Below are 68,603 nucleotides of genomic sequence, written 5' to 3' on the forward strand. Positions count from 1 at the left end.
GACCTCAAGGAGTCTGAAATTTGACAGAGGACTAATGTATACAAAATAACTAAAACAATATAGATTAAGTATGTGAAAAATCAGAGTAGATTATGAGTTGAGATTGTTATCTAGAGGATAGGGATGTGTAAAGCAAATTTCATGGCTGTTTTTTGTAAGGGGAAGTATTTCAATGGGTGGAAATGTGGAGGGAGTCTGTTCCAGGAATGGGGATGAACACAAATGCACTTGAGAAAAAAAAAAAAAAAAAAAAAAGTGGACTAGAAAGTCCACTTTGATTGGGACTGGTGTGCTTGAAACAGCAATGTGAAATAAGGAACTATTGTGCATGTAAGAAGCCTATTCAATAGTAGCATAAAGGATGTATCAGAGGCGCCTAATAAATGGTGGTAATTGATTTGAGATACTGGAGACAAAGAACAAGTCTACTCCAAATAAGCCAGAGCAGGGGGGTTGAAGACTAGAGTGGTGGCTGTGGAGATGAAAAAAAGCTTCAGCACAATCAACATAATTTGGCAAATAATTGGGGGAGGAGGGCAAGGGCACTAATGGATAAATGGTCCAAGTCTATGAACACAAAGTTGTCAAAAGAATTGCAATCAAAACTCTATAAATATGTATATGTATATTGTATTTAACATATTTAACATGTATGGAACTACCTGCCATCTAGGGGAGGGGATGGAGGGAAGAAGGGGAAAATTTGGAACAGGTTTTGCAATGGTCAATGTTGAAATATTACCCATGCATGTTTTGTCAATAAAAAGCTGTAATAATTAAAAAAAAAAAAAGAATTGCAATCATATAAAAGTGCTCTGAGTCACTAAGATGTATGTAATTCAAAACTAAGGTTTTGAACTGTCTATGTACAATATAAGATTAGGAAGTCAATATCAGAAGTTGTGAAGACAGGCACACTAATGCATTTTTGATAAACTGAATTGAAACTATTCTGTAAAGCAATTTGAATTTATGTGAAAATTGTCTAGTAATAAAATATTCATGGAAGCACTTTGTGATAGCAATGTAGATACCCATTGACTAAGGAATGGCTAAACACTGTGGTACATGAATATTTCTATTCTGTCAACAATGATAAATATGAACTGACAAGTTTGCAAAGAACCTAGTATGAAATTGTGCTAAGTGAAGCAATCAGATGTAGAAAAACAATATTGTTAAGACACTAAAATGAGGGGACTACAAAATCAAAACTACTTCAAAATTAAAATGGCCAAATCTGGCCCGAAAGAAGAGATTGAGAGTATAACTCTCTTCCTTTGTTGGCAAAGTTTTGGGGACCATGGATATGAAACACTGCATATGCCAAACTTTTTTTTTTTTTGGGGGGGTGATGCAATTAAGAGTCAGGTGACTTGACTGAGGGTCACACAGCCAGGAAGTTGTTAAGTGTGTGAGGTCAAATTTGAATTCAGGTCCTCCAGGCTTCAGGGCTGGTGTTCTACCCACTGCACCAACTAGCTGCCCCTCAGACTTTTTTAATGGAACTGTTTAAAAATTGTGAAAAGATGGCTCTCTAGAAAGAAGTGTGAAAGGGATACATGGTAAAAAAGTAAAAGTGATCTAAAAATTAAAAGATATCAAATGTAATTTTTTTTAAAAGCTAGAGATGAGGAAGGGAAGAGTCAAAGATAAAGTTTTGAGGCTAAGTATCCTGTAAAACAGAAAAAGGGTTTTAGAAGCTCAGGGTTAAGAAAGCCTAGCATAAATGATTGTTTGATTAATAACTGCTTTTGAGTTGAAGTCATCTGCAAAGGTATGACGAAAGCCAGAATGAATGAGAGCAAAAAAAGTGTCATTTCCTCTATTCCTACAGGATACAACTTGCTATCAAAGGACTATTTTTCATAATCACAGTCCCCCTTCCCCAAGAGTCCAAAGGCTAACAGCTCCTAGTCAACCTTCCAGAACTCCCCCTTCTAGCCATCCTCAGGGAATTACCCAAGAACCATCCACTGGAACCAAAGTGTACTTAGTTTCATTAGGGAAAAACGCTATGCTATTTTACCCTATGCCAAAACACCATTCTTCCTGATGTAATGGACTGACACTGATCTTACCTAGGGATAAAAACATTTTTTTCCTATAAAACACTTAGAATAGAAAACTGTTCTAGTTTGAATTACTGTCTTACCAGAAGTCTAAATCACAATCTGAGATTATTAATCTGCAAGATGAGATCATATTCCATTTTATACTACTCACCTCACAATGTTGTGAGGAAAGCATTTTTTAAAACTAAGAGGTGTGAAAATGAGTCACTGAGTTCAGAGGCAATGTGGCAAAGGGAGCAGCTTGAGTCAGGGAGACCTGAGTTTGTCTGCCCTCAAATACTGACTACATGACCCTGAGGAAGTCAGAGCTTCTCTATGTTTGATATACTTACAAGAGTCTCCTAAGTTTGTTTGATAGGGAAGTTTTCTCACTGGAACATCCCTGTATGAGTGATTCTGAAATTTTGGTCTCAGAAAACCTTTACATGCTTAAAAATTAGTGAAGCTCCTTCCCTTTCCCCAAAGATTTCGTACTTGAATAACACCTATCAATATTTCCCATTAGAAATTAAAACCTTATTATGAAAATCTTTGACTTTGTAAGACTCCCTACAAGGATATCAGGGAACCCAGACCAAATTTTGAGAAACACTGCCTTATATCAGTAAAATATCCTTATGTATGAAGGTCCACATTAAAATAAATTGCTTTAGCTATCAGGTGAAATAAAATCTAATAAATAAAATAAATCTTCCCTCACGAAGCTTCATGGGTCTGATATTTTCCTGACATCTCTGAACTGGCAGTGCTTAAATTCAAGGCAAGCTTAAAGTAAGATAACTATCTTCCCTAGTCTTCATGTAGTCAAGGCCCTGGAGACTATTAGGCCCTCAATAATTAAGGAACAGAATTAGACTCAACAGAAACCAGAGCCAGGATGGCAGGGAGAAATTCCAAAGATAAAAAAAAAAAAAAAACAGACCAACAAACCCAGTGCTTTATAAGTCTCTGACTAAAAATTTGATTCTTATTTCTCCTTTTGCTACTTATTTACTTTCCTTGGCTCACTTGGGGTCCCAACACCAGCTTCTGATTAACTAGAAAGGGGGAAGAGAACGAGGAAAAAAAGAGCTTATTTGCACTGATGCCTAAAGGGGTCCACCTTCACAGCTCAGGTATATTCTAATGTGGACCCTAGACCCTCCCCCCACCCCCCCCAGAAAATATAGGCAGGAGAACGAGAGGATCATTTGCTAGAACTTCAAAAATAAGCTCCTTCACACACATCAGGCTAGAGAGGAATGATGACTGAGTCATAGTTGTCCTCCACTCCCAGCCAAGGGAGTGACTAGTTCCTAGCCAAGGAAATAAGATAAAACAGCTCTGGGAGAAGTTCTTCCCAAATCTTGCTTGGGTTTGAGGCACTGCCTTGGCACCCTCCCTCCCTGCTTGCCAAGGGAAGATATGAAGCTTTCAGAGGAAAGAAGGAGGAGCAGGGGCCAGGACTCAAGCTCTGTTTTGACCCAACGTTTATTGTCCTTTTACAACATGTTTTTGGTTTAGAAACTGCTTGTGATTAGTTAATTTAATTTTCCAACATTAACTCAAAAGCATGTAAAATAAAATGAACCTACTCACTATGTAAAGACCCAACGGCTGTGGCCCCTTATCCTGGTGTGGACAGGGAAAGAAGGGACAGCATGGGCAGCATGGAGTGAAGTTCAGGCGCTTTTATTACTGGTGGGGGCTGGACGTTGGCTCCCTTGCTCTCGCCCCACAGAGACCACCCGCCCGCTGCACCCCCCCCAAACTACAACAGAAATGGCGCAGGCTCAAGGCCCCGATTCCCTGTTGGTAATTCACTCTCCGCCTCCCAAATGAAAATCGCTTTTATTTTATCGCTTTTGTTTTGTATTTTTTTTGCAACAGAAACCCCCTGTCCAGAGTCTGACTGCAGCTTAACTGTTCGGACTGAGGAATGGAGCAGGCCCCGGGTGCCCCCGGTCCCTCTCAGGCAAGAGCCTCCCTCCCCCAGGGACCGAGGCCTGGCCAGCTTGCTCCGTGGCCAGCCGCTGCCGCTTAGCCATACAGGTCATCGTCATTGTCTTCCGTGTACACGTTGCCGCCTGTGCCTCCTCCACTGCCCTGGCTGGGGCCAGCCCCGCCTTGGTTCCCTGAGGGGAATCTGCATGGTGGAGAGTGGGCATTAAGATCTGGTCAGAGGAATCCTCTTCCCTCCCACCTCTAGAAGGCTATCTAATCTAACCCACTCACACTCATCAAATGATGACACTAAGACCCAGAGAGAGTAAAATAATTAACCTAAGGCCACAAAGAAGAATTAGATATGAGGCCCAGGCAAATCCTTGGGGTCAGATTCCTTCCACCACACCTTCCTTCTCTGGACACTTGCCCACTACCACCACCAACTCCCAGGAGGGAAGATGCCATCCCTTCCCTCTTTAAGCTGGTTCCCTTTCTCTTTTCCTTCCTAAGGGTCTAGAATGTCTAAAAGCTAGCCCTCCAACCCTCCACCTTGGGTTTCACCTCAAAAGTCCCATGCTTCTTACCTGAAGCTGCCAAAGCCCCTGCTCTGCTGAAGGGTCTGGGCAAACATCTCATATTTCCGGATATCATTGTCACTGACAGAGCGGCGGGCAAAGCGCATGGCCTCCTCAAAGTGGTCCCGGCGGATCTCAGGGACTGGATCATCCTCTTCTACTTCCTATACGGTAGAAAGAGATGAGCGGGGACTAAGGCCTACCAGGATTCACCAAGCCTGGTTATCTCTCTCTGCCTGTTCTCCCCCAAGGAGCTTAAGGCAATGGGCATCTAAATGGGTAACAGTTAACCCAAGACAAGATCCAGGCTCCAGGTGAGCACTGAACAGCGCAACCCCACAACTTTCCCAGTGCCAGAGTCTGGCAAGGCTGTAACAGAGGCATAGTTTTAAGTTTCTAAGTTCCTAATGTCTTCTAAGATGCCCAACATCCTCCAAGTTCCCACAATGATCCATTATATCACATAGGAAACTGTCTAAAAAACCTCTTTGACCTCAATTTTTATTACCAGCTTGAATCACAATTTAGGCAGCTACATAATCTTTATGAGTCTGTTACCTACTTTGCAAACAATGTCCCAATATTATCTTAAACTAACTCCCTAACTCCCTGCAGGCTTCATAGTAGGTGAAAAAGAGAGGTACTGTGTGTATATATGTATGAGAGACAGACAAAAGACAAATAATTGTAATTCGTGGCAAATGATGGCAGTACACAAAGAAATATTCTGATAATTTAGGGGAAGAAACAATCATTTCCATTGCCGGGGAGCTAGCATTTGAGCAATAACTTGAAGTCACTATGCAGATAATGTAAATCAAAGGATATTAAAATTAAAACACTTATAAAAAAGAATAGTACAGAATAAAGTCAGAAAGTTATTAGATCCAGACTGGAGGGTTTTATGGAGGCTAGCTTAGACTTTACATGGTAGATGGGATTATGTGGTGGTTTTTGCTATTGGCTTAATAGAATGATGACCTTGGCAACAGTGTGAAGCATAGATTAGAAGGAAGCAAGAACAAAGGCAGAAAAAAACAAATAAAAAGCTATTTCAACTATCTAGGACAGAAGTCACAGAAGTTTGAAGCAGGTGGTGGTAGTGGGAGAAGGGGGGGGGGAGTGGAGGGGGGCAGATTCAAGAGATACCAAAGAATCAACATGACTTAACAATTAACTGCAGGTGGGAGGTTTTGAAGAGTCAAAGATGACTTGGAGGTTTTGAGGTATTTGACTAGGACAATGATGATGCTATAAATATAGAAAAAATATATTTCTATATTTAGGAAGTGTGTGGGGGTGGGGAAGATAAGCTGTTCAGTTCTGGTCACACTGAGTTCATGCAGTAAATATGTTATAATAGAGCTCTGGAATGAGTTCAGGATTAAAGATACAAAAGTAGGCGTTAGCTGAATAAAGTGATAATTGAAGTAAAAATACCAAGGGACAGAAAACAAAGTAGATGGATGAGGCCATGGGGAGACTTCATATGGGGTCTCATAACTGAATGTGGGGGTTGCAAAATTACAATTTATTGCCAGCAAATTTTTGATATTTTATATACCTATATACCAAGGTCAAACTTTTCAAGTGAAAAGTGATCATGAATGGAAAAAAGTTTTAAGAAGCCCTCATTTAGATGAGGATTAAAAAGGGTTAACAAAAAGAGCCAAAAAGTTATATCAAGAAGAGTATGTTTAACTGTGAAGTACAACAAGATCAAGGAAAAAGATCATTGGATTTGGTGATAAAGTCACTCACTGATAACTTTAAAAAAGGCTGTTTCTGTAAAAAGCCAGACTGTAAAGGGTTGAGGAATATGTGAATAATTAAAGTTTTAGCAGTGGCTTAAGCTCCCATTTCTAGAAATTTGGGCAATGAAGGGGTAAGACAGAATAATAATAGGACATATAAAGAAAGGTGTTTTTGGGATCAATACTTTTCTAGGTAGTGAAATGGAGAAAATTAAGGTAAAAGAAGAAACTAGAGGTGATGAGATTCAAGCAATTGGCACAATGGAACAAAAGAATGCATGAAAACTTAAAAGAGGTTAGAGTCCCCAGATGTGTCTTGATCCTCAATCATAATGTAAGAGGGCGGAGCCAAGATGGTAGAGAGTAGAAAGTTCTTTGAGCTCTTTCTGGCTTACCTCAGATCAATACCAGATCAAGCCTCTGAACAGGTGTTGGAATGACAGAAGCCACAAATATTTGGAATGTAACAAAAAGAAGATATTCTGGAAGAACCTCAAGAAATGTCTGCCTCAATCAAGCAAGGGGTGGGGAAGGTGGCGCAGCACAGGGATACTCAGGGTTAGAGAAGTTTTCCTGAGCACTGGAGGAAATCTAGTGGTAAGCTAGTAGCCAAAATATAGCAGCATTTGCTACTCTTTCCTGGTTCAGAAGCCACTGCATCAACAGACTAGCTCTGAGACTTTCAACACAACTACAGAAGGCAAATAGTGAGCCCCCGAACCCCAGAATAACAAGCAGGATTTGGCCATGCCCACCCACAGCACTGGCCCCAGAGCAGCAAGAAGCCACTGTGGCTTGTAGAGGAAGCTTGGGACAACCTCCCCTTTGCCCTAAGAGCAGACCATATATAACTTTTATGGAGACAGAGAAAAACAGACCTCAAACCCTAAGGACACTAGAGGCAAAACATCTCTAATTGAAGCCTCAAAGGGCTTGATAAGATGATCTCCATCTCACAAGGCTGTCGACAGAATTCAAAAAGGATTTCAAGAGTTAGAAGAAAAATGCCGAAAGGAATGAGAACTCTGGAAAAGAAAACAGAAATTGTCTCAAGAAAATCACTCCTTAAAAAATATTTTGGCAAAATGGAAAAAGGAAACGACTCCTTGAAAAACAGAATTGTGAAATGGGAAAAAAAAAAAAAAAAATCCAATGAACCAAACAACTCAATCAGAATGTAATTCTTTAGAGGAAATCTTGTATCTGAAATTCTGCCAGTACCTTGCAAACCAGGTAGATTCCAAACTCAAGAGAATGGTATTCAATATTCCTTAAAACCTAACTACACAGAAAAGGAAACTTACCATGGCAGAGGGGTTGGTCTGCCTTTCTCGTTCTCGTCGAATTTCACTCTCAATGGACTCACGGATAGCCAGTTTGCAAGCACGCTGACAGATTTCTGTCAGGTCAGCCCCAGAGAAGCCATTAGTCATCTTGGCCAGGAACTCTAAGTCTACATCCTGTCAGAAGTCAGAAAGCAAATTCAGGACCCAGACCTAAAGTCCCAAACAAAAGGTCTTTCCCCTGGTTCAACCTAATTCTCCCTTCCTATGACCTTTCCAGACCCTGAACTCAGATTTCACAAAGAACTCACAACAAGAGCCACCCAAGGAATACCCAAAATATGCCCCCCCCAAAAAAAAAATCTAAGAGAAGGATTGCTTTTCCCCCATACCAGGCTGCTGTAGGACATAGTTGTCAAATTTATCTTCAAAATTCCTCTACTCACCTTGGCAACAGGTGACTTTCTCAGGTTGGCCTTAAGAATTGCAACACGGGACTTTTCATCAGGCAGGGGTATATAGATGAGCTGGTCCAAGCGGCCAGGCCGAAGAATTGCAGGATCAATAATATCAGGCCGGTTTGTGGCACCAATGATGAACACGTTTTTCTTTGTGGACATACCATCCATTTCTGTCAGAATCTGGTTGATGACTCTGTCAGCAGCACCTCCTCCATCTCCAATGTTGCCGCCACGAGCCTTGGCGATTGAATCCAGTTCATCAAAGAACAGAACACAGGGGGCAGCTTGGCGGGCCTTCATGGAGGAAAGACACACAGAGAGATGAATACTTGCCCAGATACTCATTCCTCCATCCCAAAGCCCCCTTTCCCCCATATTCAATGGCTTTAGTAAGGTATTGCTAAAAGTTTCATAATTCATTCCAAATCCCAGTCCCTATACACTTAGTCAGTCTGGAAATCCATAGGGTAAAAGACTGGATCTAACACAGAGCTCACCTTATCAAAAATCTCACGGACATTGGCCTCAGATTCGCCAAACCACATGGTGAGAAGTTCAGGGCCCTTGATGGAGATGAAGTTTGCCTGGCATTCATTGGCGATAGCTTTGGCCAAGAGGGTTTTTCCACAGCCAGGGGGCCCGTAGAAGAGGACTCCCTTGGATGGTGTCATACCAAACTTAAGGAACTTGTCTGGATGCTCCACAGGATACTACATGAAAAGAGAGGTCAGGGCAATCCATTAATATGAGGAACTGGGAAGAGAGTATAATCAATAGCCTTACTAACTATTCTGTAGAATTCTGAAATAGCCCTAACACTTCAAGACCCTCTCACCTGAACAAGCTCTTGGAGCTCCCGCTTGACATCCTCCAGACCACCAATGTCCTCCCAGGTCACCTGTGGCACCTCTACAACAGTCTCCCGAAGTGCTGATGGATTGCTTTGGCTCAGAGCCCACTGTAACAGAAGGAAAATGCTAGAGTAATTCTGTTAAAGGAAAAGGAGTAGGAAAACAAGAGTCATGAAAGACTTCCTTACCCGGAAGTCATCCATGGTGACAGCCAAGGAGTTCATGACTTCAGCATCAATGGTCTCATCTTCCAGGTCAATGAGGTCCATCTTCTTTCGAATGGCTTGTAGTGCTGCTTCTGAACAGAGGGCTGCCAGATCAGCACCTACATGTCCATGGGTCTCATTGGCCACCTATGAGTAGAAGGCCATCCTGGTTAAAGCCCAACTCTAGGCCTGGGTGGAATCCCCCTTCCTTACTATGCAGCTAAGCTATGAAGAGAAGAATACTCATATTTCATATCAGGCCTCTTGGAATTTCTTCCTCATTTCCTCTCTTCATAAGCTCTTTCCTCTGTGAGGTTGTGCCTCTTCTCAGGACACATTACACTAACAGATTTGCCTTTCAACTGTTCTATTCTCAAAATCCTAAGTTGCCCATTACAGCTCAAAGGATAGTTTACACTTGTCAAAATCAGGGCTTTCAGTGACTGGGGCCTTGACACATCAATGTTTCCATTACCATGACCTTCCTTTGACTATTATCCACAACACATCTAGGTTGAGTTAATCTATTTCAAAATAATCTCAAAATAAGTTTTTCTTCCCATACAAGTATACTAATGATCACAGTCTATTTCTGCCCCAACAAGTGCTCCATTTCAACTTGAGCCATGTTCCATAAAGCCTTGAGGGCTCAGCAACAACTTTCTCATCATCCCTTTCAGATAATTCTGATTCTCCAATTTTACTCTCTTTAAGCCTTACCTGTTCTAGGTCAACATCATCTGCCAACTTCATGTTCTTGGTATGGATCTGCAGAATCTCCAAGCGTCCTGTGGCATCAGGAATTCCAATATCTACCTCCCTGTCAAATCGACCTGTAGGAATACATGCATACATACCACTCAACCCTGGGCTCTGGCCAAATATACCTGCTCCTTCCCCAATGGATGTGGGTAAAAGAACAGAACTCTTATCATTAAATGATCTGGTAACAGCTTAGATCCTGCAACTACTGAAGGGAGGGAGAAGAAACGTGAGGAAAACAGGAAAAGCAGAGACAAGAATCTGTCATTATTCTGCTCAACATGTTAAATCTTAAGATTACACTGTGATCCAACAATTACATACAGAACAACATCCACCAAAAAAGTCAAGGGGCCATTACCAAACCGTCTAAGAGCTGGGTCAATGCTGTTGGGTCTGTTGGTTGCTGCCATAACGATCACATGTGCCCTCTGTTTCAAACCATCCATGAGAGTCAATAATTGTGACACGATTCGACGTTCTACTTCTCCATGGGTCTGTCAAAGGAAAAGGTCGTTGGTCAATAGGTAAGCTTGTACCCCAATCTCCCTTACTCTCCCTCTCTCTTAGGGGAATCCATACCTTCTCTCTCTTGGGAGCAATGGCATCCAGCTCATCAATGAAAATGATGGCAGGAGCATTCTTCTCTGCCTCTTCAAAAGCCTTCCGCAGGTTGCTCTCTGACTCACCAGCCAACTTGCTCATAATCTCAGGACCTGAAGAGATGCATTGTGCAAGCAAGGATGAAGCTGGTTTCTTCTCCCCAAGGAGAGGAAGCCATATGGGTTGCCTGCTACCTCTGCCTAGGTTCTATTACATCTGAGAAGTTTCTCCTCTGTTACCACCTCTGTTACACTTTGATCTAGACAAACTGCCAAGACCTTTATAAAAAAGTCACTTTGCTTATTTTCCCTGCTATGAAAATGAGATGATAAAGATGTTAAGAAGGGTAAGTTGAAGGAAACAAGTTGGCAATTATTTGCTTGTCAGAAGGACTGAAAATCTGATGCAAGTGTCATTCCCCATTAATCAGGTTATTCTTCCTATGACTCTCCCCTCCCCCCCCGCCATGGTAGGATCAAAAGTCATAGCCTTCCTCATCTTACCCAGCCACTTTCAGGGAAGACGCCAATATCTCCCCGTAAAGAGGTAATTCAGCATTCCCATATAGATAGACAATGAAATAATTCTAACTAACTTTCCATCCACCCCCAAACTGTTCTAAACCTCTATTTCCTGAACTCTAACAGAAGATTGCTCTGGAGGGAAGGACACATATAAAAGAGTCCTCTGATACATGCCAAAAACCCAGTAAAGTAATTCGTCTCCTCTAGTAGAGTATGCACTTGAATTAATTCACATCAGGGGAGGTCAAATGTCCACACCCTCTTTCAAAACCAGTGGTTCATGCCTCTGTCCCAAACTTAACTGGGGGGAAGAGGTCAGAAAAAATCATTATTGTATGGCTTGCACTCGAGGGTACAGCATATTGTATCTGAACTGAGAGGACCTCTAGAAATCAAGAGTCAAAAGATATCCAACCCACCACCTTAGGAAGAGTTAAGTAACTCACCATTGATCAGAAAGAAAAATGCTCCAGTTTCATTTGCCACAGCTCGAGCAATCAGAGTCTTCCCTGTTCCAGGAGGCCCATAGAGCAGGATGCCCCGAGGAGGCTGGGAACAGGCACAAAGTAGATTTAAGAAGGTTAAGCTAGCACCCATGCTAGTTCTCTTCCCTTCCCTCAACAAGAAGTTTAGCAAAGGCTCCCTATATAGGGATGGAATGAAAAGTTTGAACCTAGCAATAAAAATGAGTCCTTAATTCGCAAAAGCAACAGGCATGATTCACTATTCAGCCCAAAGAATTAAGTTGTCCACAATAAAGTCATTGAAAGAGGAGACAGTTGGAAAAGTAGCAAAAATTCTAAGGTATCTGTATCTCAGAGGATTCAAGAGATAAGAAACCTTAAAACTTAAGACATAATACTTTGGAAAACTCTAGTCTGAGATTCCAGAAGCTAGAAAGCAACCAAAGGTGGCCTGGTACCCAAACTGCAGGCAGGTGACTAAAGCAGATGTGTTAAAGATTTCTAGGAATGCAGGCTCCATACCCTCCCCATTACTGTCCCATTCTAGTGGTCATGACATCTTCACTAAATTCTTCCAATCATAACCTCTACTGAGTTGAGCCCATTTAAAAGAAATGATATACACATTCATTCCATCTACTTTATGCAGTATGCCAAGAAGCTGTAAGGAACGCAGAGATAAATGAAACACAATCCCCTGTATTTCAGGAGCATTCAAACTAGTAATTCCAAACTTTTTCTTCTCTAGGCTAAAACATTAGTTTACCCTAAAATTTCCATTTCTGTAGGGCTTTTTTTGGAACCTTTTCTCTAATCCCCTTCACATTTTTTAAAGTGACCTGACTTAAGATATAACATTCAAATTAAGGGCCTCCACTCATGTTTCTTATATGATGATAATATCCTGTTATTAATTAATAGTGTAAGTGTGAAATTAGATTCAGCTCACGATCTGAACCCCAGGACTCACATTCTACCCTCTACCCAAGTAATCTTTCCCCAAGTGTCCCGTTAATTGTACGCTCATCTTTGTATTCATTTTTCTAATTACTAAATTTAGCTCCATCTTCTGAAAGACTAGGAAAATCGGACTAGTAATAGAACTTAGGATTTTCATGTGCAAAGACACCCAAGGCAGAGCACAGCCCAAGATAAATCTATATCAGATACCACTATCTACACCCCTACAATGATATCAAGGCACTGCTATTTTCCATTATCCCTTTACTTTTCCATTTTTCCTTCACAAAGTACTATATTAAAAAGCTCTCTTTCTGCTTTTTTTCTTGGGTAGGGCCCTATCTGAAGCCAAAGGTCAAATACCTTTACACCAATGGCTTTGAAGAGGGCTGGATGTCTCAGCGGCAGCTCCACCATTTCCTTTATCTGAGCCAACTGTTTTCGGCAACCACCAATGTCATCATACCCCACTTCATTGAGGGATTCCTCTTCATCCTGAGTGAAAGAAATTATATAGATTAGCAATACCAAAGATTCAAACTGTCAATGTATGAGGGTGTCTTATTTTAGGAAATAGGAAGGCCTCGAGAAAACACGTTTCTACAAGGTATACTGGTTTGGGGTCCTAGAGATGCAGGGGAAATTTCCCCCTGGAAAGGTCTCTGACATAGCTACTTCTACTGGCTAATGAAAACAACTCTATGGAAACTCTCCAAAAGGCCAAGAACTGAAAAACTAAAGACCTTAAAAGTTCTGAAGACACCACTCCTGGGGTGATTGTGATCTGAGTATCTTTAACCTGGTGTTTCTTCCAAAATCACCCTGCCCAAGTTCAGTTCAGTACAAGAAACCATCCTGTTGATGCCCACACCATTTAAAAAAATAAAGGAGAACCAGAGAAGACTTCTAATTAAGGAGCAACTTAGCTGAGAATGGAGTTTTGACTTCAGCCTCTCTATTATCACATCATTCCCAACATATGAACATTTTACTCAGCTTTCTCAATACCCTGGCTCCAAACCATACTACACACTCAAAAGATTGATAAGCTTTCATCAAGAGGATGGAGCTTACCTCTCGTTTAATGGGTTCCCCTTCACAATGGATCACTGTATCTGGAGCAACAATGCAGTAGGGGCTGGGATCTGTCTCCACCACTTTGAATTCTACAGCACGCATGCCACCACGGACGAGAAAGATATCACCTGTGGGATTATATTATAGTATATAGTTATGACAAGTATTAACAGTAAATGGATGGTAAGTTAGAAAAGACCAAATAAGAATTCAACCACTAACACTGGATCAAAATTAAGAGTTTCACGTAATGGATGCAGGGGGAACTGTATATTTTCTGGGAATTAGAATTGGACAAACTGGCAAAGGTTTTATCTAGAAAGGGTGTTGAGGGCTACCTAGAACCCAACCACCACCAACAAGGCCTAGCCTGGCCTAAAACAAATAAAAGTAGTAACTTTCTCTCCTGGGGTACAAGATATACCTATGTCAATAGAGGCAGATGGGTGTGAGAAGTTAGGAGGACTTCAGGGGTTTAAGCATTTTCTAGAAAATATGGATACCCACACCAAGTAACTCTACCCATAATCAATGCACTGCCATGAAAATGAATACCCTGGGAGCAGCTAAATGGCACAGTGGATGGAGCATCAGCCCTTTAGTCAGGAGAACCTGAGTTCAAATCTGGTCTCAGACACTTAACACTTCCTAACTGTGTGACCCTGGACAAGTCACTTAATCCTAATTGCCTCAGGAAAAAAAAGGAAAAAAAAAAAAGGAAAATGAATACCCTAATTCATTTCCTCAAAGCTTTAACTTACCTTTTCGGATGGGTCGATAAGCTTCCAGGAAGTACGGCTTGAGGTACACCTCAAAGAGATTGCCGGTGATGCCTTCCACCGTGTCATCGATGGGCAGCACATGGATACGTTTGCCGTACTTCACATCTGGGCACGGCTGGATGCTGAGGACGACAAGCAGACTCCACGTTACCCACCACACTGCAGCCCCAAGCACTGGGCGTCGGAAAGGGCCTGGTACAGAGAGCTGATGGCAAGTGAAAGAGAAAAGGCAGGGACGGCTTTAGGTGAAGAGAGGCAGGAGAATGGGGTGGGAGGGAGGGTAGGAGAAAAGGCAGGAGCTGAAGCAAGATACCACACACCCAGGACCCTGAACTTTAAGGGGGACAGCAAATGCCACAAGTTCCAGATGGGGACCCAGGTTAAGGATAAGGATTCTTACTACCATTCCAAGGAAGCAACATGGGAAAAAGGGAAGAACAGCTCTTCAAAGGAAAATTGCCAACCTCCTACCCTTCTGGTAATCTTGGGGTGTCTCACAGCCTCACTCAAGAGGGAAGTTTGGGCCAGGGATGAGAAGGTGTAAAATGAAAGAAATGTCAACTAAACTTGAGAGAAATAAGAACTCTGATGCCAGGCATCATACATATGAGCACAAATATACCTCCATTCTATGCATGTCTCAGAAGGGATCTCTTTAGCCCTAGTCTCCTAAGAAAAAGGTTACATGAGACTCACAGTAAGGAGAAAGTAACTGAACACACCCAAGATGAGATAATACAGACACTGAGAATCCTACATAAAAGGCAGTGAGAAAACTTTAACCAAGGCCTGAACTGAAGGAACCCAGAAAGAGAAAGCAAAAGAATGTGACTGGAGATCATTCACTTATGATCAGTAGTACTATTTGAGCCATTTTCCTGTGAGTTGGTTTTCTTAAATGATTTTCCTGGGGTTAAAGTATGATCTTCACAAGCTCTCTTTTATTCATCATCACAAGATCCCTACAATTCTTGGTCAATACCTCTCCCTTTAGTTCTTTGCCACCTAGCACAAGCAGAAGAGACATTACAAAAACTATTATTCTGGGTCCCTAGGCAAAAAGCCATGAAGCCCCACTTTCCATGAAACATCAAGACATTCAACTTGAAGGCGTGGTGTAGAATTTACCAGACTCAATCTCATATCCTTTGTCAAAATGCTTGTTAAGATCTTAAGAGTACCTGAGTTTTTCCCCCAAGAACATATTTGAACCCTGAAATGAAGCTCTAGCCTCCCTTCCACAGTAGGGAGGAATGTTTATGACGGGCCAAAACTCATGCCTCTCTTGTCCCACCCCACTGCCCAGGTCTCTCTCATTAAGGGCAAAGGATCCTCACACACCTGATAACGTCCCCCAGGCGCACTCGCAGGTTATTGCGGACAACCCTGTTCATACGAATCTTTTCATCTGAGCACGTGTCATCAGAAAGCACGATGCACACTGCTTCCCGTCTCTTCTTGCCTTTAAGCAACACTGTGTCACCTCGGAAGAGCTGCAATTCATCCATCTTGGCCTAGAAACAGTATGAGAGTCACTGGTCAGTAGGGGGCAGCCCCAGTGACTAAGCACTAGTTCTGCTACCTACAGCCCTTGTCCCTGAAGTCCACTCTTTCCATTAATGCATAAAATATGTCTGAACAGATTACCAATATAAACTTACCTGAGACAGGGACACCACACTATTGTCTTCATTGATAGCTTCATCAACAATTAACCGATTGGGGCGGTTCTTCTGCTTGAGAATGGCTGTTGATAAGTCGTCTGCTTTTGAACTGGAAAAGGGAAATCCAGTTAGACCTCCAAGGCTACATCACTCTTACCCAAGGTTTTTGAAGTGATCTAGAGAATGAGAGTCCTGAGATCTTGTCTGAGAAACTTTAAGGTCAAAATTATTTTCATGATATTAAATGTTTTAATTCCTAATATAGTAAATATTGATAGCTATAATTCACAGTAACAAAAGCTCTTTCTCGTTCTCATGTACAGCCACAATCCTCAGCAAAGTGAGGAGACTTAAAAATCTACAAACTGAGCGTGAACACTGACATACTGTTTTTTGAAAACAAAGAAGTTTTCAGTGAATTTGCTGCTGATATATCCAAATGTTTCTGTCTCAAAGACAGAAAAAGTACATAAGAGACCTAGCTAAGTGTTCTGGAGAAATTAATATAAATTTCATATTACAAGGACAAAAAGTCTTTTGCTTCCATGGAAAAGAGTCATGGGCAAAAATATATATTTTTATGAATAGCCTCAAAGGCTAATAATGGTACTGTTAGCTACATACCCATTTGCACACAACACTTTGAACAATTACTATGTAAGAGGCAAACTCTTATAGATTTGGGTTTCCAAGTAGTAGGGCACTGGTTTCATTAACCAAAGATAATGGGTTCTAACACCATTCATGGAAAACTTCTTTAAATCAGCAAATTTTGGAAAGACAATGTGATGGATAAAACACCAGAACCAGAATCAAAAGTACTGAGTTTGAATCTTGCATTTGATCCTAAGCTGTGTGAACTTCGGTACGCAACAACCTCGCTGATCCCAATTCCTCATATGGAAAACCATGGCATTGGTCTCAATGACTTTTGAGGTCTCTTCCAGTTCATTAGGATCCTCTGTTTCTCACAAGAAAGTTTAAAGTAATTGTAATAGCCAGTCCCAAGGTTAGATACATTATTAACAAATGTGTGAAAAAACAAAACAAAATAAATTATCTGAACTTTCTAGAAGAAAAAGTTAATACTGCATGCAAAAAAAATCTTGGCAGCTACCAAAGTGCTACTAAGCAAAGAAACTTTGCAGGAAGTTAAGTTTCAGGACACGGCTTAATGGAGCTAGGCAAATGTAAAGTGGTGGAAACCAAGAAATGCAGAAACAAATAAAGAAATTTCTCCTTTTATCTAGGCTTAAAAAAAAAAAAAAATCAAGGCTGTCAAGGATAACCTAATTGTTCATTTTAAATACTTCATAAGGACTCAAATAAAATCTTTGAACTCTTGATTTTTATTAAATCCTACTCTAGTACCAATTAGTTGAACTTAAGGACAATGTGTGATTTAATTTGGAAAGAACTTTGTGAAAGATCAATCAATTCCTCTTTGATCAAGACCCAGAAAGAGGTGACTATTAAAGAAAAAAATCTTTTACATAGTGGAACTTTTTTTTTTTTTTAAATCCCAGGAATAAGAACATGTCTGTATTGGAATTAATGGGATCTCTTGGATTTCCTAGAACACAATCCATACCCATCCTAACCCTGTAAGACTTTGTTAACTCTTCCATACAAAACACAGAACCATTGTGTAATGAGCAGCCAACACTAACATTTCTATCAGCTGAAAAACCCACCTGTACAACTAACTGGTGCAATATGCTTCAAAGCCAGAGAAAACAATAACCTTGATAAAGGATAAGTACATCTACTGACAAGCAGGCCTTAAGTGCTAGTTCTGGGTAATGAAAGCTCAGCAGGTATTGAGCCCATCAGGGCCTTCTTCCCCAGGCTGCCCTACCACCTGCCCCTCCCACAATAGAAACCAGAAGTGAACCCTCTCTAAGGTACAGCCATCTTGTTGTCTTGCTACTGTAATTGGAGAACAGGAACATAAAGGAGCAAAGAGAATGAACACAATTTTTAAAATGCTATTAGAGCAAGTTTGTGCTACATGATACCAATAACCCAACTATAAGACTGGATTCCAGAAAAGGGCACCTGGCCTCTCCCACAAAATGGAAGAAAATCCACTCAATGGAGCCAGCAGGTATCAAGCAGTATGTTAATTCCTGAAAGCTCTTTAGAACATAGAAATTTAGATCTACTATCTTCTAATCCAAGCTCCTTTTTACAAATGAGGAATCTAAAGCCTGGAGAAACCAAATAGTTTTTATTGAGTTATAGAAGTAGTTAAGTGGATTTGAATCCATCTCCTTGGATCCTGAGCTATATTTACCATGCTGTGTCATGTTCCATCAGGCTCAGCTTAACTCAGACCCTAACCAGAGTAATCCTGGATCCACACTGGGGTCTATGACTTCAGAGGATCACAGTGAACCCTGAGACACAAGCCCCAAACACGGGGAGGGTTCCAAAAAGCAACATTGTGGTTTAAAAACTAAGGTTAGAGTAAACAAGTTTTCTATCATGATAACCAAAAAAAAAAACCCAAACATGCTGAGATGATAGTTTTACAAAGGGGGGGGAATTACTAGAGTAATTTAAGCATTGCTACTAAATTATACCATACCTCAGAAAAAGGCAAGGAATAGAAAAACTGCAGTAAAACAGGGAATTGTAGTGTTAAAAATGGTTTCAAAGCTGGAAAACTATTATACTTCTCTAGGAAGCAATGAAAGGCAAAGAACGAAAATACTGACTTTCACTCCTGAGGACTTATTTCTTTTAAACTTCCTAGCCTTCCAAGCTTTGGGTTAAGATGGGTTGTGGATGTTCAATGTAGGGCCTTTCTCAATTTGCCTTCCTCATCCTTAGGTACCTACTCCGTCGGCGGCCCGGGCTCCTCGTGCACTCCCACCAACAAAACTGGCTGATAGAGTACGTCTCCACCTCCACTGCCAACATCAGTGGAAGTCAGAATTCAAAGACAGCCAAGAAAGCACTAATAATAATAAACCTAATAGATGAATCTAAAGACTTAAACTATTTAACACACTATGAGGCGAGAGAAGAAAAAAATAATCTCGGCAGCTCTCTCAGAGAGGGAAACCAGATTTCTCCTCAGCATTTCAAGAAGCAAGGAAGAAGGCCATTTAAAGGGACTTAACCAGTGCCCCACCCCAATCGATTAGTTCTCCCCGCCCCCAACAAAGCAGCAAACCTCCAATCGAACAAAATTTCAGTAAGTGGTTTTAGCACCAAAATGCCAACCGCTTCGGCTCGAGACAGAGTAGATTCTTCCACGTGACCTCTGCCCCAGGCGTGGGTTCCCCAAAGGGGTCCAGATCTACCCCTCCCTCATCCATCGCCTAGGTCTGCTCGACTCATTTTCTAAACCTAGTCGGTTCCCACTTAGGAAGCAGGATCTGGCCCGAGGGCCCCAACCCTCACGTGGCCGTCCCCGTCAAACCGGGGACACTGGGCCCCGCGTCAGCACAATCACAGGCCAGGGCCGGGAGAAACCAGCTCCTCCAGCCGAGGGAAGTCCCAGCGCCCGCAAACACCTTCGCATCCTCTCCCTCCTCCACCTCCTCCTCCCTCCGTAGGCGACGCGGCTGTCCCTGAGGACGGGCGCAGGGCAGGTGTCCTGGGCCCAACGTTGCTCGCAGGCGGCGGCGGCCCGAGGGCCAGACTAGGCCCAGCGGGGCCGGGCCCCTTTCCCCGCCCCCCGCTCCCGCGGGAGACGCCGGGGCCTGCATGACACAGCAGGATCGGGATCTGGCCCGGGCCCGGGGCTCCTAGCGCCGCGTGCCCGCCGGGCCGGGCTCGAGGACGCGCGCTGGAAAGAAATGGCCCGCCTGGCCTGTGGCCCATCCCCAGCATGAACTGCGTCTGGGGCCGGGGCCTACTCAGCTCGGTCGCCGGCCCGAGGCCCGAGGCCCGGGGCCCGGAGCCCGGGGCCCATGCGCGCTCCCGCGGGGGGAGGGGACGCGCAAGGGAGACACTTACTCGGCTCCCGAGGCCATGGCGCGCGCCTGTCTCCCGGCCGGCGGCGCGCGGGTAACGGCTACGAGGGGCTGGCTGCGGGCGGCTGGGCCCGGCGGGGCTCGGCTCTCCCAGGCGGACGGTGGCGGTTCCTCCGGGTGGGCTCCCTCTCTCTCTCTTCCCACGGAGGCGGCGGTGGGGAGGGCGGGTGGCTTGGGCTCCGGTTTCGAGAGAAGGAAGCGCTGGCGACTACGGCGGCGGCTGCGGGCGCTTCAGGGAGACTGAGCCGAGAAGAGCCGAATCATCGGAAGGAGAGAAGCACGCGGCACAGCCAATCGGCGCCCGCGCTGCCGGCCCCCTCCCTCCCCTCCGTTCCTCTCCCCGGCAACCCGCTACGGTCGACCAATCAGAAAATTGATTCGTAGATCCGTTCCCGCCCCTGGGGTGCAACACGCCTGGTAACGCAATGGTCATTGGTCACGGCATTACGCTTCGTCGGCGGACTAGGAAGCGCAGCCAATAAACAGGAAGGACGACGTCAGATGGACAGGCGAGAGGAGGGAATTCGCTTTCTCTGGAGTGGACTCTCCCACTTGGCCCCAGTTCATTGGCTCCGAGGGTTAGCGCTCCAAGGTTCCCCAGCCTACGTTAACACAATGGCTTGGGTCTTCTTGCCTCTCCTATTCCGGTCATTGACCCACACGTCAATCCATTTTATTCCTGTTATTTTTCCCAATCCTCACCCACTTCCCAGTCATTTCCAAATCCCAACTTTAACCGCCTTCATTTTCCCTGCAAAATTCTCAAGTCACTCTCTAACCCTGACCCCTAATCTTCAATTCTCTCATCCCAATCCGATTTTGTCCAAAAACCTGTCACTCCAGGCCTCACACTGACTGCTTTGCTATAGGTTGTCATCCAGAAGCTCAAAAATCTTTTAACCCTGTTCTGTCCCGGAGTCCCCTGGTCTCGCTGATCTGCTTTGGGACTCTAAAACCGCACTTCCATCTCACCTCCTCTCTCTTGCAGGGGCATTTTCCTATGACTTTTAATTAGGTCAACGATTCCTCACTTCCCAGCTCGACTATTTCTTGGAGATTATCCGAAAACTACATATCCCAGCATACCCTGCATAACCTGCACCTCTACAGAATACTGGATGCTGGGACTTGAAGTCCTTGTTCCCAAGGCTCACTCCACCTTTGAATCTAGGCCTTAATACCTCAATGCTATTCAAAAAATGGGATTAAAGCACTGCCCCTTTTCCAGTATTTCACTACCAGAATTTTCTACTCTTTCCTGGCAAGCTTGGTTCCCTCTCCCTCATACTCTCTTCTTCAACATCTGTTCTCCCAGGAAATTCCCGACTGACCCTTGCTTTCAGTTCTAGACTAGTTTGGCCATAGCTTCTGATTTATAAGATAGAAATAATATAAGACAGTAATATAATATAAATTATATTAAATATAGTAAAATAATATAAGATAGTAATATAAGATAGTAATAGAAAGGGTGATAGATTTGGCATCTGGAGATAAGGGTTCAGGATTTTACCAACTATGTAGTGATAGCGAAGTCCCACATTCTCAGAAGTTCAGTTTCTTCATCAGAAAAGGAGATAAAACACTATCTGATTCACAAGGTTATGAGGAAGACCCTTTGCAAACCTCTATGCACTATAGAAATGTAAACTGGTTTACAGGTCACTGGGTTTCCTTCTAGTCTGCTTTGTGTCTTCTTCATTAGACAGATCAATTCTTGGGGTCAGGGACTCAGTCTACTTTTTGTATCTTTTTGTAGATTGCCCTAGGGTCTATTTCAGGGCTTTTAAGATTTAGAGATAGGTCAAAAAGGCATAAAGACAAAGCTTCAACCTGGTTTTTTTGGTTGTTGTTTGTTTTCTGATACTGTCTCCACTACAGAATTGAAAGGAAAACCCATGATCATCACAGACCTTTCAGGTCAACCAGTCTCCCTTAGAAGAGCCTGGATTCATATCATAATACACTGCCAATTTAAACCTAGACAGTTTGTAATAGTTGCTGCACATTGTCTTCCCTATTGCTATGATCTCCTTGAAAGCAGGAACTGTCTTTTGCCTGTTCCCAAGCACATAGCACAGTGCCAGGCACATAGTATTCACTTAATAAATATTTATTTATTGACCAACTGATCACCACCAAAACACAAATGTTATTGCTTAAGAGCTAAGGGAAGGAAGAAATCAAGTAAAGATGGGGGGGGGGGGAGTCTCCACTTCCATGAGTCCCTTGGACTTCCAGTATCATCAGAATATATCACATCAGATAAAGGGGCTGTGCCCCAGTGTCCAGAGACCAGAATTCCCAGCACTTACATGCCATGTTTATACAGATAGTATAAACAGATGGACCAATGGAAAATTTTACTGGAAAAAAAGAGGTAATAGGTACCAAAACAATAGTGACAGGAAGACACATCCGTATATGGGAAGGGGATAGAGTAAACTCCGATTACTTTTCTCTTTACCCCTATCATTTCCTTCACTTTGAATGTTAAAGGAGAATGACCAAAAAGACATGTAAGGAACCATGGACATGTAAGGAAAGTAGGGCTTTCTCCAGCTTACTAAAGTCCTAGCCATCCCCCTAAATTGAATAGGAGAGAAGCTCAAATAGAGAAGATCCGTGGGAAGACAGGATTGAATGACCATTAAGGGCTCGAAGGCCTCCGCAGTGATTTCCGAAGTTCTTGCAAGAGGGACTCCTGCTCAGTGATTCGAATGCAGTTCATACAGGACTCTAAGTACTGGGGGAGAAGACTGGAGAGAAGAAGAGAAGCATAAGAGAGCAACAATGGCAAGATGCTTCAAACTCAGTCCCTACCATCCTACCAGCCCTCAGTCTCACCCCTCAGAGTCATCCTGTTGCTGGTCAGCCTCAGCCTCTAGCTTCTGATAGATTGCAATGGCATCATCCTTCCGCTCTAGCCTCCATAGGACATGCAGCAGATGTAAGGAAGCATTTCGGTCACCTGCATCACCCAAATACACCCCCCCCCATCTTCATTAGCTTTAAAAGGATTCCCACAGGGATTTCCCCCATCACATCTCAGAAGTCTCCAGCAGCCTGTAGCACACCAGCCCTACACCCAAGCTGGCAAAAGAGAAACTTCTGCATGACATATATTTATGCTCACACACCAACACATTGTGCACCTTCTCACACCTTGATTTCCTAGGCCAGAATACATACTCATACATGCACCAATATGCATCTCTTCAAAGTAACACACACACACACACACACACACACACACACGCCCCTGATCCATACCTGGGCAAACCTGTACAGCAAGGAGGAAATCTTGTAGAGCCCGGGCATCCTGGCCTTCGGCCACCCATTCCAGCCCCCGGCTAATTAACGCGACTGCTTTTAACCTCTGAAGAACCTTCATAGAAGGGAGCTCATCTTCATTGCTGGAGACAACATCTACCCCCCCACCCCAACCAAGTTAGCAATTTATGTCAGAGCCATAAATTCTCAAGGCAGTATCTGTACCCAATCTCTCTGGAGTCCATGTTCCCAGTTCCCCTATATTGATCCATCTTAGCAAAATCTCTCTCTAAAGGACACCCCAATCCCTCTATAGGATCAGAAGTTCCCTTGGAGAGGACCACAAGAAATCCAGAAGTGGTAGGAAAGGAAGGATGGATCATAAGAACCAGAAACTTGGAACTCACCTCTACTCAAACTTTGGCCTATATCTCCACCTGTATCCTGGTCTATAGCTCCGTTCATAGGCTGCACCCGGAAGAGTAACTCAAGGCACCTAAAGGGGATCAGATTATGTGTGGTTTTTGTCATAGATCCCTTGGGCAGTGAGGATTTATGGCACTGTTTTCAGAATATTTTTAATTGAAGGAAATGCTAATTTTCAAATAGAGGTGAATGAAAAAAATTTATATTTCTCCCCTAAGTTTATGGACCCCCTGAAATCTAACCATGGACACAGGTTCAAGACCCTTGTTGTAAGTAGACTTCATATAGAGCCTGACCCCTGCACCAAAGGTTAGTTTAAAAAAAAAATTTTTTTTGGCTCCCCCCCATCCCATTCATTATATTCTCTCACCTGCTAAACTCCTCCAAGGCTTCTCTCCGGGCTCCCAGCCCAACATGGGCCTGACCCTGAAGCAAGTGGGCAGCTGAGGCCCATAAGAGGCAGCACAGACGCTCTGAGGGGTTCTCAGAAAGAGGTGGGGCTGGGGATAGAGAGGGCTTGAAGCTAGCCCCTCCTTGACCCAGCCAGAGTTTCTGGGGAACCAAAAGCACTATTCGGCTAAGCAGCTCCTCACACACAGTCAGGGAATCATGGAATCTGCCCACAATAATCAGGGCTGCTGATGTCTCCAGGAAGACCTCGGGTACGCGGGGAGCTTGAGAGCCACGAGACAGGAACACTGAACATGGCATGCCCTGAAGAGATACCCATCAGCACTAGTAATTCTTTTCTGGTATCGTCCACACCCTCTCCCCTGCAACCTGGGCCTTGTGACCTGAAGACCAAAGGTTTGAAGAGGAATATCTCCCTTCTACCGCCTTTAAGACACCCTTTCTTCTAAGCTCTTTTCAACACTCCCCCTCCAGGAAGGTTTCCCAGATTCAGCCCACTGCAGCCTTCAAGAAGAGATTGTTTAATTCATTGTAGCATTAAGCACAGCATCTGGCTAGAACATCCAGTGCTTAGCACAGTACCTGACATGTAGTAGGTGCTTAACAGTTACTGATTGATTATACCTCTGGACCCTCACACAGTACCCCACACATAGTAGGCTAGCTGGTTGAGAGATCATTCAAACCTCAAAAGAGGGAAGACAGAGTTATTCTGCTATAATCCAGATGGAAAACCAGCATATAGCCCTCCTTCATCCTTCTGCCCAATCCTGTCTCCTGCACATACCTGTGACATTGATCCATCCAGCAACAAGGCCAGCAGGTCCAGGTATTGCTCCACGGCCTCTCCATTCCTAAGGATCCATAGTATAGATGACGCTCTCCTTCCCCCTGCTCTATCCTTCCCATTACCCTCCCAGATAGGAATGATCTTGACAACCAATGTCCCAATGACTGCTTTTATCCAATATGTGGATTTTTCAGGACTACTAGTTTCCTTCTTTCCTCCCCCAGATGCCATTTTTGTATCAATCCCATGCACAGGGGAAAGAAATGCTCATATTTTGTTTTCTGGCATTTAACTATTCAATGGTTAGCAAGAAAAACTAAGATCAGGAGAATAAATAGGGAAAAGAAAGAAAACAAGCATTTATTAAGTGCTTATGTGCTAGCCACTATGATAAGCCTTTTACAAATACAATCTCATTTAATCTTTGCCAAAATCCTGGGAGGTGGGTGCTATTATTACTCCCATCTTACAATTGGAGAAACTGAAATAGACAGTGACTTGCCTAGGATCACACAGCTGACAACTAAGGCTGAATTTTAACTCAAGTCTTTCTTCCTGACTCCAAGCCCCCCCCCAGATAGAACTAGAGGAGGAAGAGAAGCCTATCATTTTCTGTTCCTGACTGTATAGAAAGCAAGGTGAGATACTGTGGGTATTTGCATTTCTAACTACTCTAACCAGACTGGAGAAATGGGGTTGACATTGAGATGGGGCATGTTCATAGGAGAGTGAGTCAAGAAGGCAGAGCTGGGGGCAGGTGAAGGATAGAGGCTAGGAAGAGGTGATGTTGGAGGCGAAGAGAAGTAGCCTCTTAACGAGTCAAAATTCTTGGATGGGCTTGGGTGCTTGTCCCCATTCTACCACCAACTTGCTGTTTGGACTTGAACAAATCTTTTTCTGACACTGTTTTCCCCATCTGCAAAACAAGGGGATTGGAGTAGACAGCCCTGAATTCCCTTTATCTTTGTAACTTAGCACAGAGTCTGGGCCCATAACTGTCACTTCACAAATTTGTATTGATGGATTTTAGTGCTAATAATTATGAATCTATTAACTGTAGATATGCCAATACCTGCCTGTCTGGAGACATCGACTTGCAAGAAGGTACCTGGCCTGGCTCTGGGTCCCAGAGTACAGGCAGGAGGCAGGGCTGGGTGGAGGAATCAGAAGCTCTACACCAATAGGGAACAAAGGTGGCCTGGATTTTTGAGGAATACTCAAAGCCTGCAAGAAATAATAGCAGATGGCAGAGAAGGGCCGGATCCCCCCCGCCCATCCCATGGACTGGGACTACATTTTTGTCTTATCCCCTAAGATGCTGCTCTCTGCCAACCCTAAGAGATATCAGGCTTCTTTAGTTCCTAATGAAGCCCTGCTTCCCTCTAGCATCCAAACCCACAGATTTCCTGCCCTGTTCTGTCTGAACAGGGCAGATGAAGATATTGTTCAGGTTGAGTGGGGCAAGGAGAAGATCCAGAGCTAGGGCGGCAGCCTGGATCTCCAAGCCCATGTGCACACCTCTACTAGTAGCCTTAAGCTGTCCAACTCAGCTGTGGTGTGGCCAAGTTGTCGATAGAGTCGAGCAGCCTCCAGGAGAGGGGGTCCTTGGCTTGGGCCTGCCTTTAAAGCCTCAAGGAGATGCAGCAATGCCCTCTGTGGATGGCCCTGGGACAGAGAAAGAGAAAGGCAGGGGAAAAACATGAAAACAGAACCTCAGGTCACCAGGAATCCTAACCCATACAGAAAAACTTCCTATTCCATGGTCTTCCTACATGTAAGCACATGGGTCCCTGGGTCCCTGCAAAATTTCAGCAGAAAAAGACCTCAGAGAATTGAACTCATAAGAATACAAGCCATTCTCCAATTGATGGTCAAGGATATGAATGGACAATTTTCAGAAAAAGAAATTAATTTCTAGTTATATAAAAAATGCTCTACATCACTATTGATTAGAGAAATGCAAATTAAGACAACTCTGAGTTATCACCTTACACTACTCAGATTGCTTAAGATGACAGAAAAAGATAATGATAAATGCTGGAGGGGATGTGGGAAAACTGGGACACTGATTATTGTTAGTGAAGTCTTGAACTGATCCAACTGTTCTGGAGAGCAATTTTCAACTATGCCCAAAGGGCTATCAAACTGTATAGCCTGTGATCCAGCAGTGTCAGCATTAGGCCTGTATCTCGAAGAGATCATAAAAGAAGGAAAAGGACCCACTTGTGCAAAAATGTTTGTAAATGTTCTTTTTATAGTGCCAAGAATTGAAAAATGAGTAGATGCTCATCAGTTGGAGAATGGCTGAATAAGTTATGGTATATGAATGTTATGGAGCATTATTCTATAAGAAATGATCAGGAGGATGGATTTTAGAAAGGCCTGGAGAGACTTACATGAACTGAAGTTGAGTGTAATGAGTAGAACCAAGACAACATTGAACACAGCAACAAGATTTTGTGATGATCAACTGTGATGGATTTGGCTCATTTGAACAGTGCAGTGATTCAGAATAGATCTGTGATGAAGAGAGCCATCTACATCTAGAGAGAGGACTAGGGGAACTGAATATGGATCACAACATAGCATTTTCACCTTTTTGTTGTTGTTTTTTTTCATTTTTCCCCCCTTTTAATTTGATTATTCTTGTTTAACATGGTAAATGTGGAAATATGTCTAAAATTACACATGTTTAATATATATTGGCTTACTTGCTATTTAGGGGAGGGGGTGAGGGAAGGGAGAAAAATTTGGAACACAAGATTTTGCAAGAGTGAATATGTTGAAAACTATCTTTGCGTGTATTTTGAAAATAAAAAGCTATTAAAAATTAAAAAGAAAAAAGAAAAAAGACCACAGAGGCCACATTATCCACCCAATTAAAATCTGAACATTGATTTCAAGGAAGTTTTTACCTTTCATTCAAGCCTACTTCTGCCATTTCCATGTACTTCTAATTCTGTTTTCTAGGAGGTACGGAACTTTATTTCCTCTTCTAAATGAAAGGTCTTCAGGATCTGAAAGCAGCTGTCATGTCTAGGCTTGGTTTGATCCTGCAGCCTCTCTTTATATGTCATGAAATCAAAACTCCCCAACATTCTAGCTGCCCTCCTCTGGATATTTCCAGCTTATCAATGTCCTTCCTAAAAATGTGACCTTCAGAAGTGCACAGGGGCCCCAGATATAGTTTGACTAGGCCTGAGAATAGGGAGGTGGAAATGTCTCTCAAGGCCCAGCCCCCATGCACCTGACTGTAGTACAATATTGGCATCTGCTCTTTTTTCAGTGTCACACCCCACTGCTGAATTGGACTGAGCCAATAATTCAATAAAGGTTTATTAATGCTTACCATGTCCACCAATGCATGGCAATGTGCTGGGTGTTATGAATCTACAGAAATGAGAGAGTCCCTGCTGGGATGGAATTGTTATTCTATTGGGTGGGACACAACTCTAGGCAAGTGGGTCAGTGCCTAGAGAGCTAGGCCTACAGCTGAGAAAACTTGAGTTCAAATTGCCTTCTCAGGCACTTACTATGTGTGGGAACCTGGGCAAGTCACTTGTCTGTGTGCCTCAGTTTTTTCTTAAGTAAAATCAGCACCTATCTCATGGAGTTGTGGCAAGAATAATGTATGATAGGTTTTTTTTTTTTTAAATACAAGTATAGAATATCTACGAACTATGACAGTTTCAAGAGAGGCACACTAACACCTAGGGAAAGTCAGGAAAGACCTCCTCTAGGCACTTGAACTATATTTGAAAAGAAGCTCAAGAATCCACAAGGTGAAGAGGGTGGATGATAGGGAAGAAGGGAGAGAAAGTGGAATTCAAAATTTTTAAAATAAATATTAAAAATCATTTTTACTTGTAACTGGGGAAAAACACTAAATAAATTTAATGTTTAAAAAACATGAAGGTGGGGGGAGATCTAGAAGGTCAGTTGACCTGCAAGTAAAAGTGTGTTATGGGCATAATAAGACTAGAAATAAAGAATACATTTCAAACCACTGTCCAGTCATGTCTTCCCCACCTTGTACTCATAGTCATAATTCTTTGGACCAAGTTTAAACTTTACCTTTGTAAGCATTACAATTCACCTTTTTAAACTTGCCTCTAGTCTGTCAGGATTTTGTTGAATGTTGACTGTCACCTAGTGAGGTAGCTATCTATCTCCTCTAGCTCTGTTTCATCTGCAAGTGTGGGAAGTATGCCACCTAAATCCAGGTTATTGTGATAAAAATGTAAAAGAGCATAAAGCCAAGCACAGATCCTTGGGCCATTCCATATTTAATGTTTAACTATTAAATTATTCCTCTTGGGGTCTGGCCATTCAATGAGTTCTGAATTCATCTATCACCAGAACAGCATAAAGACTGACAAACGTGTTGTTTTTTGAGCTAAGTATATCTGCAGCATTATCCACTAGAATAGGAAATGAGATTAGTCTGACAACCCCCTGTGCCACATTAGGCTGAGTGAGCATCCTCTCCCCACAACCCAGGGCCTTTCCGCTTTTCCCATTACCATTTTCCGAAGACAGGCTCCCAAGGCTGTGTGGACTTGGGCTAGCACAGGGCGGGGGCACAGGCTCAATGCTGCTTTCTGTAGGCTGCTCAAGGCTAACAGCAAGTTCCCCACATGAAGCTCATGAAGCCCTGGGAAGTATCAAGAGGGAGATCTTTTAAAATGGACTGAAGCTGGAGATGGGAGGCAGGACTGGTGTCCAAGGGAGGTTAGAATGATATTCACATATGAACAAATACCAAAAGAAAGCAAAGGGAAATAAAAAATGGAGAGGTAAGCTGCAAAAGAGACTGAGATCCTCCCCTTCCCACTGACCACACAGATGAGGGACATGGCAAAAGAAGGGGGATGTGCTCTATAAGAACTCATTGGGGCTAGAATGTCTACAGGCTGGATGTAGGGGCACAAACCTGAGCCCTCTGCTCACCTTGGAGGAATGCAGCTGTCGTAAGAAGAACATCCCTCAGACTCCTGGCATCCTGGAGGATCACTGGGGCATCCAACTCTCCAGTGGGGGGGTCCCACATACTTAGCAATGACAGCAGGTCCTCAGTAGGTTCAAGGAGAGGAGCTCCACTCTCTTTGTACTTGTGTGTTGAGAAGTTGGGATCAGACTTCAAAAAGCCCAGAAGTCCAGCCACCAACTCTCCCCTAAGAAACTCCTGCCATTTAGGAATTTGTCCTTTGCCCCCCCTCTCTACTTACTAATCCATTCACATCCCTGCCTCACCAAATATGAGCATCCCAGATTAGGAAAAGGTGGACTCAAGAGGTCAGGACCCTGGGGAGAGGAGAATTTATGGGGAAGAGCCTGGGACAAAACCTGCTGATATTTCTCACCTGGTTCCTCATCACGATACATAAGAGCATAGCTAAGTCTGCAGGACGGTTATCTGTCAGCCATAGGGCCCCCTGTAATCCCACCAAGAGGTGTAGGGGGAGAAGCATCTCAGGAGTTATGAAGGGGTTTTGAAAGATGGCCTTCCATAGGTCTCCTGACTGGGGCAATGGCGCCTCCAGAGCATCCAGCACTACAGAGACAGACGGTTGGAGAGGGCACTTAGAAAAGCCAAGACAAATTACAGGATCTTCCCTCTCGTCCCCCACCCCTTCTTGCAGATACATGGTGACTTTGGCTCCTCCACCCTTCTCTCACAGCAGGGCCTACAAGCAGAACCAGGAGCGCAGGAGTTGGCCTGGTACAGGAGCCCCGGGCTGTCATCCCCCAGACTCCTGGAACGGAGGGAGGTCTGAGGGGGGTCTGAGGGAGTGGCGGGGCCTAGCAAAGAGGTTATTGCGAAGGGCGGGTATTCTGGAGAGCTATAGGTTCTAGGGGGGAAAGGCTGGCTGCTGGAGTAGTAGTGGTCAGTCAGGGGTCACTTGGGGAAAAACCAGTGTCCAGCTCTCACCCCTCTCCAGGCCCCGATGGATGTCCAGAGCATGATCCTTCATGAATCGCTGGGCCAAGCCGGCTCCCAGGGTCAGGGCATTAGCCAGGACGGTGAGCTCCAGAGGAAGGACAGAAAGAGCTGGAGGGAGCCCTAGAGCCATACGCCAGCAATCACTAAGAGCTCCTCCAGCCGGGCCTTTTCCTTCTTCAATCAGGAAGCTCCGACTTCCACCTCGACTTAAAAGCCCCAGGGCCTAGACCGAGCTCTCCTCTGGTAACGTCCCCCTCCAAACGCGCTACCCCTCCGAAGGGGCAGTGCAAGATCGCCCGCTCTCAGGCCCCCTCCGCACTCGCGCCGTACCCCATAGCCTGTGGAGGAGCCCCCGGAGTCTGTCCAGGACATGATGAGCAGCCTGCTGCTTCAAGGGCTGGCCCGAGTCCCGAGCCACCACCTGCAGACCCGGGAAAGCCGTCAGCGGGAGCCGCTCGGCGCCCGGGAGAAGGGAGAAGCCGGGCCGGAGCCAGGCGCGGCTCAGGCCCGTGAGGGCCGGGACCTGGAGGCGGCGGCGGTCTCCGCGAGGACAGAGGCAAGGCTCAGCAGGGTGGGCCCCTGGGGGCGGGACTGACTGGCTTAGCCCGTGGGGGTGGGAAAGTCTCGCAGCGGGCCTCGGTAAGGGGCTCAAAGAGCACTGCATGCCCACCGGAGGAAGACTCCGGCTAAGGGGGGGAGGGGTGGGAGGTGGCGGAGTTTCCGTGCAGAGCAGGACATCAGTGGGCAAGAGCTGTCACTAGGGTGGGGGTCCATAGAGGGGTGGGGCAAGTGAGGGCAGCGTGCCAAAGGGGGCGTTACGGGGCAGAAAGGGGGCGTCTCTTTGGGTGGGGGAATTGCAGGAACCGACCTTACCCTCCACTGCCGGACCAGTTGATCATTTTCCTCCCTCCACAGGCGCAGGCAGCCGGGGTGAGCCGGGGGCGCGGTGGGGCCCGGGGACATGCTGCTCCCGGCCACCGCCCGGGTATTTCTCAGGGCTATTCGAAGTCCGGCACGCCCGGGAGGACAGCGGAGACTGCCAAGGTGTCCCAGGCCAGCGGCAACTCGCGGGAAGGGAGCTCACATATGCGCACATCTGAGGGTACGCTCACCCAACACGGGGCCTAGAAGAGGCGTCCCTCCGCCCACGCAGGCGCTAAAGTCGGAGCGGATAGGCCAACTATATACAGTCCTCAGCCGCGATTGGCTTTCCAAAGAAAGGGCGGGAGCCGCGGGAAACCTGGAGACGCCATGGGGGAATGCCTCCTCAAGAAGAGGATCTGCTAAAACTGTTACAGGATATGAGGGAGGGGAGTGATGTGCCGTCGGTTTGGGGGGTGGGCATAACCTCCCCTCCTCGCTGTCTCCTCATGGGCATCCGGGGTAATGGAAGCTGCATCCCTGAGCTCCCTCTCCCGCAAACCATACGTCCCAGCATGCTTCAGGAGGTCACTACTTTTCAGGGCATGCTGGGAATTGTAGTCAAGAGTGAAGAGCTTTGCCGGCCTACCGGTTATTGTGGGGGAAAGAAGGCCTGCCAGATCACCAGCCTGCCTCTTAACCAGGTACTATACTAACTCCTACCCAGTGGAGAGCGCATCCTTATATCCTTCTTTGTAGCCTCCCTATTCAAACTCTCATTCCTTCCCAAGTCTCAGATCTCTTCTTGCAGTCTAGCCTCCTATTGCTCCTAATGGCCTGGGAAGGATGACATCTCTCCGGAATTTACACTTGTACTTCCACTCCCTGTAATCGGATTCTGTTATCACCTTACAGAACCTTTTCTTCAGACTCACTTCCTGATGTCCAAATGCCCTTTTTCTTCAGTGCTTGTTTTCTGACCTCTCCACTGCTTCTGTTACTCTTCTTTCTTTCTTGAAAATGTCTTTTCATTTTAAAATAGGAATGAAAATACTAGCAATCTACTAAGTGCCAGTCACTTTGCTAAAAACTTCATAAATATCATCTTATCTGAACCACAGAAGAATTCTAGGAGGTTGGTATTATCATTTTATAATTCAGGAAAATGAAGCAGAAAGTTTAAGGGATTTACCCAGAGTCATTCTGGTAATATATGTCAGAGGTCACATTTGAACTCCTGGACCAGCTCCTCTTTAGGTAGCACAGTAGATCAAATGGAATATTTGTAGAGTTTAGCACAGTGCTTGGGGCATATTAGGTGTTATAATGTCCAGGCTAGCTCTCTGGAGGACCTCGGGATCAGTCAGAGTCAGGATCAAAGCCCTTTAGGGGGAGAAGTGAAGGAGATGAATCCTGGACTCTGGAGTCCGGAGCTTCTCTCTCCCCCTTGTCCTTGGCAGAGTGACTCTCTCCCCCAGCCCTCCAATCCTTGCCTAGGATGACCTCACCACCACACATTCAGCAAGCACCAATGGTGAGGAGAGCCATCACATCACCATCTCATCTAAATATATGGATATAGAGCTATTATCTCACATGGAATAGGTTATTAGTCTGAAGTGCTCTGCTGTCTTAGATTCAAGTACATCTTTTCAGTTTCAGCCCTCTACAGGTGTTTAATAAATTCTTGTTCCCTGACTAAACCAGCAGTTGTCCTGAAAGGGATCTGGAGATTTTGGCAGATTGCATGCTCAATGTAAGTCAGTAGTGAGATGTGACAGCAAAAAAAACCCGAATGCAACCTTTGGCTGATTATGAACAACACAGTAAGGGAGGTGATAATACTACAATCCCTATTCTTAAAAAGTTTCATCTGGAGTATTGTATTTAGAGCTGCACACAAAGATTTAAAGATGGTGATAAACTGGAGTGTCCAGATTTGGAAACGAATGGGATAAACTGAATAAAAAGCTGTCATAAGAATATAGGCAAACCAGTTCCAGTGATCTTGAGATGAAGAGAGCACCTGCATCCAGAGAAAGAACTGTGGGAACTGAGTGTGAATCACAACATAACATTTTCACATTTTGTTTTTTTTTTTCCTTTTTGATCTAATTTTTCTTGTGCGGCATAATTAATGTGGAAACACGTATAGATGTTTAACATATTGGATTACTTGCCATCTATGGGAGAGGGTCGAGAGAAAGGGGGGGAAATTTGAAACACAAAGGTTTTGCAAGGGTCAATGTTGAAAAATTATCCATGGAAAAAAAGCTTTAATAAAAAAACATGTATCCTTGACCTGTTGCCCTGTGATTTGAGACTTTGCAATAACAAGTTGAGTTATAGCTAAGATAATTGAACACTTGCAGCTTTTAAAGTTACATTCCCCTCCAATCTTGACCCTGACCCCTGACCCCCTACCTTTTCATTACCATTAAGTTCTTAAAAGGGGAAAGAGTGTATCATTGGCTAGTATCCTTTGTTTCTGGGGTAGATTTTTAGTCTCTGGATAGATTTCTCAGTTAGGAGGTAAGCCTGGATTCCCCTAGCCAAAAAGAAGATTAGAAGGGAGTAGGGGCTTCAGCATTAGGATCTATATAATCTTGTTGGCAGACTGTGCTGTGCACTTCTCTTGCCACATCATCTTTTTTGGGAATTGCCCTTGCTTGTGAGAGCCCAATGAAGCCTTTTTGCTTTTTACCTTGAGAGTCTCTGATTTTAATTTGGGTAAAGGTCAAGAAGCAATCATGAAGGGCTATCCAGTTATATCCAGTGAAGGGCTGGGCATGTTCAGCCTATAGAAAAAAAAAACTGGGGGAGAATATAATTGTATTCAAGTATTTGAAGGATTGATGAAGTCTTCAATGTTAGGTGTGGTTAGTAGAGGAATTGATCCCTGGGGCCAGCAGGCAGAAGGCACTGATAATTTAGCTCCACTGTCCCACTCTGAAATTCAAGTTATGTCAAATCCCACCTTCTGTAGAGGTCTCAAGCAGTTTCACATTACCATGCCAGAAATCCCAGTTATGTCTCTGAGGTGAAAATTTCCCTATAAAATCTACTTATGAGCCATCTCCTGGCTGCTGCCCCACTTTGGCTAAGTCATCCATAGCACCATGCCTCATGCTACAATGGTATCTCCCCTAACTCCACTCTATTTCCCACTCCTATTTCTCCTTTCAGCTAACTAACTCTTTTAGGGTGCTAAGTCCCTTTTAGAATTTAGCTGGCAGCTAAGGACATGCCTCAACCTCATGGGGTGCTTGCTTTCTATCCAGTAATTTTGAGTTCCCCTGAGGAAACATGCTCTCCCGCTCTATTTCATATTTACCATTCCTGGTGTCTATTGTATCCCTTCATTTTGTCTGCAACCTCTTTCCTAAATAAATCTACCCTTTGCTAAAGAGAATGGTCATTCCAGCAGGATGATTTCAGAGAGTCCTGGAGAGACTTACATTAACTGATGCTAAGTGAAATGAGCAGAACCAGATCATTATATACACTTTGAATGAGATGAGGTGAGATCTTTCAAGACAGTTGTGAAAATCAAGTAAGGCTTCATCTACTTCAGAGTTTTGAGTAGGTCTGAAGGACTTGGAGGATTGAGTCAAGGGCATACCTAAATCCCTTTCCTGCTATCCTCCCATTACATCATTTCCTCCCAATTTCAGTCAAATATGGGCAATTATGTACTTATTGGTCAAGTTCAATTTCGTGGGTAGATCTCGAGTTTAGAATGTGAGACCCTCAGCCAATGAGGATGAGGGTCAGTGGTAGGAGGGGGTGTTTGAGTTAGGGATTAAAAGTGTTAATCCTGCCCCAGAAGGTGCTTCCTCCCTTCACTGGTCTGCCCTAGGGTGGGACACACTTTTCTAGAGAATGTATAATAAACTTTGTTTTGCTTCTAGAGCTCTCTTCAGCTTTTTTTTTTTCTTGATTTTTAAATAGTTTTTATTTACCATATATTTGTATGGGTAATTTTACAATGTTGACAATTGCCAAGCCTTTTGTTCCAATTTTTTCCCTCCTTCCCCCCCCCCCAAGATGGCAGGTTGACCAATACATGTTAAATATGTTAGATTATAAATTAAATACAATATATGTATACATGACCAAACAGTTGTTTTGTTCAGCTTTTTTTTTTATTAAATGGTGACTGACCCCTCACCATTTCTGTACCACACAACTTCAACAATACTATTATGAGGATCAATTCTGATGTTAGTGGCTCTCTTCAGCAATGAGAGGATCCAAATCAGTTCCAATTGATCAGTGATGGACAGAACCAGAGAGAGGCCTGTGGGAAATGAATGTAGACTGCTTGAATTTTTGTTTTTCTTCCAAGGTTATTTTTACCTTTCTAAATCCAATTTTTCTTTGTATACATATATTGTATTTAATTAAGATATACTTTAACATGTTTAACATGTATGAGGGTGCCTGCCATCTAGGGGAGGGGGTGGAAGGAAGGAAGGGAAAATTTGGAACAGAAGTGATTGCAAGGGACAATGTTGAAAAATTACCCATGCATATGTTCTGTCAATAAAAAGCTATAATAATAATAATAAAAAAAGAGAATGGTCATTGGGTATTCTTCATATGACCAAACCCCAACTTTTGGTGCCTGCCATAATCAGGTGTCTACATTAACTACATCATTTTGGTGTTTGAACCACATACCTTTGTTGTTCAAAATACATCAGGGTAGTCATTTGGATAAGGGACTAGGCCAGCAGTAATAGATGGAAGTTTTAAAAAAGTCAATTTAAGTGTATTATCAATATCAATTAAAAACACACACACACACACACAAACTTCCTTAAAAATGATAGTGATGGGGGTGTGAAACTGTTCCCTTTTGATCTGTAAAATTTAATTTTTGTCTGAAATTCTGTCCCCTTTGATTCCTGGCCTCCCAGACTTCCTGGAGTCAGAACATATTTCCCCAGATAAGTTAAACATTGTTATTCAATTGGAAATCTTGGTCAAAAGCCCTCCATTGATCTTTTGGGGGTACTGCTTCTTCAGGAAATTCCAATTCTCAGAAAACGATCTTGGTCTGATAATCAGCTCAACTGCCCCCAGCCCCCTGCCCAGAACTGCTCATAAAGGTTTCTGTTCATTCATTACTTTGCAAAATGTCTAAAACAGAACTATGCCTTATCCCCTGATATAGCTGCCTCTCAGGGTTCTTGCCTGCTGTGAAGATACATTCTCTTCTCAATGAAAAACCTTTTGTTATTTATGCCACTGAGATAGTCAGTCTCCTAACAAAGCTAACCTCTGCAGTGCTAATAAAACTTCCTTGTTGCCATTAATATTTCAGGTTTGTGAATTCTTTCATGAAGGACCTGTACCGACCAAAAGGGGGTTCCCACAACTCTCTGACAGCCATTAGAACCTCATCAATAGCAGTCCCAAAGTAGAATGATTTTTCTCAAAAGGAGATAGATTTCCCTTCCTTGGAGGTTTTCAGGCAGAGACCAGAACCCACACTTGCGGGGCTTGTCAGTAGAAATCTTTTAATGTATAAATTGGAGTAGATGGCTATGCTATCTTCTCCCACTCCCAAATTCTGTAATTCCTTAACCAATCAGCTGCCTATGGTATCATGCTATAGTGGTTAGAGAGCTTCCTCGGATATTAAGAACACCCAAGTACAAGTCTTGCCTCTGATGCTCTAACCCTAGACAGATCACTTCTCAGTGCTGAAAACAACTCTCTTAAGACTAAGTTTCAGAGTAGGTACTGATGAACATTAGTAGAGGGAGATTCATCATCTAGGAATTTTCTGCATCAATAGTTCTGTCCTTATCCCTATCCCAATTCTTATGTGTAGGGCACTGTGCTAAGTACAGGGGAATACAAAGATAAAAGTGAAAAGGCCTTGTACTCAACTCAAAAGTAGTTTACATTCTGTTTGAGAAGACATGTACATAAAACAAATACATACAAAATAAATGCAAGGTGGCTTTGGGAGAAAGTGCACTAGCTGCTAGTATGTAGAAGGTGGTACTAGAGCTCAGTCTTAAAAGAAAACCCTAGAAGTTTGGAGTGAGACCTGGTATAAGTGACAGCTAATAGAGATAGGAGGGAATTGGACTACAATGTGTGCAGAAGAATAAATATGGCTGGACCAAGTAAATGGAGAATAATAATATGCAAAAAGATGGGAAAAGTAGGAAGAGGACATTGAAGGTCAAAGGAGACTCCAAAAGGTTGGGGTTGCAGACCAGTGTTGTGAGGTTTCTCAGAAGAATTTGCAGGTTTGAACCCATTTCTAAGTCAAGGGGCAAAGTTTATTACAATTGCAACCCAACTGAAGCGGGCTAAGTTCCAAAAGGATTTAGCAAACAACCAGTAACAAGAAGATAAATTTATAGGAAAAAGACAGAGAAATGTGGTGCTTCATGTCATTGATATGCTAATTTTATGGCTTAGAGGTAGAATTGAGGAGTGGTTGGTCTGGTATGCACCTCACAAGGTTGGAGTAACTGAGATAGAGAGTGAAAACAGAATGATAGTACATTATACAATAAGGAAGTTTAACATAAAGATATTAAGTTCTATTTTATACAAATTGCATCAGATTATCAATAGAACATCCAGTTCAAAATATCAAATTGTGGTAATTAAGAACTGGAGCACAGAGATATATCCATCTGAGAGTTTTTTTTAACATAAAAGTGATGAGGTCAAGTAAGAGACTGTAAACAGAAAAGAGAAACCAGGTTGTTTGTCTCTAGTGCAATATTTTTTTAACTTCCCATAATAGCTATCTTAGACCATTCCCTGACAAGATTTTGTATTTAGTAGGTAATATGTTGCCATTGAAGGTTTCTGCAAGATTAGGCAAGAGAGGATGTAAGATCAATTGAATGGGAGAGGCAAGAAAACTAGTTGCTGTTGGAATAGTCTAAGAGGGAAGTAATGAATACCAGCATTAGACTCATAACAATGGACAAGGAAAGTAGTGATTTGAGAGATTACAAAATAAGGATTTGGTTACTGATTGGTTGTGGGGATTGTTAAGAGAAGCCACATATGATGTTGAGGTTTCAAGCTTGAGTGACTTAATATGCTATTTATAGGAAAGAAGAAATCATAGAATTACAGATTAGTCATCTAGCTTTGTCTGAAGATTTCTTTATCTCAAGATTTCTGCGTTGGGGAACACAATAATTGACAAGGCAATCCCCAATAATTGACAAGGCAATCATTCAACTTGTGATTACCTATACTTATTAGAAATCTTTCCCCAACATTGACCCCAATGTTGATTCTATGACTTCTTCCAGATATTCATAATTTTTTTCTTTGGGGACAAAGAAGACGAGGTCTGGTTCCTCCTTTACATAACAGTCCTTCAGATATTTGGACATGAATAACATGCATCTACCTCTTCTTTTTAACATGCACTTATTCATTCCTTTTATTTAGACAAGGCAATTGGGGCTAAGTGGCTTGCATGCAACTAGTAAGTGTTAAGTATCTGAGGCCAGATCAGAACTCAGGTCCCTCTGCTTCTCTTCTTTAGGCCAAATACCCAGTTTTATCAAGCAATCCTCTTACAGCTTCATCTTAAAGACTCTCACCATTCTAATCACAATCCTCTAGACCAGGGGTTCTCAAACTCAGCCCGAAGGGTTATGGGGCTGAGGGGCGGAATGTAAGTTTTTGTTTTTACTATAGTCCAGCCCTCCCACAGTCCGAGGGACAGTGAACTGGCCCCCTATTTAAAAAGTCTAAGGACCATTGCTCTAGACACTACAGGTTGACTAGATCCTTCCCAAAATGTGGTCTCCAGGAAAGAACATGATACTCAATTCAGCAAACATTTAGGTACAATTGGACAATCATACTTCCTTGTGTTCTGGATACCCTTTCTCACTATGGTCTGATGGCGTATTAAGTTTCTGTTACACTGTTGACTTTGAAATGTAAGGTTATAAAAACTGCAGATCCTTTCTACACAAATTGGTTTTTGGCTATGCCTCCTATTTGGCAAATGTGAAAATACTTTTTTAATCTAAATGTAATAGGATTAGCAAAATTTTCCAATTCAGCTTCTCTGACAAAATTTCCTCCCATGTAATCTCATTGACCTCAGTATTCCTGATGCAGCTTTCTATTGTAGGGACAAAAAAGGAATGGGCACCTCTCAGACTTGGTGAGTACCTGACGTATAACTAGTCACTATGCCCTAATGATTGACTAACCAGATGAGTTTTTTGATGGAGAAAAGGGTCTACACCATCCAGGGAAGCTAGGGGTCAATGTATCCTTGTTGCACAGACTTGTTATTCAAGGGCAAAGAAAAACTCTTCCTTTGTTAAATGTTCATTAACTTGCAAGTGCCTCATTTTGTCCCAACACTGAACCCAAACTAAGAGAATGCTGGCTTTAGAGCATCTCCAACACCAGTTAGGGTTAGGGTTAGATTTTACATTTGTTTCTATAAAAGCCTAAAATCGCAGCTAGAACACTTTAGAGATTATTTAGTTATAATTCAAGTGCTCTTCCATGTAATTAAGGACCTCTACCATAAGTGAATTCAATATTACAAAGGCAATTCATCTCACTTTTAGACAGTTCTACTATAAAATTTGTCTCTTCATTGAGGTAAGATAAAACTTTTTACCTTTTTCACTCTCAATCAAATCAGAGTAAGTCTGATTGTTCTTCAACATTAGCCTTCAATAATAATGCCTTCCCTCGCCACCATTGTATTTTCTCTAACCAATTCTTAAAACTACTTTCCTTTTCATAGGATGTTTTTTTTAGGCCACTTTACCATCTTGGTCACCTTTTTCTGGTGCTTGTTAATGGTCTTAAACTGTAGTTCCAGGACTGAATGTAATACTACAAAGTACATTCCATTTCTTGATTTTGATCAAAAATTTTTTTTCTTCAACCCTAAAATCATTCTATTTGCTTCATCTGACTATAGAGCAAATGGTAAAGTTAGAGGCCCTGGGCCTTCTGATCAGGAGACTGATTTACCAGGAATGGACTTAACATACAGTGCTGACTCACAATCCACAAAGGTTCATCCTTTGAATGGGCATTTTCTTTTAAACTAATCTTGAAGGTCATAATAGATGAACAATCAAGAATATATCAGTTTGAAGGAAGCAGAAGGGGCACTGAATACAGCCATTGATCACTTGAGAAAAGAGAAAAAGGAAAATCAGCAGGAGATGGGTTCTATACTTGGTGGTGTCACTAAATTACCATGTGGTCTTGGGCAAGTTATTTCCCCTATAAAACTATATAATCTTTAAATTCCCTTCCAAGTTTCACATTTTGAGATATACAGTCTCCCTACCCCAATTCCATTCTAACCTCCCTAAGTCTGTGAAGCTACTTTTACTAGATAGAATTCTGACTCAGTAATGATTTGTCTCATAATCCCAGAGAAGGCTGTAATTGGCTGAGCTGGTAAAGACATATTTAGTGCATCTTAAGACTAGAGATTTGGGGAACACTATCAAATTTTCTCATGGGGTAGGAGTATCCATTTTCAGTATAATGCAGACATCTTCAGCACAAAACACCAATATTCCTTCTTTTAACTATGCCCCCTGAGCCCCTAAAATGTCACAATGTATAAGATTGAAATAAAAGAGTCGGGTAACCTTCCCTTTCCATGGATCCCATTAGAGAACACTGACCAAGAATATGGCCAATAATTCACACCCTCCTAAGGTTCTGGTATGGTTGGTATAGCTGCCTCTCTCCCATTTTCGGATTATCACACTACCAATCTAGAGAGTCCAACCTATGGGTTTTACAGTACTCCAATCAAAAGGTCCTCTAAAGAACTTTAGAAGGCAAAAGGTTGAGTCTTGGGGCCAGGAATTCTTAACCTAGGGACCATGAATCTGTTTTTAGAAAAATTTTTTATGACTACATTTCAATATAACTTGTTTTTTTTGCTTTATGCATTTAAAAACATTATTCTGAGGAGTTTATAAACTCCATAGATGGTTAGTGGCCTGTAACAAAACAAGTTAAGAATTCCTACTCCAGGCCATCTTCTTTCCCTTTATTTATTTTTAAAAGCTTTTTATTTTTCAAAACATACGCGTGGACAATTCTTTAACATTAGCCCTTGCAAAAACCTTGTGTTCCAATTTCCCCTCCCTTCCCCCCAGATAGCAAGTAGTCCAATATATCTTAAACATGGTAGAAATATATCTTTTACTTCTTTCTTGAATCTTCATACAAATACTATTCCCTGTATTTTGAAGTGCAGGACTGAAGATAATTTTTGGATTTTGACTGTGATCTGTTAGCTGTTTCAGATTTCTATTGTCTGAAAATTTAATAAGCATGTTATCATCACCCATATAATTTAAAGAAATGTTGAACAGTGCAGGATAAAGATAAATCCCTGGAGTATTCCACCAGAGACAGTCCTTCTAATTGACACCATTCCATTATCAACTACTCTTTTTAGCTCAGTTGCTAAGTCAATTCCAAATTTGCCTGGTAGATAGGCTAATCCATACTTCTCTTATTCATAGGAGTAGCATGATTTCCAGTGTAATTAATTCTCTGGGTCTCAGTTTCTCGTGCTGGAGTCAGGAAGACCCAAATTTAAATCTAGCTTAAAATATTTACTAAATATTTTACTAAATACTTACTAAAATTGTGTGACCTTGAGCAAATTGTTTAACATGTCTGCCTCCGTTTCCTCAACTGTAAAAAGGAAATAACAGCACCTACCTTCCAGAGTCATTGTGAGGATCAAATGACATAGTATTTGCAAAGCTCTTAGTATACTGCTTTACTAGTGCTTTTATATAGCTTTTTGTGTAGATGGTTAATAAATTACTTGTTTTTTTCCTCCATACAATATTTAATTTATTCTCATGTACTTTTGTAGTTTTTTGCACAGTAGGCACATAAACATTTGAATGACTAAAATGGAAATAAGACAAAGAAACAAGTTGTAGCTAGATTGTGGAGTGCTTTGAGGAATTTACAATAGGGAGTTAATGAAGACTAAGTTTTAAGTAGTTTTTTAGGAAGGTTATCATAAAATCACATATTTGGAGACTTGAGACTTTAGCAACCAGCCATTCTGTCATTGTAAAGATGAGGAAATTCAAGGACATTGGGAAGTTATTTACCCTAGGTCAGATGACAGGTATTAAGAATCCAAGTAAATGATACAGGATTGTTGTGGAAAAGGGAGGGCTTAAGAAAGGGAGACTATTTAAAACCAGTGTAGAAATTCAGATGAAGGAAATGACTATTTGGATTAGGATGGTAACAATGGGTGTGAAAGAGACTCAATCATATAACAGGCTCAGTTGTTGTCAAATTCTGTGATTCTTATTCCCTCACTCAGCATGCCCCACTCCTACCCTCCAGTCCTCTTCCTCCTTCAAAATATGAAGTTCCTAAAGAGAGAAGACCCATTCTTTTGTGATATCCACAACATAACCTCACATGGTGCTCAGACTGAGCATAAGTAGTAAGCAGATTTACTGATGTGAAGGGAATGAAGGGTACCAAACCTGGAAGAATGTATTAGAATATGGCATATGAGAAGCTAAGTGGAATAGGACAAAAACAGAATATAGGTAACATTTCTCCCCAACAAAGTCCCATTCCACAAGATAGGGGTTTCTTCCCTCCAGCATCTCTTTTTTTCACACATACACATTTCTCCAGTGTTTTATTTCATTCTGGGCACATAAAGCAGCTCATTTCCCCTACCAGGCCCCACCCCAGATTTCTTCAGTGCCTCAGGTTCACTTAACCCACCCTCATTTAGGGAGAGGCAGTCATTTTGCTTGGTCAGGCTTGGATAAGAAAATTAATGGAAAGAACAGAGTCAAGCCCAAGGTTTCTATGCAGCTGCTTGGCTGGCCTTCAATCCTTCCAGAAGAGAGACAATTTCAGTATAGACCCGAGTCCTCTGCCTCTTTCCAATCCTGAATTTGAACACCTTAATAAAGTCTCTGCTACCATCTGGCTCCGCAAGTGTGTGACCCATTACTACAAACCCCCTGAGAGTAGGGTACACACACTGTCTGGAGTACAAGATGCAGTCCAGGTTTCCACAGAAGTGGGTTGAGTCCTATAGCCAAAGGTCCTGCTCAGCAGGTTGTCTCAATCCTAGAACTGAAGGACAAGCTATGGAGAGATGAACCCAGGGCTCACTTGGCCTTGGGGTGTAAGGGAAGGTTGGCCCCAAGATCATGTGACAAAAGCTACCTCTCTTGGGACAGAATGAGCTGCTTGAACCAGGATCCCACAGCTCTATCTACCCACATGACCAGTGCCACACCCAGAAGGAGGGCTAGGCTGCTCACCACAAAACCCACAGCTTCAAAGATGAACCTACAAGCAGAGAGGCAGGGGCATCAGGATGCTGTAGTATAGTGGTAGAACATTAATACAAACTGTTACATTCACTGGAGGCTAGCCTTTTCTGCCCATTCTCTCCCTCTCCTTACTTTAACACTCTGGGAGGATAGTCAAACCCCCAATTTCACCAGGTCACCACCATCCCCTTTCCAGAAGATACCTCTCTACTTCCCTTTTACTTTGTGTCTAAGCAGAGTGATTCCCAAATCAAAAAGCATCCATCCATCTTTTCATCTAATTCTGGACCCCATCCACCCTGCATCCCTCCCCTCATTGAGAACAGCCACTCACTTGGGAGCAAACACCTTCCAGACCATGAGATGCCTCCTGAGTATGGAAGCTGCCAGAACACAGGCTAAGACCTGAAGAGGAAGAGGGAATGGGGAAAAGATGAAGAGTGAGAATGAGGAGGGATGAAAAGGGGGAGAAGGGGATGGATGTATGAAGAGGTAGAGCAAGATGAGAACTCTGAGGACGAGAAGAGCAGAGGCATGTGTGACAGAAAGAACACAGACCAGTACTCTTGTGGGTCCAGATTCTACTCCTGACTTGTCTACTAACTTGTTGTATGATCTCAGGCAAGTTATTTAACTACATGAACCATGAACCATAGCCACTTCATGAAGAAAATGGTCATTCTGAAAGTTCTGTTAAAATTCTGCAATTTCTTGTCTCTAGTGCTCAGAGCCCCCACTTCCTCTGAGGGTTATGCTAAACAAATTATTACTCCCTCACACTGGGAAAAAATTGAATGAAAAATGTGTGTTCCCATCCCTTGGGGATATGGATTACATCTGATTTCCTTGGTCAGTTGAATGACTCTCTATACATCATTAGCTGGGTCTGGATCATGGTGTGGTACAAAATGAATTGGAATTAGAGCCAAGAGATCTGTGTTGTAGTCTCCATTCTACCACAGACTCAATATGCACTCCTGGAGAAATAACGTGTGCCTCCGTTTCCTTATCTCTAAGTTGGAAAAATTATTTTGGTCTTTTTATATAGGACTTGGTGAACAAATGAGAAAAGGTATTTCAATGAACTTGGAAAACTGAGGTGACAGAGTGAAGCATGTCTTCTCCCTCTTAGCATATGTTGATTTGTTTTGTTTGATAGTACTTATTTTAGTAAGAGTTATACTACTGAGAGGGGAGTCATTGGGAAGTGACAGTGATTCTCCCTCACCCCCCAAAAAAACCCACTATAAAATGGCAGATACAAGTTTAAAATTACTAACACTTCAGCTTCCCTCCTTTGAAATTCCCAGCCATATCAATTAATCATACCCACCTGTATACCCAGGATGAAGAGGTACTTGAGAGCTAGCTGCAGGAGAGCAGCATTGAAATGGTGAGGGGCATCCCGGAGACGCATCTCCATCAATGGCTCCTCCTTCTCTCCCTCCTCCTCAGTCCCACTGGTCAGGGACTTTTTCTTCTTTGTAGAACCTTGGCCCTCACACACAAAGGGCCAGAGCAAGAGCAGTGGGCAGCCAACTGCCTCCGGGGGTGAGGGGAAACATAAGTCTGAGGTTATCTTAGGTTCCAAGAACAAGCCTCAATTCCCACAGGACAGCCTCATCTTGACCTAATTCTGTGTTTTAATGAGACCAGATTAGGGGCTTCACAAAGGAGGATCCTTCTCTCTAACAAAAGATGCCAAGGGGCCAGTGTCTCATGATGCCTTGGTCAAAGTCTTATACCCACTGAGCGACTGAGATAAAAGGAAACAGTAAGTTTCTTCCCTTCCCACACTAAGGTGGGATTACCACCACTTTAAGTCTCAGTCTCAGGAAAAGGAATGGAGTTTGGGGGATAAGATACCTGAAAAAAGAAGGTGGGAGGCAAATGTGTTGGCCCCTACGAGCAGAGCAGGCAGCACAGGGGATGAATCATGCCCTTCAGGGAAGCCCACAAAGGCAGCATTCCAGTGGATAGCTGGAAAGACAGGCTGATGGCCTGTGGAGTAGAAGGTCTGTGTGGCTGTGAGAGCCCAAGCAGAAATAGCTAGCCATGGCACGGAGAAGGGACCTGGGAAGAACACATAAATTTATCATCTTAACATTGTTAGCTTGTTCTCCTTTCCCCCCAACAATGTCATATGACTTTCTTGTACTTTACTCCTTGACCATTATATTTCCTATTCTCTAATCCTGCTCCCACTTTGCACCCACCTCCTCTGCTTAGTCACCCTGATCCAACCTCCCCAGTGCTCAATGTTGCAGACAAATGCTCACCCAACTGTCTAGAGATTAATCAGTGGGGTAAAACTTCTCCAAAGGAAACAGTCCTGATTAGAGTGGGGAGGGGAATAGGTGTGGAGCAGGGAGAGTGTTTGAGCCCTGCCTTCTCCCAGATTTTGATAGTCCTCAAGATCTAGTGACAGCAGCAGTATTACAAAGTGAGACCAAATGTCAAGGTGATTGAAGTAGGCCTGCCATTACTAAGGAGAGGACAACCTTTCTCCCCAGCCTCAATGTCCATTTGGGAGTATAGCTGCTCCAAGGGCAAGGAAATAGCTATTCTAGGGGTATCTGTGGATGGGACTGCCCTGCCACCTACCAGGGCTTCCAGCAGGGGTTCCAACAGCAGCGGCGAGCAGCTGCAAGAGTAGGAAACTCTGAAGGAAGAGGATCAGGAAGGCGAGGATGATCCGCTCAGTGTGCAGCAGCAGTAGCGGGAAGGCCAGCAGGGCAAGAGTGGTCACCACGGCGGCAGAGTACACACTCCCCAGCCCGTAGGCTGCCAGCGCCAGTGGTGTCTGGCCCCCACCCCCAGACAGCTTCCCCCTCAGTGCCTCCTGCATTCGACGGTAGATCTGAGGGACTACATAGTCCAGGTCAGCCTGGGAGGCAGGGGGTCCCACAAAAGGGACAACGATGGGGTTGGGACTGCTGGCCCCAGTCTTGACCAATACTGTAACAGGCTGCCAAAGCAGCAGCCCTAGTCCTATGGCTGCCAGACCCAATACAACCCGTGGCAACCCTACCACAGCTCCAGACACTAGGGCCTGTAGCCTGGGGGGTGCCTCATCTGAGCCTGAAGCCAATGCCCAGTGGGCAGCAGTGCCTAGAGCCATCAGTGGCAATCCCCAGCGCACAAAGAGGATTGAAGGTGCAGAGCTGTTCAGATTCCCACAGCGGCGCAGCCAAAATCTTACAGACAGGACAAGCACCCCTAGTGCCCCTAGACATGCCCCATACCAAAGGTTCTTGGCCTGGCCACCACCCACTGAAGATAAAGGAGCTAACCAGGGTGATGACTGGCAAACAGGTGTCTCTTCTGGGCAGCGATGGAAGAGACTGGTCAGGCGTACACACAGGAGCAGTCCAACCGATAGCCCCAGGACCTGAGGACCCTCCCACCGTGCCACAGATACTGTGGGGGAACTGAGGCAAGAAGCTATGGGTCCCCCTCCCAGAAGCCGGCCCTCCCAGTGCAGCTGAGCCACCACAAACAAGGACAGCGAACATAAAAGGAAGGGGGCTGCCCGGGCCTCAGCCAGGACAAAGCTGTCAGAAAAGAGGGCAGCAGATCGAAGAAACAGGAGCACCAGGATGGGCAAAGGGCCTGGGAGAAAGACTGCCATTGGTGGCTTCCCTCTCCATTTTAAAGCCCATAGGAAGGCCATGAGGGAAGTGGCTGCACCCCCTGAACACAACAGAGCTGGGTCCAACCCAGTCCCTCCTACCATCAGTCCCCCAGCTAGCAAGGCAGCTCCTACCAGGCCCCAGGCCACAGACTTTAGGAGCAGGCCTAGGAAAGGGAAGTCAGGGGAGCTGGTGAGCCCAGAGGTCACTAAGCAGAGGAGGCAAGTGAAGGCCAGGAGCACAGTGCCCCCTATCATTCGGGCTAGGCGGAATCGAGCCCACGTCTCTGTGCAGGCTGTCCTCGCTCCCTGTAAGAACAATCTCAGCTGGGAGATCAGAGCCTGTACATCGGCCTCTCGGACCTCTTCAGTCTTCAGCTGATCTAGCAATCGCTCATATTCAGAGGATGCAGAGGAGAAGAGGTTCTGAAGGCGTTGCAGTTCCTCAGGGGGCAAGTCCTGGGCAGCTAATGAGTAAGCATGAAGAAAACGGGATACCTGCAGAAAAGGTACAGGAAAGAAAATGTCAATAAGGCATGGGAAGAGTGGAGGGGGAAAAAACAGAAATGTACAGTGGCCAGAAAGCCCCAGGGCTAGAACCCATATCTTTTATAGGGTAGGTAAAGAACAGAAATGAGTCAGGAGATGATGGGTAGAGAAAGGATGAGCATGAAGGCATGGGCTGGTGGGTTTTTTATTCAAGTTTCTAATTCCTAGGTTACTAGTCCAAGACAGCCCTGTCCCCAGCTCCCCTACCTGTTGGGCATTGAGATGGTAGGCAGAGGCTTGTGCAAGAGCTGTAGCAAGAGGCTGGGTATCTGCTTCTCCTGAAAACAGATCCACCATCACCTCTCCTATGTTTCCAAAAGGTATGGGCAGGCCAAGCAGAAGGGAAAGTGTCGGCACCAGGTTCACCTGGGGAACCACTTCTGGATCCTGGAGGCAATAAAACCAAAGGTAAGAATGAATTAGTGGAAAGAATCGAGGAAAAAGGTAAGGAAAGAGGCCATAGTCCAGAGTACAATGAGGAGGATCAAGGAAAAGAACATTTAAAAGTGACAGAGATGGGTAAAAGTGATAGGAGTAAGGTATCTAAAGAGAAGGGGAAGGGATGGGAAGGTGGTAGAAGTATGTGGACAATAAAATGTCTGAGGTAAGGGATAATATGGAGGTGGCTTATTAATTGTGGGGAAGGGAATGAAATAGTCACCTAATAGACAATGAGATCAAAAAGAGAAAAAGAGTCCAAGGGGTCAAAAGGAAAGAGGACACCTGGGAAAAAAAAAACAAAAAAAAAAAACAAAAAAAACTAATGGCTTTTTAAACTTACTTCTGGGGGCACCCTGGGGAAAAGGGGCAAAGAACTGTAGAGAAAGAGGGCAGCCATGACTTCTGGCTTGCTGTCCCCACCATGGTCTCCTGTCTCTGTCATGCCATGATCTCCAGCCACCACCAGCAATGTATCATTCTCTAGTCGATCCACAAGAGTCCTAATTACATGGCACAAAACAGTGGGGGAAAGAGAAGGAACCTTTGGGAAGATACTATCCTGAGTATACTCATCCCTTGACCCCTGGCATTCATTAAAAGAGCATTCTTAGGAGTTTGTGGTTTTACAGGACACTGTGTTATCTTGTTTAGCCCTAACATGATAACTCTATGAAGCAAGCAGTTAAAATAATTTAACTAATTCACATAAAAAGAAACTGAAGCCCAGCTAGATTAACTGCCTAAAGTCCCACTGGTAATTAGGTCCCATTACCCTCAGGCTAATTTTCAATGAGTACCAAGTTACTCAATGAATAGAGGGAACCCAAATAAACATGACCTCAAGTTTCTGAAAAAGCATACTGGTGGCAATAATTAGTGGGACCACCAGATTATTAGACAAAATCTCAGCAATGAATGTCTAATCACAATAAGTACTTCAATAGAGAAGCAACAAATATACAGTGATCTCCTGTGCCCTACCCCAATTCCCACACTATATTAGAAGATGAAAGTAGTCCTGACCAGATCATGTTCCATATATCTAACTACCCCCCTACCACACTCAAATACTCTTACTCCTCTGTGTCTGTTTTCCTCTCTCACTATCCTCAAAGGGTTACCCCATCTCTGCTCCATCATCAATTTAGGCCCTGCTTCCTGCCCACAACTAAATTCCTCTGGTACAACTTACTGAAGCACCTGGTCCATCTGGTTCAGCTTCTTGGCCATCTCAGGATGGTGGGGACCATGTTTATGGCCACAGTGATCTACACCCAGGAAGTGAGCAATCAGCAGGTCCCAGTCATCTCTGTCCACTGTAAATAGCAACACTGAGACAAAGGGCCTGATACCCCCTCCTTCATTTCTCAGCCTTTAATATCCTCTACCAATGGAAATTGACTCCAAATCTTATCACCCAGGAAAGTACCATCCAAAGGACCTTCAAAGCATCACATCCTTACCCCTCTGTACACTGCAGCTCAAAATCAAATTGTTGAGACAAATACAAATAGTCTCCAATGGTCTTAACTCTATTTTACAAATTGAGTTTAGCACTAGCTTCTCAGAATATGGCCCAAATATAAGACTGGTCTATCCCCACCTCTCCCTTCCATCAAAATCTAAGCCCAGATCCCATTTAGGACTGCTCACTGGTAGGGTAGAGGTGCTCCAGAATGCCACTGTCCACAGTGTGTAGATCTTTAACATTGAAAGATGGGAAGAAGAAGGCTTGAGAGAAAGCTCCTGGGAATAGCCCCTTCCAAGTGTCATCCCCCATGAAGACCACACGTTTTCCTGTAGCATTGGGAGAGTCAGGGAGAATTTTTGAAGATTATTTTATAATATGGCCTCACTCTACAATTCCCCCCTACTTTCCTTCTCTCATCAATATAAATCTTTTACTTTAGCCAAGTCAGTCTTTTCAAAAGGCAATGACCCATTTCCATTTTTATATCCCAGCCTTTGCTTATACCATTCATACCATCTCTAATACCTTCCCCTCCTCATTCTTTCCTTATCCAAATCCTATCCATTACTAAAAATGCAATTCAAGTCATACTTCCTACATGAAACCTTACCTAACCATTCTAATCTACCATAATCTTTCCTTCCCAATATCTATAGTAACCTTAGTCTTATAAAAACAATTCACCAAATAAATACTTAATTGCATCAGTCAACAAACAAAAACAATCCAGTCCACCAAAGAGTTTATATTTCTTTTATCATTCTCTAGCTGTTTAATAAAAGTAAACAATTTTCCTCAATTATGTTGTAAATTTCTGGGGGGGGGTGGGGAAGAAGGACTCTACCCTTATTGTAAGCCAACAAAGTTAAGCACAGGGCTGGGTATGCATCAGGAGTTTAAACTGCCTGATAAGGTGAACCGAGGCAGATAAAACAGTAGGAAAAAACCCTCAGACAAAGAAGAAAGTGGAGACTCTGTGACAGTGAAGAGAAGAGAACACACAAGGAAGGAAGGTAAGGTATGAGAAGAGCCTGTACATATGGTGAAAAAGCATGAGATTGGAAGAGCATCTAGGCTCTAGTCACAATTCTTCCACAAATTAATTGTACCATCTTAGCTAAATCACTTCACCTGACTAGATCTATTACATTCAAAAAATTTTGAGGGTTGGACCAGATCAGAGGTTCATCAGTTTCTTTGTATTACTGATCTCTTCATTAGTACGATAAAGACCAAGAAGCCTTTCTCAGAATAATGTTTTTAAATGCATAAAACACAACACATAGGATTTACAAAGGAAACCAATTGTAATGAATATACATATATATATATTTAAGCTCATGGACCCCAGGCAAGAAAATCCTAGACTAGCTGGTCTCTAAAAGTTCTTACTACACTAACCTCTTTGTCTTAACAGCAGTTCAAGTGTTCTGAGTTTTTTATTTAAGAGGTCTGGGCTTACAATATAAATCAATTGTGAGACCAAAAAAACTGTGACTTCAGGCTAAATTAGAAGGAATATGGTGTTTAATATAGTTTAGACATTAATATCTAAAAGAAATATAACCGCAGGAGGTAACACACACAACACTTTGGGAATGTTGTGTTCCCTTTGGGGTACCATGATTATCAACATTAACAAATTGGTATATTTACAGAGGAACATGACCAGAATGATGTGTGATGGTCTGAAAATCTTATCATATAAAGATGGACTGAATGACCTGAGGACATTTAATCTGGGTAAATTAGTGTAAGTAGACATAATAACTATCTTCAAATAGCAAAGGACTATCACAAAGAAGTATACTAATTTTGTAGTTGGGAGCAACAAGTTTAAGTTTCAGAATTTCTAATGATTAACATTGCCTTGTTAGGATATGACTAAATGTATAAAAGCAAATGCAGGATAACTCCTCATCATGGTTTTAGAGAAAGCTTTGATTCCTCACTTAGTGGTAATTTGGCCTAGATGATCCCTTTCAATTCTAGGTTTATATCATTCTGACATCCTAAAAAGTTAACATTCTAAGATTCTAACATTCCATAACCTTTTTAGACTGACCGGTGCTGTTGAGCTGAGCGATGAGGTTATCTTCTTGGATAGCATAGCTAGCAAAGTTGCTCCCAGCATCAATGAAGGTAGGTAAAGAGCCTGTGGTGAGGGCCTTGAGTCTCTGCATGGTGGTGGTGGGTGGGTCAGCCAGGAACCGGTAGAGGCGGGCATGTTGTGGCTGGGTTTCTAAAAGATGCCGTATGGAACCTAGTTTTCCTAGGAAAGGATGTTGGGCAGGAAGGCCACCTGGCCAAGGTTGTACAAAATCGAATCGAAGTGCATCTATCAACACTACCACAGCTCGGGAAAATCGGGGAGCTGTCCAGCAGGCTCCAGGTTCACCTCGGCCACCTCCCACCAGGGGTCCCTTTCCAGGCAACTCCTGACAGCTGCTATGATTAGTAAGCTCCAGCCGGGTGAGCAGGAAGCCACTGGTGAAGAGAGCAATTCCAGCATAAAAGAGGAAGCAGACCCAGGCCAGGAAAAGCAATACCAGGGCCTTCAGCATTCTGGATGTCAGGAAAGACAGACACATGTTACTGAAGTTCTCATTGCTCACTCAAACTCTTGTGCACATTCTCCCCTCTCTCCTCACGAATCCCTTTTCCCAGCTCTCTCTCTCTCTCTCTCTCTCTCTCTCTTTCATGTAAATCTTCAAGAACACTTAAGGTACAGAAAACAGGTTCTCTTTTCAATCTAATGTCAGCTCAAAGTCACTAATAAGCCTGCCACTAACTCATTAGTACGTCATCTTTCATTAAGAGTTTAATAGATTACTATAATTTCTGAATAAAAACAGTTCCAGCCTACTTCAGCAATGGCGTGGCTATTTCTGCTGTGCCTCAGTTTTCCTTTCTGTACCTCTAACTACATGGGCCCTGTGGTCATTGCTCTCTTTAGAGATAGGGTCTTGTGACTCTCTGCAGACCTGAGGAGTTCATCAGTGTTCGGTCCTCCTTATTCTTTGGTTAAAAATCTTGTACTACAGCACCTGGAGCTATTCCAAGAAGCCTGGAGATCAGACAAGGACCATAACAGCACCTACCTTCTGGGGTGGATAAAAGCGAACCTTAAAGTGCAAGGGAAATATTAGCACTTGTATATTATTACACATGAGAAATGAGGGTTAGATGACAGCAGCCTGGCATGTGACTGACTCTTAAATGCTAGAAAGAAATGGCTGAGTGTGAGAATGGAGTATCCCTCCACTAACCCAAGACGCCCCTCCATGAATGCTTTCTCCTCTCATTTTTCTCTCTTAATTAAGACTCTCCTTTGACCACTCCCTCCCAGCCCCACGAACAGGTTCGGGCAGCTTAGAAGCCCCGCCTCCCAGCCCTTCCAGCCCCCCTCCCCTCAGACCAGCCCCTCCCGAGTCAGTCACCCTCACCAGGAGCTCGAGCACGAGCCCCTCCCCCACTTAGAAAGATTAGGCCCCAAGGAAGGAACCATCAGAGAGGGGGGAGGGGAGAAGGGGGATGAAGGAGAGCCCAAAGCAGAAGTCGGGAGGAACTAAAATACACCAGTAGGGGACGGCGGGGGAGGAGGAGAGCTTCTGGGCCAGGACGCTGAGGCAGTGGCGGGGAGAGTGAGGAGGCAGACACAGCGTGGGAAGAGGTGGGGACACGGGGAGGAGGCGCCGGGAGGACGGAGTCCGAGAGGGGGAAGGGTTAAGGACGCTTGAAGCGGAAGCGCTGGGGGTGCAGGCACACAGGAACGAGGGGAGAGGTGAGGGAGACTGAGGGGAGAACAGCAGGGGGGAGAGGTGCTTTAGGAGTGGAAGAGACACAAGACGGGGGGGGGGGGATATGCGGGGCATGGGGACACTGAGAAGGTCCGTTACGGGTATGAGACAGAAGGGAAGTGGCAGGGGGACAGAGTTGGGGGGGGAGTGAGAGACTCCCGGACAAGGACGCGGAGGGGCGGGAGAGAAGGCCACGGACCGTCGGGCACACCTGAGGCAGGAGGGTGACGGAAAAGTACGCGGCAAAGGACGGACGGGACGTGCAAACGCAAGGACCCAAGCTAGCCTCCCCGCCCCGGGGAAGGGGTCAGGACCATAGGGATATCGAGAGGACGTCCCTCCCACCCGGCTCAGAGTCCCAGGGGGTCCCCGGCGAGATCTCCAGTCACCCTCATCACCTATGAGCAGCACAGCAAGCAGCCGGAAGCAGGGCACTAAGAACCGGAAGTGTGGCTCTGATCCGCCAATCAACTCTTCCCCCTCCCGCACACCACGGAGGAGAGGCACCCCAAGCTAGAGCGGAGCGCAGCCCTTGGAGCGCCCCCTCCCGAGGACACTCGCATAATAAAGAGAAGCCGGTGGGAGACGGCACCCCCGGAACAGCGCGGCGCGTCCCCCAGTCCCGAGCGGTGGAGGGACCCCAGCAGCTAGCCCTGTGTTGGGCAATAGTAGGGCGTTTATAAATGTTTCTTAAATGCAATCACCACCCTAGGTTGGGCAAGAAGGTGAGGAAGTTGAGATGATTCCTTCCTGTAGGACGTTTTCCCCCAGGCAGCACTTCTCAGGCTAGTGACATTAATCTGGTGTCCAGCCCTAGTTACGTCACCTCAAAGACAAAGGGAGATGAACCCCGAGGTTACCGCAGAGTGCAGCAAGGGCAGGCTTTTTGTGGATTTTGACTAAGCCCCTGGGATGGACTTATATGAGAGTATAGCTCTATGGTGTGAGATTGGTCTTAAATCCCTAAAGACAGCAAGAAAAAAAATTGAATTTCTAGCAGTGACAGGAAGCTTCCCCCATCCCACCCTTAATAGGCAATTATTACCCCATAAGTTTGAGCAGTAGTTCCCCAGGACAACAGGAAACAGATTCTTCTCCAAGCCCTACAATACCCACTTCTACAATAGGTAAACAGAAAGCATGGACTAAGGAACAAAGATCTCCCTTTCTGCCCAAAGTCTTCTCAGCAATATGCTGCAGACTACAATCCTACAGCATGTGTCATACAGGAGGATAGGCTACTCAGCATGCCCAGAAATGAAGTCTAGTCCTCCCCACAGTTCTGTATGGGAGGAAGAGAGAAGAATGCAGAGGTGGCGTGGAGAATTTCCTGTGTTCCTTTTTAAAACCTCCTTACTTGCCATACCAACTTCTGAAGGAAAAAAAATGCTTCCAGACCCCAATATGGATGTGGAGTACGCAGGAAAAGGACAATCCACAGTCTCACAAACTATAAAACCAGTTTCCTGAACTTTCCCCCAAACTCTAAGACAATGAGACTGCTTCTTGCTGCTGTCCCACTAGATGTATTTATTACATGATTAAAGTTCAAATAAAAAAATAAAAACCAAAATCTTGGCTGAGGGGTCCAAAAGTGTTGAGGGCAGTGGGGTAAAGATGAGTCCTGGATCAGAAGCCTCTCCCAGGATTCCCAGGGCCCACAAGCCAAGCTAGGCTCTGCTAACTCAGTTTTACACGTTCCAGTTCTTCATCCTGACCAGTGTTCGCACGCTGGGCAACCCTGATTTTTCCATCAGAGACTGAGCTTGGTACCTCGGTTGTGGAGGTTTTGGCAAGGGCTCCATACACACCCATGGCCTGGGATTGGAGGAAAATGAAATTACGTGATTGGTGTAATAACATAAAAAATTAGGGTAGAGGACAGAAGCATGAAAATGGGGGAACAACAGATGGGAATGAGACACCAGGGAGAGGTGAGCATATGAGTATTGAAGACAGAGACTAGACAGTAAAAACCTTAAGGCTGACTGATTGATTCATAGGGGGTAGAGGAGAAGTGAGGACTACAGTCTACAGTGAAAGGTAATTCATATACTGGAGGTGGAGAACCAGCATTTCATTGGGAAGGAGGCTATTCAACTTGAAAGGGAGAAGAACAAGACTATCTCTACAGGAAGATTTAATTATTTTTGGCTGGGGATGTGAAAAAGACCTTCAGGAAAGGAGAGATCCAGAAACAACATCTAGAGATAATGTTCCCTGGGGTGATCTGAGAGACTACTTCAGTTTCTGGTAGAACTCAACCAAAATGGGGATGATGTTGAGGGAGACTAACCTGAGCCACCATGCTAGTGACATCTCCAGGATTAGAAGGTAGCAGAATGGTGTTGGAATCCTTTGCCAGTTTGGAGAAAGCACTGACATACTGCTCGGCCACTGTTAGGGAAGCTGCTGCATCTCCATTCTGTAGTCATCACCATGGTCATCAGGTCAAGAATTACAAGAAGTATAAATAACATAAGGGGTCATGAGAAATGAGGTCAGGAAATATGGGACAGGTGAGGTCAGGGGCCATGGGAAACATCAGGGGATCACAAGACCAATAGAGTCAGAGGGCATAGGTTCAGGGAATGCATTTTGAGGTTAAATCAAGGGATGTGGGAAGTCAGGAATGTAACTTCAGAGATGACGAGTTCAGATTACAGGGGACACAGCTTCAAGAGAACCCCCCAAAAGTGGGTAGGGGGGCACCTGTGGATGTCCCAAGCAGGAATAGGACAAGAAATCTCCTACCTCCTATTATTCACTCACTTGTTGTGTCAGAGCTGCTGCTAGGATCCGTATAGCCTCAGCCTTGGCCTTTGCTTTGGCCAGCACTGCAGTGGCTTCACCTGGGGGAAGGGCAAGAGCTCTCAATGACAGCAAACAGGGAAAACTTGTTCCTGGCCAGAATCCCTACAGGGACAGAAGTCTGCCCAGACCAGAGCCCCTCTTTACCCCCACCATCACTGACCAGCTGCCTGGTTGATTTGTTCAGCCTTCTCTGCCTCAGAGGCCAAGATCTGTGCTTGCTTCTTTCCCTCAGCCACATTGATGGCAGACTCCCGTGTTCCCTCTGACTCAAGCACCGTCGCACGTTTCCGACGTTCTGCCTCTACCTGGAAGCAGGGTCACCCCACCCCAAGGTCACCAAGGAGACAGACCTAGTTTTCAGACTACCAGGGATAGTGCTCAAACAAGAGACACAGATATATTCTCTCATCCCAAAGTCATCTTGGGGGTAGGCTAGAGAACTCAGATATGGATAAGCATACTCCCCATCAATAGAGTCCTCCCAGGAAGATGAAGGAGCAGGAATCAGGGACTAAAAAACAGGTCCCACTGCCATTCTCACTAGGCAATGATTCCTTCCCAGTTCCTATGGTTTCCAGTTTTAAACTGCCCCGCCATTCCAAGAGCCACGCCCTCATTCCCCCAACCTGCATCTGCATGGACTCTTTGACTCGAGGAGGTACGTGGATGTCCTTGATCTCGTAGCGGAGACAGCGGATACCCCAATAATCAGAGGCCTGATTGATGGCATCCACAATGCTGGCATTCAGGGATTCTCGTTCCTGGTATGGGAGAAGGATGAGATAACATCTTATATCCCTCAGCTGGGCCAGGCAGACAACCTGATCCCTTCCCTCGACTCTCCATCACACCATCAAGACGCCAGGGGAAAGATTAAATACAAGCTTGTAAAAAGGAACCTTTACACTTTTACCCTGAGTGACCAAAAGCTACGGCCTGCCTCCACTCACCCGAAAAACTTTATCCAGCGAGAGCTTCCCGAGCTCACTCCTCATGGTCGTCTGGGCCAGCTGGGTGACTGCGTACTCTGGATCTTCTACACCATAGCTCGCCTAGGAGAGGGGTTCGTGATAAGGGACGTAATGTCCCGAGATGAGGAGTCACCCACAGGTTTGGAAGGAGGAAGGTACCTTGTAAGGGTCCATGATGCGCAAGTAAAGGACTCCGTCAATCTGTAGCGTCACATTGTCTAGGGAAAAAGGGAAGGAAGTGAAGGTCTTTGTCCCACAGCTCCTCCTTTCCCCCTCCCCTTCTCTCATGCACTCATATTCACTAAGAGTTGCCACAGTCACACACCCCTTAGTTACACTTGTACTTAAGTGCAGAGCGGCAGTGGAGAGTGCCCCTCACCTAGGGTTACCGCGGACTGCTCAGGCACGTTGATGACTATCTCCTTGAGGCTCTGTACGTATCGGATCCGGTCCAGCACAGGGATTAGGATGTTTAAGCCCTGGTAAGAGTGGGAGAGGAGTCAGAGGATCTGGTAGAAATGAAGACCCTGAAGAAGCAGTCCCTATGCGAGAACATTCAGCCCACGGGTGCTTCTAGATAGTGCACGTGTTGTCTGCCCGTCAGAAGGTGAGCTCCCTGGGAGAAGACCCCACACTTTCCCTATCTGCACCCCCACACTGAGTCCAGTACTTTGTTTACAGAATGCTAAATAAATGCTCCTTCATTTTCCCACAATCGGCGCTTCCCCCAGCTACCCCGCGGGAAAAGGGCAGGGAGAACGGGAATCTCACTGGCTCCAAGATGCGGTGGAATCGGCCCATGCGCTCCACTACCCACGCTTCTTGCTGCGGCACGAACAGCACCACCGTGTTTCTCGGTAGGCCCGAGGCCGCCCGCTGTTGAGTGGGGCCCAGCCAGGCTCTGGGGCCCTGGAAGAAATAACAACGGGTGGGGAAGTGGGGAGTGGGCAAGGACGGCGGGGAGAAAGGGCACCTTCCCGACGGGGGAGGGGCTGAGAGTGAGGAGTCTGCAGCAGGGGCTTCCTCACACAGGTGAGTGCAGGAAGGGACAGGAACAGTAACAGGAGCCGGAGGAACACCCTTTCTGTAAAGGGGACACAGGCTCACGGCGCCGCACGTTTTAGCTGGCCCTTGGATGTATGAATAAAAAGGAGACACGGGGGCAGCAAGGATGGGAAAAACAGAACGAGGGGGTGGGGATGCTGAGAACGTAGGAGAAAAAGGGGGGTGGGGACGGGCAGGGCACCCGGCACGGCGGCCGCAGGTCCTGTAAGTGCAGAGGTGACAGGAAGACACGCTTCGGGAGAACCCCCTCCCCCCACACCGCCCCTGCACTCCGCCCTGATGGGAATCTGACAAGGGAAACTGAGGCTGGAAACCCCAAAAAGAGTCATTTCCCATCAGCCCCACGTGGATGGGAGTTATTTCTGACCCCTTAGTTTTCCCCTCAACAGTGCGATATCCCATCCGTCTTCACTAGGCTGCAATGGAGAAGGGGCTCGGCCTTGTGGCCGTGACCCCCTGGCGGGAATGAGCGCGGGGAGGAGGAGCAGCAGCCTCATTCTCACCTTGAGCACCAGGCCCCCGGCCCCCCGCGCCGCGCGCACTAGCATCTCACAGCACCGCCACCGCCGCCACCTGACCTCCGGAACCAACGAGACTCGGCCTAGAACGACGCCTCCCTATTCCTGGGGAGCGTGCACCATCTCATGCGGCCCCTCCGGAAACACTTCCTTGTGCCGCTTGGTCTCGCAGCCAATCACCGACGCTCCGCAGCGCCGAGTCCAAACAGTTCCCCGGAAAGCGAAATCTCCCCTGTGACGCGTTCCGGGACCGATATCTGTCCCTGGCTGTTCCCCCTCTCTGACCTACAAGGCGGTCCTCTGGTTTCCAGCCCCAAAGGAAGAAAAGGTCTTATAGACCCTTCGTGTACAGGTGACCTGGGAAGACCAGACACCTTTATTCTTTCCCTAACCTCCCTCCAAACCTCCGTTTTCTCACCTGGGCCCCTTAATATTGTTGGGGGATAGAGGGAGAGAGTTAAAGGTTGCTATGGAGTCCCAAAGGGAGACGCTATTGTGTTGCCATAGTGATGACTTCCCCGGGAGATGACCAGTACCCCTCCCCCACTACCAGTGAGTGACCCGGTTCCCCGTTGCCATAGTGACTGGCATCATTCTCGGTTACCCTCGTGACTAGGTCTTGGCTTCCCCTTGCCCCTGGACTTTCTCTCACCAGAGAATGAGAAGAGCTGGTGGGATCACGCAACTCCCGGCAGACTCTTCAGACCCCCTCTACCGAAAAGAGAAAACAAAACATAGCGCTAATGCCCATTTTTTTTAAGTTCACGTGGCTGTATTTCCACCTTTTGTATCTATGATTTGTCTGGCACAACAATCTTTCATGTTCGGCTATTTCCCGTTCTCCTTTTGTAGCCGCTCAGTTACTACATCCTCTTGTTTCATCCTCCGCCTCTCTCCAGAACCTTTTCCCTCTCCCACCCCCAGTGTTCTCCCACCGCCTGCCCCTTTCATTCTGTTACTTTACTAATATCCTCCCTTTTGCACAGTGAAGTTAAAATTCGGAGTAATAATACTCAAGGCCTTCCACAGTCTGGAAAATGTCGCCGAGCCATTTCTCATTCAACTCCATTCACATGCTCTGTGCTCCTAGAAACTAGAGCCCCTTCTGCTTCCAGGACACAGCTGCACTTTTCTGTCTGATTTGCTATAATCCTATTCCCATTAACTCTGGCTGTAGAGGTCTTGCCCATTATTTGAAACACCTTCGTTTCATTGAAGTCTCCCCCTTGTACTTAGCGCTCCCAAATTGTTTTCCTCACTTTGAGGATTTTATTTGCCTAGACCATCCTTCGCTACTGTTGTAATCTCTTCCTACTTGAGCTCTACATAATATTCAGAAGGATTGCTTATTGTATTAATGTGTGACTAAGAGTGGCACAGAGATGGCGGTATATTTTTTTCCCTGGGGAGGTTTAAGTGACTTGCCCAGGGTCACACAGCTAGGAAGTGTTAAGGTCTGAGACCAGATTTGAACTTGGGTCCTCCTGAACTCAGGGCTGATGCTCTATCCACTGCGCCACCTAGCTGTCCCTGAAATGGTGGTATTAAGGAAATGGGAACTTAAGAATCAGGAAGAGAAGATCAGCTCTAAGCTCAGACACTGTGTGACCTCATCCGGAAAACGAGAATTATAATAGCGCCCATGTCCCAAGCAGTCCTCAGTCAATTAGATAATTGTAAAGTACTGTTTGTGGTACACAGTAAGCACTATATAAATGTTACCTATTATTACTTTGGGAGTGGAGTCAAGGCCTCCCCCCTCTCAAGTGCCTTGCATAGTTTTACACCCGGAAGGTACTTCATAAATATTAGTTGTATGACCCTGTATAACCTGTATCAGTTTCCTGAATTGTAAATCGGAGAGAATAGCAACACTTACCTCTAAAAGTACTTAGCACAGTGCTTGTCACATAGTAAGTAGGGACTAAATAAATGCTAGCTATTATTATAAAATACACAAACATGTCCTTCCAGAGACAGTCCTACTCCCATTTCAATGAATTGAATACTCCCCAGCCTTCCAGACTGTTTACCAAGCCCCTTGTGATCTTAAAAGATTAATTTCTCATCCTAGGCCTACTTCTTTTATAAAGTGAGTCAACAGATTTTTCTGTAAGGCTTCTTTCTATCAGTTATACTAGGAAGACACCACTGAAAAAGGCCTAGTTTCATAATATCTGTCCTTGTCCAGCCTCTTTTTCTTTCTTCCAAGGTCTGTATTCCCTTATTAATCCCTTATCAAAAAAGTGTAAGGCTCAAATCATGTCTCCAAACAAAAATTTATTAAATTTCTTTTTCTTTTTCTTTTTTTTTTTTTTTAAGAAAAGTACCAGATACAATTTATTCCTCTGATTTTCAAGTTTCTGCAAATGCTTGTTCCCCTAACCTCATCCCCAGGAGGCAGGGCTGGGGCTGGGTCAGGGTCCAGGATAGGGTATACAGTCCAGGAGGGAACAGACAGCCAGGAATCACAGCAACCACAACACAAATGTGCAGGGGCATTCCTCCCCCAAGCTGAGGTAGGTAGATCAGAGTCCGGGGCTCAGCCTTGTCCCAAGCAAGAGGTGGGAAAGAGGAGAGTCCTAGTTGTTGGCCCTGACTCTGCTCCCCTAGCCATGCCTCTTCTGCCCCAACTCCCCCCGATCACACACAAACACACACACTTCACTCAGGACCCCAAGGGTGGGAGAGGCAGCTGCTTGGGGGAGGGGTGCATTGGAGTATAGAGCCCACCTTAAGCCTCATTATTTCTCTCTGTCTCTCACTCACTCACTCACACGTTTTGTTTCTGGCAGGCATCGTGGGGCAAGGGAAGGGAGACAGGAAATAGGGAAACTAGGTCTTTGGCTACTGACCCAGTCTCTTCAGGATAACACCTCTACTCTGGCCCTCAGGCACATGGAGTAAGGCCACCCCCCCACCATTCTACTATACTTTCTCCTCTTCCTCCTAGCCTCACTGTCCCTAACCAAGAAAGGGCAGCTCTTTTCCCCTAACAGAAATCAGTCTGCTCAAACCAGGAGGTTAGGGCAGTATCTGAGATGGGTGGAGCCATGTTAATTGTCAGGTTTTGGAGGTCAACAAAGCTGTCCCAACTGAATAAATTATAAATTAACAATAAATAAAACAAGAGGTGGCCCCTGCCCAGGATGGGAAGGGAAGGGAGAGCTTTGGGAAGGGTGATGGGCCTGTGCTCCCATGGTCTACAGAACATGGAGAAAGCCCCACTCCTTACAACTACAGCATTAGGTAAATTTCTCTTCTTCACCATCTAGGGTAGTGGCTGGGAAGCCAAAAGGGAGGGGAGAGAGTGTGTGTGAACCTGGAGCAGGGCATTAATTAGCTGGAAGATGGAGGACAGGAGTTTCAAACACCAAATGGTCAATACTTCAGCCTTGAGTTTAGCTGTCCCTTTAATTCAAGCCTGGAGGACCTGCCTCTCTCTCCTCAGGCCCAGCGTGTCCAAGATGGAGTAGGCTAGTGTCCTTGGAAAGGCCTGAAATCATCAGGGCAGTCAGGGCAAAGGTGAATAACGAGGATTTTGAGGGGCCTCTGTCAATGCCTGCAGCTCATAGGGGAGCCCCGTGTCTAGTTCCAGGCTCCGGCGGGAGAAGAGGAGGCGGATATCCCCATGCAGATACAGCCGGCCAGAGCGAGAACTCCGGAATCTGTTATGGGTACAAAGGATTGGGAGCCAAAGTGAGGTCTGGGGCAAGAGAAAACTGTTGGACTGGAAAGATACCGACGAGCAAAAGGGAAAGACGAGAGTTGGGGAAGAGACTGGAGGTATAACGGGAGATTGTATCTAAGAAAGACCTGTGTTTTCCCCAGCATATCCTTGACCCGTACCTGAGGTGCAGCAGGTAGCAGAGGAGGCGGCGGGTGGGGCTCACATTGCCCTCCTCACCCACAGGCACCAGGAAGAGTCGGTGGCGAAGGAAGGTCACGTGGGCAGCAGGCATGTCCGAGAAATCAAAGGTCACAAGGAACATCTTCACCACCGTCTGGTTAGGGTTAAATAAGGTCTGGGGAGCAGGGGAAAAAGGTCAAGAAAAATCTTGGGGGGCCATCCCACCATCCCCTCCCGCCCTAAACTCCATAGTGTGGGGTTGGGAGGGGCTTGCTGCCACCCATTTTCTCCCCACAGGACAGACTCACCACTTGAACGGTGCCCGCCTTGGGAACGCTATAGCCCTTTCTCCCCAGAGGATTCAGGTCCACGATGCCCTGGGGATTCCAGAGGAGCCATGGAGCCATCAGCTAAGAACCAAAGTCCCCAGGAGCCCAGAGTCCCCCCTTCCATGTCAGAGCCCCCAACCTCTTAGTAGTCCTAGAACCTCCGCTCTAAAAAAAAAAAAAAAGCCAGGAACTTTCTAGTCTCCAAAGCTCTTGACCCCAGACCTGTTCACCAGATTTCCAAGAGAGGATGGAGAGGAAATTTGACAAAAGCTGATGATTTTCCTCCCACTCCTCTCCTGCTGCTCCTTCCCTTCCACACCCCCTACTCCCACCTTCCCCATAATTTTCCATGGATTGTAAAACAGGGCTAAGCAGTCCTTACCAGGAAGGGGGCAGGGGCGCTATGCTCAGACACATCAAAGAAGGTGACAGCAACAGGCAGGGTGACATGCTGGGGACAGTAGGAACCGCTGGCCCCAATCTCAGCAGTGAAGCCTTCAATGTGGCCAGATGGTACAAATCGGCCTCGAAGCAATGACTCCTAGATGTTAATAAGGAACAACGTTTTTTTTGTGGTGGGGGTTTTTTTTGGTGAGACAATAGGGGTTAAGTGGCTCATCTGGAGTCACACAGCTTCTAAGTGTTTAGTTTTCAAGGCTACATCTGAACTCCTCAAGTCCTGTTGACTTCAGAGTTGAGCTCTGTCCACTGAGCCATCTAGCTACCTCAGGGACAGCATATTAAAGGAGAGAAGTAGTAGACCCTTTCCAACACTTCCTTAAAATGATTTCCCTGAGGCCCTCTCTGCATGGAAATCTCTCCCTTTATTAATCCCTCTCTCTCTCACCCTCCCCACTTTTCCAGGACCCAGGGAAGTCAGTACCTCAAAGTTGCCTAGCAGGGTGTGGCTGACAGCAAGGGTAGGAACAGGGGGAGCACTGGGAGAGATCAGCAGGCCTGGTCCCTTCCGGAAGCTTCGCAGGGAGCTCCTTAATAAGGGGAAGAGAAAGAGACTACTCAGTAGTGTCTCCTCCCCCCCCACTTCCCTCCCTAGCACCTTTTCACTACAGCTGGAGAACCCATCCCATCTCCCCCCTCACCCCCTGGGGCTAACTGGACTAAAATACCCATCTGTAGAAAGAAAAGGAACCACCTTGCGCCGAGCTGACATGGAGATGATGTGCGAAATGAGGTCAAACACTTACAGTTTTAGTCTTCGGGCACCTTTCAGCCTTCGTCCTGTAGGACTGCAGTCAGCCAGTCCCTGCAAAGGATGGGGAGAAAAGGGTCACCACCAGTAAGAGGAGAGGAGCTGAAACATGGCATGGGAGAGAGAGGTGGAGCCCAAAGGGCAAACGTTCCCATTCAGGACCCCCAGAGAGCATTAGGAGAGGAGGAAAGAGCCACGGTTAAGGTGTGGAGATGAAACAGACCTAGAATATTCAGGTTGGCCAGGCCATCAGCCCTGACCTTCATCCACAAAATCTGCCCTGAGGGACACTGGCTCTGTAGGAAAGTCCCACTAGGACATAACAGCTTATTTTCAGAGAGAGACGGGCGGGATTAGAGCAGCACTCTGAGTAGACAGAGGGCGGCAGACTGGCGGCTGGGGGCTTCCTTTCCAGCTCGGGGCTCACCTGCATTGGCTCCCTGGGTACAGGCAGCAGGTGGTTCCAGAACGGCGCAGCTTTGGCATCAGTACTTCGGGCAGCGGGGGGAGGGCCAGAAGGAGCCACCCTGTGCCTTCGGGGGGCTGGTCCCTCATCTCCAGAGTTGGCATCAGGGGCCTCCCCAGCTGGGAGCAGCCTCCGCTTGGCAGGACAGGGCCCTGTTGGGGCTGGACCTGGGGGAGTATGCTCAGGACTATGTCCATTGGCAGTACCAGGAGGTTCTCCAGGCCAGGGACTGCTCCCATTGCCCATCTCGGGTCCTGGGTCTTCTTCCCCTTTCTGTGCAAGACTGTGCAAATCAGCATCAAGTATGTGCAGCTGGCCACAAGGCAACCCTGGCCCAGTGACCTCACCCAGGCCCTTCCTCCCCCCGGGCTCTGGGGGGCCCCAGTCTCTGGTGTGCAAAGTGCTATAGGAAGCATGTGGTAGAGGTCCAGGGAAAATCCAGGCCCCAGTAGTCCTAGATGGATTTGGACTGTCCCGATGTTCCACAACCTGGAGACCACGATGTGAGAAGTGCTGGCCTGCCCCTCCAAGCCCCAGGCTGAGCCCAGCGTCCAATGGCCCTACTGTGGCTAGCTCTTCAAGAAACTGTCCTTCCCGACCAGCTATTCCTGGACCTCGCTTTGCCTCACGGACACCTTCAGTAGGGGGTCCTGGCCGCTTCAGGGCCCTACGGGGTTCAGGAGGGCTGGCCAAAGGGGAGAAGACAGACACCTCGTAGACTCCCTGGGACACAGTCCCTCCTGCTTGGCTGAAGCCCATGAGCAGCCCACCCCTCGGGCCCCCCTGCCCACCTGGGGGCTGTGAGGGGCCAGGCTCAGGGGATGGCGTTGGTTCCACCTGCACGTGGCGCATGGAGTTTCCCTCAAATCAGAGCAGTTCCCCCAGGAGGCCTTTGCTTTGGGCCTGGGCTGGGGGTCCTGGGCACATCTGGAAAGTAAGAAGAAAAGGAAGTTAGTTTACTGTTGAATGTCCCAGACTTGCTCCCTGAATTACCCCCAATCATTGGAAACAGAAGGTGAGTAAGATCACACCTGTGATTTTCAAATCCACATACACCCCTTTGCACTTTAGGCCTACATACCCAGCTGCTCCAAAGACCACTCCATACTGAACAGACCCCTAAAATAAAACTAACCTTTAGCCTGAATTTCTCATCCTTAATCATCTCTATTTCTTTCCATGGCAACATCCTCTTCCTAAACCGAGTCAAGAAATCTATTCATCTTTCCTCCTTCAAATTGACCTTTCAATATTCCCAGGGCTACCAACCTAGCAATCTATTTTACAATCTGTTGATGCAATCTCCCCTTACCAAGTTTCCCTGCCTCTAGTCTCCCCTCACTCCACGCTGCTATCTGACAACCCTTCTCAAAACTCATGTCATCCCAAGTTCAAGAATCTATGATGCTTCCCTAAAGCTTCCAATATCAAATCCACACAGCCTTCCACTGACTGGCTTTCTTCATCTTTCTCCAACTTTACCTCTCCCCAACACATAGATTCCAGTCAAGCAGAAACAATCTATTTACAGCTTTCTTTTCTGTTCCCTTGCCTTCAATACCCATTTTGATTTTACATTTCATAAGACCAGAGATTTAGAGCTGGAAGGGACGTGGAGTTTAAGTCCTTTGTTTTACAGAAGAACAGAGAAGTTGATTCCTTTAAGGCCACAAAAGCTGGTGTTTTAAAGCAAGACAAACAAGTCTTCCTGACTAAACTCATTGCTCTATTTTCCATTATTCCACCCAACTGCTGTTCCACCTAGGCAGAAAACTCATCCTCTTCTCTACCTTCTTCAGTTCTTAAGACTTCTTCAAGATCAGAACAATATTCATGTCTTCAAAACCTTCCCAAATTCACTATCCTATAATGTACCTCTTTAGCCATTCAGCATACAGCTTGTGCCACATTTCCCTTTGAATCTTTGCCCGTAGATCATCTTATACTTGGTCTCAATTGTTTCATCCAGTTATAGTTTTTTTCCCCCCCTGTTAAATCAGTTCAATATTAAGTTCCTACTTTGTGCAGGGCACTGTGCTAGGCACTCTGGTGAATATAAATATTAAAGAGACATGGCTCCTGCCGACTGTCAATAAGCTTCCAATCTAGTTGGGAGGGGAAGGAAATGATTGTAATACAAATAAACATGAGATTAGAATAATTGCTATGAGAAAGCATAAAAAGGTTATTTCCAAGGGTAGGATTTATTTATTTTTGTATAGGAAAGGTGGTGATATAAGGAGAAAGGGAAAATCATGGAAAGCATCATGGAAGCACTAATAACCTAAACTGGGCTTTAATGGAGGAAAGGGATTTGAATAGTCATTGGGGGGGATAAGGAGATACAATGCACTATAGGCAGAGAAGACAGTATGACCAAAGGCAATGAGAACAAGAAGAATTAAGAGTTTTGATGGAAGGCTAGCATATAAAAAGAAATGGAAAACATGACCCACAAAAGAAGCCTAGGGTCCAATTTCTGAGGTTCTAGAACACCAGTTAAAAGATTTTAGACTGTTAGAAAGCAATGAAGATCCTTAAAAGTGTTTCAGAGACTACGTGTCTCATTCCTCCTGCATTTCCTTAATAAGAAATGCAGAGAATGTAAAAATCCCTCACAACACTCTCCTTGAGCCATTCAACGTAACATCTTTTTATTCCAATGTTTGTCTTTTCATATGGTAGTCTCCTAACCTAAAATGCCTTTTCTACTAATCTAAGTACAATATATGTCTTTGAGTCTAACTTCAAATTCACTACCTCCAGAAAGCTTAGTTAATTCCACTTTCCCTGTTGCCATTACTCTTATCTACTTCAGTCATAGAAAACTATCATCCATAACACAGCCAGGTCCCAGTTAATTTGAATAATGAATTCCCTCCCTAGAAAGATTCCATGCATCTGAATCCAAACTTATTGGAAGTTATAATATGTAACTCTTTGTCGTTTGGAAATATACAGTGTGAATTTAAATAATGCAGCTACTTGGGGGAGGGGAAGAGAAAAAGGAGGAATCATTGCCACTAAATAAGGACTTGGATGCAGATTTTTTTTTTTTTTTTTTTTTTTTGCTGAGGCAATTGGGGTTAAGTGACTTGCCCGGGGTCACACAGCTAGGAAGTGTTAAGTGTCTGAGGTCACATTTGAACTCAGGTCCTCCTGACTTCAGGGCTGGTGCTCTATCCACTGAGACACCTAGCTGCCCCAGATGCAGATGGTTTTGCTGGTTTCTTCCTAAGTCCTGTCTTTCCATCTAGACTGGAAATTCCTTGAGGGTAAGCACTATGTCTTTTCTGTACACAGTCAACTCCACACTTAGCAAAAGGCTCTGTGGCTCCTCTTCATACAAGGTGGATAATCAGTAAACAGGGAATTGGCCTCGACCCAGGAGGATTTTCAGAGTAAGGAAGAAATCCAATCCCTCTCCTGGAGGAGAAAAATAGCTTAATTTGAGCGTCTATCCATCTTTCTGAGACCCAGCACTCA

At 44.9% G+C, this 68,603-nt stretch overlaps 5 protein-coding genes across 19 annotated transcripts in view; all 5 read right to left on the reverse strand.

Moving 5' to 3' along the window:
- Window positions 1-3,527: 3,527 nt before the first annotated feature.
- Window positions 3,528-20,303, reverse strand: VCP (valosin containing protein). Its single transcript, XM_074280274.1, has 17 exons — window positions 19,937-20,303; window positions 15,965-16,076; window positions 15,645-15,817; window positions 14,283-14,425; window positions 13,519-13,649; window positions 12,808-12,939; window positions 11,467-11,569; window positions 10,476-10,609; window positions 10,255-10,390; window positions 9,852-9,964; window positions 9,114-9,278; window positions 8,910-9,032; window positions 8,572-8,784; window positions 8,060-8,368; window positions 7,635-7,790; window positions 4,586-4,740; window positions 3,528-4,200 (listed from the first exon to the last, which is right to left on the reverse strand). Exons 1-17 carry the CDS (start codon window positions 19,951-19,953, stop codon window positions 4,095-4,097), a joined length of 2,421 nt encoding a protein of 806 aa, XP_074136375.1. The 5' UTR covers window positions 19,954-20,303; the 3' UTR covers window positions 3,528-4,094.
- Window positions 20,304-22,050: 1,747 nt separating this feature from the next.
- FANCG (FA complementation group G) lies at window positions 22,051-31,923 on the reverse strand. 2 transcript variants are annotated; one of them, XM_074280275.1, is made up of 14 exons: window positions 31,671-31,923; window positions 31,128-31,218; window positions 30,786-30,917; window positions 30,217-30,407; window positions 29,804-29,963; window positions 29,377-29,507; window positions 26,372-26,518; window positions 25,926-26,077; window positions 24,851-24,917; window positions 24,023-24,366; window positions 23,634-23,722; window positions 23,227-23,382; window positions 22,801-22,924; window positions 22,051-22,712 (listed from the first exon to the last, which is right to left on the reverse strand). In XM_074280275.1, the coding sequence occupies exons 1-14, from the start codon at window positions 31,758-31,760 to the stop codon at window positions 22,604-22,606; spliced, it is 1,983 nt and encodes a 660-aa protein (XP_074136376.1). In that variant the 5' UTR covers window positions 31,761-31,923; the 3' UTR covers window positions 22,051-22,603. The 2 variants fall into 2 exon arrangements, with proteins under 2 accessions (XP_074136376.1, XP_074136377.1); XM_074280276.1 differs by lacking the exon at window positions 23,227-23,382 and having other exon boundaries at window positions 22,472-22,712.
- An 11,410-nt stretch (window positions 31,924-43,333) lies between these two features.
- On the reverse strand, window positions 43,334-54,389 carry PIGO (phosphatidylinositol glycan anchor biosynthesis class O). Of its 5 annotated transcripts, none has more exons than XM_074280271.1 (11): window positions 54,293-54,389; window positions 52,160-52,659; window positions 50,277-50,420; window positions 49,816-49,939; window positions 48,964-49,123; window positions 48,390-48,569; window positions 46,607-48,131; window positions 45,869-46,075; window positions 45,336-45,541; window positions 44,337-44,407; window positions 43,334-44,018 (listed from the first exon to the last, which is right to left on the reverse strand). In XM_074280271.1, exons 2-11 carry the CDS (start codon window positions 52,656-52,658, stop codon window positions 43,889-43,891), a joined length of 3,246 nt encoding a protein of 1,081 aa, XP_074136372.1. In that variant the 5' UTR covers window position 52,659; window positions 54,293-54,389; the 3' UTR covers window positions 43,334-43,888. The 5 variants fall into 5 exon arrangements, 4 of the variants coding, with proteins under 4 accessions (XP_074136372.1, XP_074136374.1, XP_074136373.1 ...); XM_074280273.1 differs by lacking the exon at window positions 54,293-54,389 and adding an exon at window positions 54,106-54,284; XM_074280272.1 differs by lacking the exon at window positions 54,293-54,389 and adding an exon at window positions 53,541-53,668.
- A 1,015-nt stretch (window positions 54,390-55,404) lies between these two features.
- STOML2 (stomatin like 2) lies at window positions 55,405-59,409 on the reverse strand. Its single transcript, XM_074280285.1, has 10 exons — window positions 59,248-59,409; window positions 58,451-58,588; window positions 58,059-58,158; window positions 57,839-57,897; window positions 57,659-57,760; window positions 57,335-57,469; window positions 56,869-57,013; window positions 56,667-56,746; window positions 56,191-56,319; window positions 55,405-55,712 (listed from the first exon to the last, which is right to left on the reverse strand). Exons 1-10 carry the CDS (start codon window positions 59,290-59,292, stop codon window positions 55,575-55,577), a joined length of 1,071 nt encoding a protein of 356 aa, XP_074136386.1. The 5' UTR covers window positions 59,293-59,409; the 3' UTR covers window positions 55,405-55,574.
- A 3,247-nt stretch (window positions 59,410-62,656) lies between these two features.
- Window positions 62,657-68,603, reverse strand: part of ATOSB (atos homolog B) — a 15,284-nt gene continuing 9,337 nt past the window's right edge. For 6 of the 10 annotated variants that reach the window (XM_074280281.1, XM_074280278.1, XM_074280279.1 and 3 more), the window contains 7 exons: window positions 65,079-66,044; window positions 64,647-64,705; window positions 64,325-64,430; window positions 63,824-63,982; window positions 63,421-63,489; window positions 63,112-63,287; window positions 62,657-62,930 (listed from right to left, as the gene is read on the reverse strand). In XM_074280281.1, the coding sequence (XP_074136382.1) occupies window positions 62,777-62,930; window positions 63,112-63,287; window positions 63,421-63,489; window positions 63,824-63,982; window positions 64,325-64,430; window positions 64,647-64,705; window positions 65,079-65,969 (1,614 nt within the window). In that variant the 5' untranslated portion in view covers window positions 65,970-66,044 and the 3' untranslated portion in view covers window positions 62,657-62,776. Of the gene's footprint in view, window positions 62,931-63,111; window positions 63,288-63,420; window positions 63,607-63,823; window positions 63,983-64,324; window positions 64,431-64,646; window positions 64,706-65,078; window positions 66,045-68,216; window positions 68,338-68,603 lie in introns of those variants that run through there. The other 4 variants (XR_012484515.1, XR_012484514.1, XR_012484513.1 and 1 more) reach the window with 2 other exon arrangements.

Source organism: Sminthopsis crassicaudata, chromosome 1, assembly GCF_048593235.1.
Source record: "Sminthopsis crassicaudata isolate SCR6 chromosome 1, ASM4859323v1, whole genome shotgun sequence".
In the NCBI taxonomy this organism is placed as follows: Eukaryota; Metazoa; Chordata; class Mammalia; order Dasyuromorphia; family Dasyuridae; genus Sminthopsis; species Sminthopsis crassicaudata.

What these genes read in the sequence shown, in the direction of transcription:
- VCP (XM_074280274.1), bottom strand. An exon ending in TCAAAGCCATTGGTGTAAAG is followed by an intron (nt 11,570 to 12,807) that starts GTATTTGACCTT and finishes GCCTGTTCCCAG; the next exon opens with CCTCCTCGGGGCATCCTGCT. An exon ending in TCACCATGGATGACTTCCGG is followed by an intron (nt 9,033 to 9,113) that starts GTAAGGAAGTCT and finishes CTTCTGTTACAG; the next exon opens with TGGGCTCTGAGCCAAAGCAA.
- FANCG (XM_074280275.1), bottom strand. Translation starts at nt 31,760, where the DNA reads ATGTCCCCGGGCCCCACCGCGCCCCCGGCTCACCCCGGCTGCCTGCGC. An exon ending in GTATCGTGATGAGGAACCAG is followed by an intron (nt 29,964 to 30,216) that starts GTGAGAAATATC and finishes TCAACACACAAG; the next exon opens with TACAAAGAGAGTGGAGCTCC. An exon ending in CGATGTCTCCAGACAGGCAG is followed by an intron (nt 24,918 to 25,925) that starts GTATTGGCATAT and finishes ATGGATCCTTAG; the next exon opens with GAATGGAGAGGCCGTGGAGC.
- PIGO (XM_074280270.1), bottom strand. Translation starts at nt 52,685, where the DNA reads ATGTGTCTGTCTTTCCTGACATCCAGAATGCTGAAGGCCCTGGTATTG. An exon ending in CTCCCACCTTCTTTTTTCAG is followed by an intron (nt 45,542 to 45,868) that starts GTATCTTATCCC and finishes CCCCGGAGGCAG; the next exon opens with TTGGCTGCCCACTGCTCTTG. An exon ending in TCTTCATCCTGGGTATACAG is followed by an intron (nt 44,408 to 45,335) that starts GTGGGTATGATT and finishes CTTCCTCTTCAG; the next exon opens with GTCTTAGCCTGTGTTCTGGC.
- STOML2 (XM_074280285.1), bottom strand. Translation starts at nt 59,292, where the DNA reads ATGCTAGTGCGCGCGGCGCGGGGGGCCGGGGGCCTGGTGCTCAAG. An exon ending in GCAGTCCGCGGTAACCCTAG is followed by an intron (nt 57,898 to 58,058) that starts GTGAGGGGCACT and finishes CTTTTTCCCTAG; the next exon opens with ACAATGTGACGCTACAGATT. An exon ending in ACAAATCAACCAGGCAGCTG is followed by an intron (nt 56,747 to 56,868) that starts GTCAGTGATGGT and finishes CCCTTCCCCCAG; the next exon opens with GTGAAGCCACTGCAGTGCTG.